This window comes from Phocoena phocoena, chromosome 21 (genome assembly GCF_963924675.1).
Source record: "Phocoena phocoena chromosome 21, mPhoPho1.1, whole genome shotgun sequence".
Classification (NCBI taxonomy): Eukaryota; Metazoa; Chordata; class Mammalia; order Artiodactyla; family Phocoenidae; genus Phocoena; species Phocoena phocoena.
In genome coordinates, this window is record NC_089239.1 from 23,051,494 (window position 1) to 23,123,582 (window position 72,089).

The 72,089-nt window shown below is 43.7% G+C and overlaps 1 protein-coding gene across 2 annotated transcripts; it reads right to left on the minus strand.

Annotated features, from left to right (window-relative positions):
- Nucleotides 1-35,853: 35,853 nt before the first annotated feature.
- On the minus strand, nt 35,854-37,725 carry HELT (helt bHLH transcription factor). 2 transcript variants are annotated; one of them, XM_065900040.1, is made up of 4 exons: nt 37,699-37,725; nt 37,159-37,263; nt 36,788-36,884; nt 35,854-36,350 (listed from the first exon to the last, which is right to left on the minus strand). In XM_065900040.1, exons 1-4 carry the CDS (start codon nt 37,723-37,725, stop codon nt 35,854-35,856), a joined length of 726 nt encoding a protein of 241 aa, XP_065756112.1. The 2 variants fall into 2 exon arrangements, with proteins under 2 accessions (XP_065756112.1, XP_065756111.1); XM_065900039.1 differs by having other exon boundaries at nt 35,854-36,353.
- Between the last annotated feature and the right edge of the window lie 34,364 nt (nt 37,726-72,089).

Here is a 72,089-nt window from a genome sequence, read left to right on the forward strand (position 1 = left end):
TGGAAACATAGTGATTGTTGAGGGTCCAGTCATTTCATTGGGTGACCCCACCTCCTAAATTAATTTCTATGTCTTTTCTCTTGTGAGTGTCACTTTCTTAATGGAGAATCTTCTCATCTTCTGCCTTGGGAATATAACCCTAGCTACCAGTATTCTGGGGGCCAAATGGGATAAAGCATTTGGGAGTTAAACTATTGAGTGGATAGACTTCCACTTAATTCTTGTATGGCACCTGACCTTGGGCCCAGTTTCCCTAACGTCTCTTTGAGTCTAGAACCTTGCTGGTTCAGTTTCTCTAAAGATTAATTTTCTGTTCTCTTGGTGGGGAGAGGGAGGATTGTTTAAAATGCCCAGAGAATTGGATTAAATATAATTATCTGGTTTGTGTCTTTCGATGTATGATTTGAGGTATAAGTTACACACAATAAAATGTACCCCTTGTGGGTATACAATTCAGTGGATTCTGGCAAATGGATGCCACCATCACAATTAAGACCCAGAACATTGTCCTCACTCTTTATGGTCAGCCCTTCCCCCAGCCCCAGGTAACCACCAGTCTGTTCTCTGTTCCCATACTTCACCTGTTCCAGAATTTGTATGATTTTAGCAATAAGAATATATTGGAATACAAATTAATATGGGATGATTAAATACATGAGGAGAAGTATTACTTAATGGGACATCACAGCATGATGAGTCACTGCTAACTGTGCAACTTTCATTATGTCTGTCCAGTTAGTTCTTGTTGATAAGCTGTATGGATTTCAGGAACTTAAAATGTATCTTGTGGGAGGACTTTAGATTCTCAGAAGGTCAAAGTAAATAGCTCTCCTTCGATCTGTCAACCTAGGAGCTTCCCAGCCACTTTCTAATTTCCAAGCTCCTTTAGGTTGCTTCAGTGTAGGCGAGTTAGGCATACTGACCAGAATGATCACACACTGAGTTTTAAACTATAGGTAAGAAAGCTAAACAAGCCAAAAGCAGAAGGACTTTGTGAGCACTTTATTCCCACAGGGTTGCATTTAGTTACCCATTAGGATTAGCTCGGAACGTGTTTCTCTTAGCCAGAGCAGATATCCCAGGGTATCTGTACCAAGTAGGTCTCCTAAAAGTACTAGGAATGGACAACTAGTTATGTGCCAAGTCCCTTTTGATTTCAACAGTACCATGTATTTGGAGTTTTACCATAGTACTCTGTAAACTTTAATGATCTAAAACAACTAGTAACTTGAAATCTTAAAGGAAAGTTCATTTGTCTCAGCATCCAAATCATTTACGCTTACTACATTAGGAAATGTGTTAGTTTATTCCCAGAAAATTCCTCTTATCTGTCTGAAGACAGTGTACTTACTCAACATGCATGCTACTTTTCTGTATATTTTTATCCTGTGTTACTCTCAGGACAAAATTCATATTCTTAGGATGCTAGCACTAAGAGGAGCCTTCGAGGTCCTGTTTTCTGTCTTCTTTCTGGTACTGGGAAGGACTCTGAGACTCAAAAGGTGACTTCCTAAGGCCTCTGGAGAAAAAATTAATTTCAGGAATTAATTTTTATGTGAGTCTAAGTACTTTTCTTAGTCATTTAACATTTCTAAGCCTAACTTACAAATACATCTGCACTAGAGCTCAAACTACCAACACACATTTATCCCACCAGCACTAAGGCATATACTTTGTAATATTTCTTTACTGAGGACATTGGTATACACATTATCTTTTCTGTATTACAACCACATCACCATTATAGTGGTTATAACATCATCAAATTTGTCTCATCTAAAGCATTCATTCAACACTTATCTGCACATAGTACCAAGATAAGCACTATATTATGTTCATTAAAGAACACTAGAGAGTGCCTAGCACATGTAGGCCTCAACACCTGGTGAGTCTAAGTCTGAATGTACGTAATTCAGATTAAAAAGTCACAGAAGACACTAGAAAATATACTCAACTTATCTATATCCAACAAGTACTGTATTTTTAAGAATTTTAAGTAACTTCAAATTGTTTGAGAATTTTGTGTTTTGATGGAATGTTCTTCTGATTAGATCAGCAAGGTCATGCATGGTCCTGGATGGACTTAGCTTTCACCTTATGATAATTCTCCAATCTTTGGGAAAGATAAATCAGATTTAGGAAATGAACATTTGCTATGTGTGTGTATTTACCATTTGCTGCCTCACTAGGCAGCAGTCATTAAGTGTAGTTCTATAAATCCTATTATTGAGATGACTTCCAATATAGAAGCTGTAGTCACCGTTACCATGACTACTGAGTATCACTGTATCCCCTCTGCTGAGGCCTCACAGACATGTTGCTGACAGCATTAGGATTTTACTTCCTTGCTCTCCTCTTTCCCCTCATTTCTTAGGGAAGTGATTCCATTGGATCCTTTTTCTGTTAGACGGTGTGTTGGGTTGAGGTTCTGTGTGAGTAAAAGAGACTTGGCTCCTGTGTGTTAACAAGATAGAAGTATTTTTCCATCCCATAAAAGAAGAATGCAGGCAGCCGGCTCAGAGCTGATATGGCAAGCTCCCAGGTATTGTTAGGGATGCAGGGTGCTCTACCATTTTAATCTTGTTTTTCATCCTTTAAAGGTCACCTCATAGTTCTAGTGGCTGTTGAAGCTTGGGCCTTTACGTTCTCATATCAGGCCTGAGGAAGGGGAAGAGGCAGAAGGGCAAAAGGGGGGTTCCTTTCAGCTGAGTCTGTTCACCTTAAGCATCATTCCCAGAAATCTCACACAATATTTCTGCTTATAAGAATTCAGGCATATAGATAGACCCAGCAGCAAGGGTGGCTGGGAGATGTAGTCTTCTATTCTGAGTAACAATGTGCCCTGCTAGGAAGGGAGACAGGTGGAAGGGCAGATGGATATTGTAGTAGATAACTAAGCACCTGCCACAGTAATTTAGGTGGAATATTCTATCCATATCTGTGAAGGCTTTGCTGTTCATAGTAACCACTATTTTCAGAAATAGTAACTATGGATACATGATTGATGCAATTAGCTCAATAGGCAGTCATCTGGATGTCCTCAGAGAAGCTCTGGGATTGTTCTTATGTCATATGATCACATTCACAGTAACTCTTTGCTCTTTACTAGAATGCCTTCAGTTACAGGAATTAAAGTTTAAAATAAAATCACGAAAAGATATCCACCCCATATATTTAACAGAATCTTAGGGGATATAATAGACTGAAGAGAAAATTGAGAAATCTAAAACACAGTAAAAGGTAAAAGGCTGTAAAAGTAATTATTGGCTTCTTATGAAAGAATCACTTGAAGTATGATTGCTTAATATAACCACCCCAGATAAGCATTTGTTAATTCTTAGTGAAGTTGAGGAAATCTAGTACCAAGTTATATTCTACTTCCTACCTTTTTAAATAGGTTTAGTAATTATAGATCTTTCAAAATAACTTTCCTTGATGTTTTGTACTACCATTTACCAGGTGTCTGATTTTTACGAACAGGTCTATTGAGCTATAACTACATACCATAAAATTCGCTCATTATAAGTGTGCAACTCAGTGATTTTAGTACATTTATAGAGTTATGGAACATCACCACTATCCAGTTTTATAACATTTCCATCTGTTTTCTGTTTCTATAGATTTGTTCTTTCTAGACATTTTCTATAAATGGAATCATGCAATATGTATCTTGTGTCTAGCTTCTTTCCTTTAGCATTATGTTTTCAAGGTTCATCCATGTTGTAGCATGTATCAGGAATTCATTCCATTTAGTTGCCAAATAGTATTTCATTGTATGGATATAGCACATTTTGTTTATTCGTTCATCAATTGATGGACATTTAGAATGTTTCCAGCGTTTGACTGTTATGAATAATGGTGCTGTGAACATTTGTGTACATATCTTTGTGTGGACATGCATTTTCATTTCTCTGACAGATTCCTAGGAGTGAGATAGCTAGACTATATCCTAAGTTTATGTTTAACTTTTTAGGAAACTGGCCAACTGTATTCCAAAGTGGTTGTACCATTTTTACATTCCCACTAACAATGCGTGAGGGTTTCAGTTTTCACCACTTCCTCGCCAACACTTCTTGTCTATCGTTTTGATTATAGCTATCCTAGTGGGTACTTAGTGGTATCTCATTTTTGGTTTTAATCTGTATTTCCCTAATGACTAATGATTTTAACCATCTTTTCATATACTTATTAGACATAGTTATATCTTTTTTGGAGAAATATCTATTCAGATCTTTTGCCTATTTAAAAATTTGGTCACTCATCAAGCACTGTCTATTTATTGGTCACTGTAAATATTCTCTATATATTCTGATATGTCTCTTAACAGATATATGATTTGAACATATTTTGTCTCAGTCTGTGTTTTTATTTTCTTAACGATGTCTTTTGAAGTATAAAAGTTTTAAATTTTGATGTTGTCCAACTTACCAGTTTTTCTTTTGTATTGATTAATGGGTACAGAGTTTCTGTTTGGGGTGATGTAAAAGTTCTGGAAATGGATTGTGGTGATGGTTGCACAGCAGTATGAATGTGCTTACTGACAGTGAATTATACACTTAAAAATGGCTAAAATGGTAAACTTTATATTATGAATATTTTACCACAATAAAAAATGAAAAAAAGAGAGAATGGATGAAGTGGTATATAAATTTAAGTGGTAATAACAATAAAAAATGTATAATGAGAAGTTGATGAATTAGCCCCAGGGATAAAGTTAGAAGTAGACAGATTCTGCTTCCTTCCTGGTTCCTTTATCCTGCCACTTATACCTATCAATTATTATAAATTTATTCTCCTATTTCTCCACTCCCTTGTTTTTTAGGCATGGAGAGTTATAAAATGTAAAATAAGTTGAATGCATTTAGCCTGGGGAAAAGAAGATTTGGGGGAGACCATGACAGCTGTGTTTATATTTACAGGGCTGTCAGGTAGAGGAAAGAGGGGGCTTATTCTGTGTGTTCCAGAGTCAGAAATAGGATTTCATGGGAAGCAGCTATTTCCTGCCTCTGAAAAAGGGATAACGTTTTAATAAATAGAATAGTCTCTAAGTGGAGAAGACTCCTTGGAATGCTGGAAATGGGCAGCTAGAGGCTGGGGATGTTGCAGAGGGGACTGCTGCATTAGATAGGATGTTGGACCAGGTGGTCTCTGTATTAGCATCCCAGCAGGAAAAAGGAACTTTCAGCTGGGATTTTGAAGAGTGTGTAATGAAGGAACTATTTTCAGAGGTGTGAGCAAGATTGAGGGAGCCTGTAAGGGATGTTGAGGTACCCAACAACTACCAACAGTGGGAAGGCCTTTACCGTCAGGCCTGAAGTGGCAAAGGGAGGCAGTGCTGTTCGAGGATCCCAGTGGAGCTGTGGAAGAGGAGTCTCCAACAGTGGAAGGAGGCCACCCAGGAGGAGCTGGTAGCCACAGAGGGAGCAGCCACTGGCAAAGTTGTGCACCAAGGCAGATAAACAGCAGAGTAGAACTTCCTCCCAGCCTTCCATCTTCTGCTGTTATCTCTCATTGGCAAACCAACCTGGAAGCCAGAGGGTATGGGAGATGAGGTACTGCAGGTTGTAGGGAGAGATCAACTTCCTAGGGCTCTGAGCAGAGTAGAGAAGTGTGTCTCTAAGTTTCTTCCATCTCAGAGATCTATAAGCTCTGAGGCTATGATTTTCATAGCAGACAGCCCAGTTCTACACCCCATTCCCAATTCAAAAAGAGCAAAAGACCCAAAGACTATACCTGATACTCTGTGAATGACCAGTACCTAATGTGAAAGTAAAGAGGTGCTTGGATTATCTGGCCATTTCCATAGGGTCAGGGAAATGGCCTTGAAAACTGAAGGATGGGAAAGAAGCCATCAATTAGTCAATGTATATTTATTGAGCATCTACTGTATACTAGGTACTGTCCTGAGTGCTCTAGATTTAATGGTGAGTAAGGCAGAAATTCTTCTCTTACATAGTAGAAGTAGGAGGCAGACAGTTAAGACATAAATCATTCAAGGTGCTATCACACAATATAGTAAATTGGTTAGATCATGAACTGTACCATTTCCTAGTTGTGTGACCTCCATTAAGTTACTTGACTCTGTGTCTCAGTTCCAGATCTGTAAGTGGGGATTAATGATTATACCTGCCCAGTAGTGTTGTTATATGGTTATAAATAGTTAATATATGTAAAGTGTTTAGATCAGTGCCTAGCACATAGAAGTGCTATGTATAGATGTTTGTTATTATTATCAGGCACTATTGTATACTAGATAATAGAAGAGATAATAAAGCAGAAAATGCAGAGGAAAGAGAATGGTGACTATGAGGATTCTAGTGGGGGTAGATGGAGATCAGGAGGGCTGGTGAGCGGAATCAGTGACCCTGGAGAAGGACCAGAGGCTCTGGGCTAAGGGAAGAAAGCAGCCCCCTGCACCCTCATAGAGTGATGTCAGTCTTCAAAGACAAATCAAGTAACCCTACAGAAAGCACACTGTTATGCCCTCTGTAATGATAAACACAAGGCTGAGTAAGTTAGAATCCATTTTGCAGTATGGATTCTAATAATTTTTAGTCATTTAAAGGCAAAAGGCAGAAAGAAAAGATGCTTAAGGGAGGCAGAAACATAGTATCTACAAGCTCGGGCTCTGGAATCAGACCAGTACAAGTTCACATCCAGCTCTGCCATTTACTGTTGTCCGACCTGGGACAAGTTACTTAATCTTGTTGATGACCAGTTTCCTCCTTTGGAAAATGGAAATAATAATACCTACTTCACAGTTATTTTGAGTCTGAAACGAAATCATCTATGGTAATTGCTTAGCACAATCCCCAGGACATTCTAAGGCAACAGTGCATGTTGTTGCTTTTGCTTACTGCCTGTTATTACAGAAAGAGAGAATGAATACCTATACAGAACTTGAAAAGGGTGAGCACAGTAAAATATTGACACCTTCTTGTTTTGGTTGCTCTGTACAAGATCAGGGCTTATAAAGGACAATTTTGAGTGCCTCTGCCAACTTTGAATCACCCTGAGAGGCAGTGTCCTACGAGGCACTCACCGAACCAGAGCATCAGCTGGTGTTCTGCATGAGCAGTGATCAACAAATAGCTCTCCCAGCACTCAATGAAAACGCAAAATATTTTAATGATTAAATTTGGTACGTGAGCTGTATTTATTTTTGAATGATTATTTTGACATTTCAAGCTTACAAACAACATAAGTAAAATGGGTACTGATGGTGAAAATTAATTGGAAAATTGTTACTTCAAAATTTTGTGTTTTCTTTTCAGCTAACTTCTTTCTGAGCACAATCTATTCCCTGAACAGTCTTATGGTGCTGGCTTTAAAAATGAGTCTATTTTGATGATACCTGCTAATTTCTGCCCTGGTAGTTACCAGTAAATCACACTTCATAGATTAAAAGAGAATATGAAAATGATGGAGGTTTTCCTCTTCTCCCCTCACCCCATAAAACATGTTGAGGTTGAAATACTTCAGCTGGAACTTTTCATAGTTATTACTCATTTGTTAATTGCTTATAGCACATAAATTAATAGATGAATGTCTTTTTAAAAAAATGACATGTTCTATCTTGTAGCATGAATAATAATCTGCTCTTTTCTTAAGTAGGTGTTTTTATAAAATTCATTGGGATAAATCTTTACTTTTACTCATATGTTCTCTATGTATTATTAAAATAAAATTCTCATTAGTCTGGAATAATGGGAAAGAAGGCTCATCTGTTCAACATGGAGAAAAATTTAAATGTGCCTCTTCATTACCTCAAATACATCATTATCCGGATTATGAATGAATCCCTAACTAGGAATAAAGTACTTTAAAAATTCCTGTTCGGGGGCTTCCCTGGTGGCGCGGTGGTTGAGAGTCCGCCTGCCGATGCAGGGGACACGGGTTCGTGCCCCGGTCTGGGAGGATCCCACATGCCGCGGAGCGGCTGGGCCCATGAGCCATGGCCACTGAGCCTGCGCTCCGCAGCGGGAGAGGCCACAACAGTGAGAGGCCCGCGTACCCAAAAAAAAAAAAAAAAAAAAATTCCTAGTCGGGACTTCCCTGGTGGCGCAGTGGTTAAGAATCTGCCTGCCAACGCAGGGGACACAGGTTCGATCCCTGGTCCGGGAAGATCCCACATGCTGCAGAGCAACTAAGCCCTTGTGCCACAACTACTAAGCCTGCACTCTAGAGCCCGAGAGCCACAACTACTGAGCCCACATGCCGCAACTACTGAAGCCCGCACGCCTAGAGCCCATGCTGTGCAACAAGAGAAGACACCGCAATGAGAAGCCCGTGCACCGCAACGAAGAGTAGCCCCTGCTCGCCACAGCTAGAGAAAGTCCACACACAGCAACGAAGACCCATGCAGCCAAAAAAAAAAAAGATATTCCTATTCAAAGCAGGTGTATATTATATTGCAGTGTGCCACAAACAAAATAGAACTTTAACATATGAAAACTAATGATAGGGGCTTCCCTGGTGGTGCAGTGGTTAAGAATCCTCCTGCCAATTCAGGGGACACGGGTTCGAACCCTGATCCGGGAAGATCCCATATGCTGTGGAGCAACTAAGCCCGTGTGCCACAACTACTCTCTAGAACACGCGAGCCACAACTGCTGAGCCCGCGTGTCACAACTACTGAAGCCTGTGCACCTAGAGCCTGTGCTCCGCAACAAGAGAAGCCATCGTGATGAGAAGCTCGCGCACGGTAACAAAGAGTAGCCCCTGCTCACCGCAATTAGAGAAAGCCCGTGCGCAGCAATGAAGACCCAATGCAGCCAAAAATAAAATAAATAAATTTATATTTAAAAAATTGATAGGATTCAGAGGTTGAGAATACATCTGAGGAATTCATGATTTTTTGAGGCTTTGGTTTATAACTTATTGGTTTTAGACCAACTATCCCCTTACTCTCAGGTAAATCCAAGAAAATTTATGAGGGGAGCAATTATTTTGACGTTTTTATTCTTTACTCAGTTTGGTATTTAGTGTCAAAATACCTACAACTTTCAGAATAGTAGAGAATAAATTAATGATGTTCAGCAATATAGAAAAGTCCTCTATATGTTTCCTTTTCTCCTTTTGAACTTACGTAGTTTATTTAGTACTTGGGTGCTAATCTATCGTATTTTAGGGACCAAGAACAACTGAATATGTAGAATAAAATCTTGCTATTATATCTGAAGACATTTCCTTTGGTCCTTCTTTTCTTTTTTCTTTTTTTTCCTTTCTCCCCATTTTGAGGAAAGCTTACCTCTTTGTAGTTCAAGAAGAGTTTCTAATTCATCTTGAGAGGCAGCTATATATTATAAAATGCAGTGTTTCCCAAGTCAGATCATTTGCTTAGCATCCCTTACCAATTGAGTAGAAAGATTCTCCTCCAGGCACCTTTGGCTGTCATATATCTCTTGCAAAGTAAGCAGGGCTTTCTCCTTAAGGAGAACTCACTGGCATGAAGTTTCTGGCTTCAATATGTGTGGCTTCTTGTCTGAATCCCCCATGCTGAGTTCTTATGTTCTCCTCCTCCAGAGGTCATGTCTGACACAGCGTCCCCACCGTGCTGGGTCAGCAGGAACACAGGATGACCATTTTCCTTTTTCATTATTTGCCTAAACTTAGAGAAAATGATATCACTATTGATTTTACCCTTGGGTTTCCCTTACAAATTATGTTGATATGCACAGTAATTATTTGTTTTCATGCCGTAGACATGTATGAGAGATAAAGGTGGATTCTCTGCTTCTCCGTTTGAATAAGACACTATTGAATAATGAACACAGTACAGAATGGCTGATAAAATCTCCTTATTTCTTCCAGTAGTCACATTGAGACTATTTCAAGCATGTACAAGATCAAGCATCCATTAGACCCTTTTTATTTTTTTGTAACTTTTCTGTGAGTTTCCATAGAACTCCAGAAGTGCTGTGTCCTCTTTCAAAAATTAAATTAAATTAATTAAAAAGGGAAAGAAAAAGAGGCTGCGTTTTCTGGGGTTTCCCCAGAGGCTTTTTATCTGTTTAAACTAACCAGGGATTTTTCACATATTGACATAAGCATTCATTTGCTAATTTCTTGGACCTTAAACTGCATGGAGCCTTCCCCAGAATCGTGAATGAAGCTGGAATACTTGGGTCCTTAGGGCTGCCTAAATCCTACATCATTCCCTGCACACATATGGTTTTTCCCTCCTCTATGTCCTTAGATAAAAGTCAGTGCTGATCGCCTTAAGGAAAAGAATGAGTTAAATGGACCAATATTCTAGGCCTGGATGTAAAAAACCCGGCCTTTTCAGAAGCCCCTTAGCACCTGCAGCAGCAAGGTCATTTGCACATACATAAATAAATAAATTAACAATGAATAAATAATTTAATCCCAGCCACACAATGCCACCTTGCAGATTTGATCCTTTGCAGCTCCCAGTGAATTTGTCCATTTCTAATTCTTTTTGATAAAGTCCTCAGATACTTGCTGACTGTCAGGCTCGTTTTCTTATTGTTTTCGCTTGATTACTTCTGTATGACCTGAGGTCGCCCTTAAAATCCACATCTCCCGTGAAGACTCCGAAAGGCCTTCTTTATAGCATCTCCTAAAAACGGATGGAAAGTGCCTGCCATTTCTCCACACAAAAGCCTGGAAGGTTTTTCGTCACTAGCCTCCTGAAACAGCCCAAGTGCAAAAATAACTCATTAAGGGGTACCATGTTTTTGAGGCCTCTTTATCTAATGTACTTGGGTGTGCCTGTGTCAGGTCTCCCAGGTCCTGGAGGAGCTGGGCCACCTCCCCTTCAACCCTGCTAGCCACCCTGTCAGTGATAGCACCAGGTCGTGTGCCTTCCCACCCACACCTTTGCCCCAGGCTGTTCCCCGGGTCTCTCAGTGAAGCCTTCATGGGGGCTGGGGGAGGGATGGGGAATTGCTTTTTTCTCTCTTCTAAGCTGGCTAGGACATTGCTGCCAGTTCCTCATTTTCAGGGTGCACATTCAGTTTAGGCTGTAGGCCCAGCAGCAGGAGTCCTAATTCTCAAGTCTCTGTGATCCCCACGTCTTAACGTTGTGTAGCCGAGGCCTCCTCACACAGTATCACCACTGCCCACTCACCAGTCATTACCCCAGCAACCCCCCCACCAAGAAGTCAGCTCCTTCAGTGGGGGAGGGGAAGGAGATTGAGACCCTGTGTTGGCTGAATATAATAGCCTTCAGTTAACGGGGACCACATTCCTCACTTCTGTTTTTATTGAAAAATTCACAAAGACTGTTTAAATCAGTTGTTCAGTATCCTCTAACAGTTCTGATAAAGTTTTCCATGATTTTTGACAAGTTTTTTGGATTTTCAAAAATATTTTCTTTGTAATTTTTTTTCTCCTTCCTTCTTCTGGACCATGGAATAAAAACTTGCTATATTATGTAGGGTCTTACGATCATTACTTTTTAGTAGCAGTGAGTCTCTGGAGTATTTAAGGAAGATGTTAATGAAAATCGTAGTACCATATGAAAGTTTCAGAAAGTAGGCTCCAATACCAACATGGAAATCTACTACATAATTTTTATCATATATATAATAAAATTTTGGGAGTGGATTTTCATATATTTCGGTGCATTTCAGCAGTTTTCCAGAAGGACAGATTACCTAGGCTGAACTATCAAAGCCCTCCAAGTATTTGGTTCCTCCATCTGAATCCTAAAAAGGTAGCCTTGGCTCCAGATGAAGTCAAGATACCTTGTCAGTGAAACCCTGGCTCAGGAAGCTCTGGAAGAGCATGCTGATGTGTGTAAGGGGAGCTCTCTTACCAGAGTCATATTTTGTGTGTTGATGGCCTTCCAGCTCAAGCAAACCTTCAGGCAGCACAAACCAAAAGTCATGAATTACATCAGTGTTGTCATCTCTGAACCATTTAAAACAACAACGACAACTTTCATCCTCTGAAAGAGCCATCATCTTGGGACGGTGATGGCAAAGAGAAGATACAACTTCAAATGCTTGCATTACCAGTTTGTGTTCAATGTGCATTGTTCTCCCACAGTTACGCTGGGCACTCTGTGAGACACTGGGGCCATCACAGTTTCACATTACTAAAGAAAGAGAAGGCCTTTTTGAAATGATTGTACCTTTCTTTTAAGGGGAGAGTTACCCAGTGTTTTTTGATGAAAAATCTGTATTGGATGTTTTCTGAGCTTTGTGAAGAGCAATTTATGAAAAATCAGATTAGTCTACACTCCCAGAAAGAAGACTGTAGCAAACAGAGACCCCCAGAAATGGTAAAAGTGCTACAAACATCACATGCTAAGTCCTAACAGCAGTTCTAGTTTTCCTTATTTTGGAAGTTATAAAACATTTCAAATTTACAGAAAAATAGAGTGATATAGCAAGCACTTATTTACCTACTACTCAGATTCAGCAGATGTTAACATTTTGCATATTTGCTTCAGCTCTTCAAAAAAAAAAAATTTACAGATGCAACTGAAGCCCTCTTGGTCTTGCTTCCTGATCATGTTCCCTTCTGAGCCTCCCCAGGATAACTTTCAAGATAACTGTAAAAAAATCTACAAACAATAAATGCTGGAGAGGGTGTGGAGAAAAGGGAACCCTCTTGCACTGTTGGTGGGAATGTAAATTGATACAGCCACTATGGAGAACGGTATGGAGGTTCCTTAAAAAACTAAAAATAGAACTACCATATGACCCAGCAACCCCACTACCGGGCATATACCCTGAGAAAACCATAATTCAAAAAGAGTCATGTACCACAATGTTCATTGCAGCACTACTTAAAGTCACCAGGACATGGAAGCAACCCTAAGTGTCCATCGACAGATGAATAGATAAAGAAGATGTGGCACATATATACAATGGAATATTACTCAGCCATAAAAAGAAACAAAATTGTTATTTGTAGTGAGGTGGATGGACCTAGAGTCTGTCATACAGAGTGAAGTAAGTCAGAGAAAAACAAATACCATATGCTAACACATATATATGAAATCTAAAAAAACCCAAAAAAGGTTCTGAAGAACCTAGGAGCAGGACAGGAATAAAGACACAGTCATAGAGAATGAACTTGAGGACTTGGGGAGGGGGAGGGGTCAGCTGGGACGAAGTGAGAGAGTGGCATGGACTTACATACACTACCAAATGTAAAATAGATAGCTAGTGGGAAGCAGTCACATGGCAGAGGGAGATCAGCTCGGTGCTTTGTGACCACCTAGAGGGGTGGGATAGGGAAGGGTGGGAGGGAGACCCAAGAGGGAGGATATATGGGGATATATGTATATGTATAGCTGATTCACTTTGTTATAAAGCAGAAACTAACACACCATTGTAAAACAATTATACTCCAATAAAGATGTTAAAAAAAACTATAAGATGTTAAAAAAACTATAGTTTTTAAGGAACATTTACTTCCATTCTCTTTGTTTCCATAATTTACCCACTAGAATGAAAGTATAATTCCAGTTTTGTAAAAATGTTGTATATACACATATACACAGAGAGTGAGGAATGTAAATGAAAAGGTCAACAGCTGATTTTTACAAAATTTGGGATTTTTCTTCCTTGTACTGTTGACCTAAAACAAATGGACTTCCAGTTACTTCTCCAGCAAAAATGGGTTTATCTGGGATCAGCAAAGAATTGCATTTCCAGGTCTACAACCATGGCGAGCCAGGAGCAAGCCCCTGCACAGCAAGGAGAGAACTCTTTTAAAGAGGGGAAAAGGAAGTTGGGAGGACTATATAGTAAACAAAGAGTCCATTGGCGGAATTGAGAGTTCCAAGTGTAGTGGGTCTTTATTGGCTGAATTGTGACAGTCTCTCATTGGCTGAGCTCTTGTCAGGCAAGAAAAGGAGTCTTTTTCCTGTTGGGCTCTGCTGTCTTCCTAGGGCATGAGAGCTCCCACTTCTGGCCTCCTGACTCTCTTTAATTGAGGTTTCTGTTTATTAATTTATATAGTTCTTTTATGTATTTTTACATGTTATCATTGATCATATAGTTAAGTAATGACAAGTAATTATAAAGTAATAATTAGGTAATAAATAAGTAATGATAAAAATGTTATGAAATAATAACATAATGAAAAAATGTTATGAAATAATACCCTTTACTGTTTATAAAAGTATTACATCATATGTAAAAGTATGCCAAGGCTCTTTCTTTTTTCTTTTTTTTTTTTTTTGCCATGGTTAAATAGGTTATTTTTGGTTTAGTTTTTTTTTTTTAATTTTTATTGGAGTATGGTTGCTTTACAATGTTGGTTAGCATCCACTGCACAATGAAATGAATCAGCCATACACATACAGATATCCCCTCCCTCTTGGACTTCCCTCCCATTTAGGTCACCACAGTGCATTACGTAGAGTTCCCCGTGCTCTACAGTATGTTCCCATCAGATGTGCCAAGGCTCTTTCTAACAACTAAGACTGTGGGAAGCCTTCCTGTACCTACTCCTAACTTCAGGATCTCTTCCTCAGCTGGAAGGCATAAATCAGTAACAAAACAATCAGGCATAGATTTAAACCAACAAATGGCTATCAAACTAGTTTCTAGGAGACAAACATCATTAGCCTGTGGTTCTATAAACCTGTTATATCGGCACATATGATAAGTAGCTAAACCTGTGTCTGATGGTAAAGAACAACATCTAGACATATTTCAGAACAGGGCCAAGAGCAGATGGGAAATTCTCAGAAAAATGTTAAGGAACTGGAACTGGAAGATATTGATAAGAAAAATGCCAAGATCTTGTATCTGTAATGAAGGTTTATTAGGATACCTTACGAGGACTGTTCCAAGTGCAGTGAGAGGTCAATCTTTGATACATATAAATATACTTGATAAAGTAGATGGCTGTTTCATCAAAATGGGGGAGGCAGCCTGTCCAAAAGAACTTCTAGTTCAATGTCACCTTTGTATGAAGTTAAGAAAGGTATCTCCCACCTCCTGGGTGGACACAGCTCCACGTCGGGATACAGCACTTAGAGTGCAGGGGGGATTTTCAGCCCCCAGAGATCCCTGTTCCCTGTGCCTTTGTGCAGTGCCAGTGTGTCCAACTGTATAAAGCAGTCCTGAGGTCTAGCATCTTTTTTTTTTTTCAACTTATTTTTAAATTTTTGGCTGTGTTGGGTCTTCGTTGCTGTGCACGGGCTTTCTCTAGTTGAGGCGAGCGGGGGCTACTCTTTGTTGCGGTGCGCGGGCTTCTCATTGTGGTGGCTTCCCTTTGTTGCGGAGCACAGGCTCTAGGCGTGCGGGCTTCAGTAGTTGTGGTGTGTGGGCTCCGTAGCTGTGGCTCTCAGACTCTAGAGCGCAGGCTCGGTAGTTGTGCACAGGCTTAGTTGCTCCGCGGCATGTGGGATCTTCCCAGACCAGCGCTTGAACCCGTGTCCCCTGCATTGGCAGATGGATTCTTAACCACTGCGCCACCAGGGAAGTCCTTAGCATCTTTTTCTTTTTTTTTTTTTTAAAGTCTTTACTGAATTTGTTGCAATATTGCTTCTGCTTTATGTTTTAGTTTTTTGGCCGCGAGGCATGTGGGATCTTAGCTCCCTGACCAGGGATTGAACCGGCACCCCCTGCATTGGAAGGTGAAGTCTTAACCACTGGACTGCGAGGGAAGTCCCGTGGTCTAGCATCTTTTACACTCCTTTGCTATCATTTCCTCTTTTCTCTGGTTCTTTGGAAATGGCTGCATGTGCTCTGGCTCCATACATTGGAGTATAGATCTGAGACTTGGGTGTGTGCTCTGGGTGTGTGGAAAGCAGGTTGATCTGTTCTTAAAAACCTGCTTTAGTTCTGCAGTTTACACTGATCAAACTTGGAGAAAGGAAATTTTTCAAGTTCAGGCTAGCTCACTCAAGCTCTGCTTTAACGGTTAGGGTAGAATTGTATGCCTTTCAGATGTGTTTATTTGCTCTGTTTCATCATCTTTGTCTACATCTTCCTCAGAATCCCTTGAAAACAAGTGTCGAAGGCAGGATTAGGGTATTCTTATTTATCATATCATACCTTAGTCACACCCCAATACCTCAACATTTGTCATAGTCACTGAAGACCCATTTAGACAAAACTTACATCAGGACCTTTCAACTCAACAGAAGGAATATCTCATCTACTTTTTAAAAAATTAATTAATTACTTTGGCTGCACCGGGTCTTAGTTGCGATATGTGGGCTCTTTAGTTGCGGCATGCAAACTCTTAGTTGAGGCATGCATGTGGGATCTAGTTCCCTGACCAGGGATCGAACCCAGGCCCCCTGCATTGGGAGTGTGGAGTCTTATCCACTGGACCACCACGGAAGTCCCTAATCTACTTTTATAGTGAACAATAAAATGTCCTTGGCCTTGTGGGGCGGAGTAAGGCAATGTCCTGGCCCATTCCTACATGGAACAAAGAGGGAGGGCGAGTGAGGAAAGACCCTGAGTTCCTCTAGAAGCTCAGAACTTCAAATAAAGTTCAGAACTTCAAATAAAGTTCAACTTTATTTGAAGTTACAGGTCCTTTTCTGGATCTTATTTCCATAGCGATAGGAAACAGAAAACATGTCCTTGGACCAAAATCCTGCCTGACCAGTAGAGGATCACTCAGTACAGGCATCTTGCCTATGTATAGGGTGATCAACAGTAAGGGAATAAATGACTGGAGTAACCATTGGGGTTTTTTTTCAACTGGTGGTTGGTGTATTCAGTACTTTTAGCACATGAGAAGAGCCTGGCAGAGACCATCTTTATCAGATATTTTATCAGTTACTGAGCCGTGTGTTAGGAGAGAGCTATCTACCTGGTAAGTGTAGGTCTTATTAAACTTATAAGTTTAAGGGCTGTTGTTCCTTCTTATGGATTTACTACTTGTTTTATTAAGTCCTTATAGTATATGTTTCTAAGTGAATTTCTGTCACCATGGGACTTTTTGTGGCGTTCTTCTGTGGTTCCTCAAGATAACTGTAATTTGAAGTTTCTGTTGATGGCTTGTTAATGCTGAATATTGATTCCTATCTCCCAGGACAAGGTTCAGAGGACAACATGGCAAGTAGTACCAAGGTCACCTGTGATTTCTCCCAAATAGGAAATACTCTTCTGTTCATATTTGTCACACGACTCCTGTCCTCATAGGGAGTGACTTCTTATCCCGACCCTAAAACTCAGTATGTAGCTCCTGGTTCCCCTTACTCTTTCCAATTAATAGGGGCTAGATTTCATATATTCTTTCACTATTCTGTGGTTTACAGCCCATTTTTTTTTTACACTATTTAAGGTGTTCCCCAAATTTCACTGAATATTAGGGAAAGAAAAAATCATGTTTAGACGTTTTTAATTTTTTTGGCTGTATTGGGTCTTCGTTGCTGTGTGTGGGCTTTCTCTAGTTGTGGTGAGCGGGGGCTACTCTTCATTGCGGTGGCTTCTCTAGTTGCAGAGCACAGGCTCTAGGCGTGCGGGCTTCAGTAGTTGTGGTACGCAGGCTCAGTATTTGTGGCTCATGGGCTCTAGAGTGCAGGCTCAGTAGTTGTGGTGCACGGGCTTAGTTGCTCCGTGGCATGTGGGATATTCCCAGACCAGGGCTTGAACCCATATCCCCTGCATTGGCAGGCGGATTCTTAACCACCGCGCCACCAGGGAAGCCCCATGTTTAGAAATTTAAACACAGTAGTTTTAAGCCAACTGCCTAATAACTTCGTTTTGACATATGAAAAAGTTGTTTAAGGGTCTAGCGCAATGATGGGGTGTTGGGCGCCCAGGGGTACATCGGTTTGTTAGGGGAAGTAAGGAGCGCCTGAGAGCTGGGCTTGTAGATTTGGATTATGTTAGTTTGTATCAGTCCTATTATTATACAATTGATTTTGGCTGTTTTCACCTCTCATTAGAAGACATTTTATTATTATTTTTTGCTTCCTTTTCTCTTTGTTTGGGTTTCCACTTGGTACTGTTCAGTTTATACTTAAAGCAATATTGTTTTTTTGGAGGGGGAGTATAGCTGGTAATAGCTGCCTTAGAAACCTCATGAGCTCCCCCTGCTGTTTTGCAGCTGACAATACAAGCCCCATTCAATTTTAATTCCGAGAAGCATGCAAGTAAAACCCTGGGGGTTTGCTTGATCTAAGAGGCATATTAATACTTGTTAACTTTCTCTTGAAAGTTTACAAAATTAGAAAGGAAAGGAAGATTCTTCTAGCATTTTATCTGTACTAATACTTAACCTAGTGCAAGGAGGCTATACCCCTCCTTTGATCTAAGAAGCAGGTCTATACCACTTCTGAAAAACCGCCAGTGAAGAATGAAGCAATATATAATGAAGATACGTAAGGTCTAAAATGGACTGACTAAAATCTGGAAGATGGGTTTTTAGTCATTTAAATTTTGATCTGTAATGTTTTGGAAAAAAATAATATGCTTTGATAATAATGAATTGATAATAGTTTCTGTTTTGTTTAATATTTTCCCTAACACTTCTTGAAACTTTACATGTAGTTTGACTTAAATTTATGTTTTAAGTTAGTATGAATTTTCACGTTAAAGAGAATTTAATGTCACATTTATTAATATTTTTCATAATTGTACAAATAATAGGGTATCATACAACATCATATATTGATAATATCAGAAGATACACATTCATTAGATTACCAATATATACTGGAACACCTACTAGTCACTATTCTCAGTGTAGGCAAACAGAGGTTTCTGACTTTGTGTAACTTCCAGTCTATTAAAGTAGACATTTATGAGAAAAAAACAACCATTCAGATAAATACATAATTAAAGACTATTAATTATTTGTTGGATATGACATCAAAAGCACAGACAACAAAAGAAACAATAGATAAATTGGACTTCATCAAAACTTAAAACTTTTGTGCCTGAAAGGACATATCAGCAGAGTGAAAGGACAGCTCAAGGAATGGAGGGAAACATTTGCAAATCATATATCTGATAAAAGGTTAATAGCTAGACTATATAAAGAACTCCTACAACTCAGCAACGTAAAAGCCAAACAACCCAATTTTAAAAATTGGGCAAAGAACTTAAATAGATATTTCTCCAAAGCTATACAAATGGCCAATAAGCACACGAAAAGATGCTCAACATCACTAATCATTAGAGAAATGCAAATCAAAACCACAAGACACTAATTTATAACCATTAGGATGATGATTATTAAAAAAAAAAAGAACAAGTATTGGGAAGAATGGAACCCTTGTGCATTGCTGATGGGAATGTGAAATGATACAGCTACCGTGGAAAACAAAAATAGAGTTACCAAATTACAGCAATTTCACATTTAGGTATATATGCAAAAAAATTGGAAGCAGGGACTTGAACAGAATTTTGTACACCCAAGTTCACAATGTATTATTCACAATAACCAAAAGGTGGAAGCAACCCAAGTATCAGGTGAATGGATAAACAAAATGGTATATACGTGTAATGGAATAATAATAGCCTTAAAAAGGAAGGAAATTCTGACACATGCTGAGACATGAATGAACCTTGAAGACATTATGCTAAGTGAAATAAGCGAGACACAAAAGGACGAATGTTGACTGATTCCACTTACATGAGATGCTAGAAGAGTCAAATTCATAAAGACAGAAGGTAGAATGGTGGTTGCTAAGGGAGAGGGAGAGGAGGGAAATGAGGAATTGTTGTTTAATGGGTACAGAGTTTCAGTAAGGGAAGATGAAAAAGTTCTGGAGATGGATGGTCAACTGAGTTGCACAGCGGTGTAATGCACTGAATGCCATAGACCGGTACACTTAAAAATGGTTAAATTGGTAAACTTTATGTATATTTTACCACAATTTAAAATAATTTGGGGGACTTCCCTGGTGGTCCATTGGTTAAGACTCCGTGCTCCCACTTCAGGGAGCACAGGTTCAATTCCTGTTCAGGGAACTAAGATCCCACAGGCCTCACAGCCAAAAAACCAAAACATAAAAAAGAAGCAATATTGTAACAAATTCAGTAAAGACTTTAAAAATGGTCCATGTCAAAAAAAATCTTAAAATAAATAAATTAATTTAAAAAATGATTATGATGAGTAATTTGAAGGGAGAAAAGTAACAGGTTTCTGCTACCAGATATTTGAGTGGGTAAGTGAGGGTAGTCCAGGAAGGCACTGCTGAAAGCCAACAGTGAAAGAGTGAAGACTGGGGCAGAATATTTGAAGGCCGCACGCTGAGAAGAACTTGAGCACTTCTGAGGAGCTGAGGGAAGGCCAGGGTGGTTGGCATGCAGAGACCCATGTGGAGAACAGGCAGTGAGGCGGAAGGAGTGGCAAGAGTTGGGGCACAAAGTCTTACCAGCTGTGGTGAGGAGTTTGGATTTTACTGCAGCAGTGAGAGGTTATGGAAGTAATTAGCGGAGGAGGAAAATACAATGTAAATTCATTTTAAAAGGCCATGCAGATTGTTGTGTGGAAATAGATTTTGAGGAACCAGAAGTGTAGCCTGGGAGACTACAGATTGGAAACTGGCAGTATTGCAGCTGAGAAATAGTGGTTTGGACCATGAGAGTGTCAGAGAGGACATGGAGAAAAGTGGAAGGATTTAAGATTTTGGTGCTGGATTGCATGTGTAGGCAAGAGAGAGAGGAAGGTACCTAGTTGAATGGTGTGTCATTGTCATGTTAGGCATAGGTGGCCGTGTGGCTCAGTCTGATCTGAAAAATCGGATCTGTTATTTCACCCTGGGCAAAATGAATTGCTAAGCTACTTTTAATTCTTCAAAGAATAATGCTGCAAAATGTTTGATTATTAGAATGGCTACTCTAAGCTCTCCATTACCATGATCAGACTTAGTTTCTGATCAGCTGAATCATAGGATATGATGATGACAGTGATGGGTAATTTATTTTACTGTTTTAAATCCCTCGGGGCCGATGCATTCAGAAGATAAAAGGTGCCATAAAAACTGCATTTCGGGCTTCCCTGGTGGCGCAGTGGTTGAGAGTCCGCCTGCCGATGCAGGGGACACGGGTTTGTGCCCTGGTCTGGGAAGATCCCACATGCCGCGGAGCGGCTGGGCCCGTGGGCCGTGGCCGCTGAGCCTGCGCATCCGGAGCCTGTGCTCCGCAACGGGAGAGGCCACAAGAGTGAGAGGCCTGTGTACCGCAAAAACAAAAAACAAACAAACAAACAAAAAACGCATTTCAAGATCAAGGAATTAAATTATGTTGTAAAACACTTATGTACCTGACAACCACTAAAATATAGGCATAATGAGGAAGTCCACATCAGAAAGAGACTTTTATGGGATTAGGAAGATTAGTCAGAATTAGTATTTAAACTGAGTCTTGAAGATGCAGATGTTGTTTAGAGAATACTGCTTTTAAAAAATGATTTTCAGAAATAGATGTTTGCAAACCATGAAAGGAAACATTTCATAAGAAAACCTATTCATAAGTGATTAACAAAATGGTATCAAGCCAGTAGAAATCAAATAAGTAGACTAATGAATATCCCATTAACAAAGAGTATATAAAAATCCCAAATTGAAGAAAAAGAAAAGGAATTATCTAATTTTAAAATAATTTTTAAAATTCTGAATCTTTCAGTATTTTTAAATGATGTAAAAATCATCTATTTAGAGATACTATGTTAAATTGTCATTATTATATCTTTTTTACATTGTAATGCTTCTTAAACTATAAGAAGTCCAAAATAAAAATTTCGTAATAAAAAAACCCTGCATTTCAGAATTTTATATTCGGTCAGTGGAACAGTTTAAATTTTAAAGGCATTTTTTCCCTTCAATATGATTGAAAGTAATACTTGGGAAACAAATGGGGAAGAGGCTGGTGTATTTGAGTGGAGGAAGAGAGGATGTCCCTCATTCCACGAGAAGCTTTGTAGGTGGGGTGTCAGCAAACAGGCTGGACTGGAAACTCCCAACTCAGTGGGCCAGGGAAGCTTCTGCCTAAAGCAGTGAAAGCCTTAGTCACTTTTCTCAGTAGAACTGATTAGCTCGACGAGCAATTAGAGCCAGAAGGAGGGTGTGTGCAAACACAGTGAGCATCTCCATGACTGACAGCAAAGAGCAGGATGCACCCAAGAGCTGAGTGGAGAGGCAGAGCTGGGAACAGTTCTGAAGGGGCTAAAGGTGAAATTTGAGACTTTTAATAGTTCATTCCAGTTTTTTTTTTTAAGTGCTTAGTTTTGTCAAAGGGGTTAAACCTGATTCTGATGTAGTCTCTGGATCCAGCTGCTGGATAGAGAAGACAGAGGAACATGATGAGCTACACATGAGTCCTCCACCAGCAGCATCCAGCCTCCGCAGAACTACAGCTGTTGTAGCCTGGCCTTCCTGACAGATACACTGTAAGAAAGTGAAAGGGATGGAGGGAAAAGCTAAACTTAAAAGAGATTTAAAAGACATATCAAATATTTTTAAAGAAGCAAGAAAAAACTGTATTGTCCAGGATACACAGTTGGGTGATAAAACTTTTTTTTAATCCAAGCAAAGTGATTTCTGTAAAAGTCAGGATAATGGTTACTTGGTTGGGGAGAAAGGGATTGGGATTGGCATGAAGCTACATGGAGATGGCAAAATTCTATTTCTTAACCTTTGCCATAGTTACAATGGTATCCACCTTAAAATAAATCATTAAAATAATATTTGTTTTATGTGGTTTTCTGTATCTTATTTAATTTTACAATAAAAAGATTTTTCAACATGTTTAGTTCTTATTAGGCATGTTATCATCTTTAGTCTCTTCTCTAACATTCATAATCCTTTCATCATAATTTAGCAATGCAGTTTGGCCAAGTTTACATCAGATCTTTATTCTCATGCATAGATAATTTGCATTCCTGAAATCATTATTATTCATTTCCATGTCAAGCATTGCCTCCATAAAGATCAATTCCAGTGACTGCCTACAAACGACTCACCTGCGGTGGGATCTCTGTATTGCTGCCACTACTGTAGATAATACTTGTAATTTGTTGTCAAGTTTGGAAATTGGTGTTTATTTAATAAAGATGCTGTTGTTTTAATTTAATGGTATATTTTAATAGGAATAGTAAGAGACTCCATTTTGTGTTGCTCTATTCAATTTAACAAGAAAAGAGCCTAATCTTAAGCTTAAGCTACTCTGAGGAAGTATTACCATTTGTCTCTTATAGACATTTCTTGCTAACCCACTCTGTGCGAACCTCCACTAGGCTCTGATGCTAAAAAGATGAGTATAATCTAGTGCCCTTTTAAAAAGCTCAGAAACAAGACCATCAAAAATAATTCAGAATTATGAAATGCAAATAATCTGATACTGGGCTTCAACTCTTTATGGAGAAATCCTATGTAAATGCTACAAATACTAGTCCCTCGGACTCCAGTGTTCCTCCTCTCCAGTTCTTTCTCCATACTGAAACCAGAGCCATCTTTATAAAAGACATATCTGATCAAGTCTTAAAACAATTCACTGGCCATATGGACAACCGTGAATTCCTCAAAAGTTCCTTGTTCGTATTGAATACCTCTGAGGTTTCACACAGGTGTTCTCTCTACTGAAACCCTCTTCCTTCCTCTTCGTGCCCAATTCACCTGGTTAATTCCTACACTTCCTTCGGGCATCAGCTGAAATGTCACTCTCTGCCTCATTAGGACCAATTGGGAGCCTCTGCTCTAGGTTTCCCCTTCTCCCCAAGCACCCTGAATATTCCTTTTTAGCATTTATCATACTTTAATAACTGCTTACCTAATTTCTTCCCCATTAGACTGTATAACTGCTATCAGGATGTCACTTGCCTTATCCTCTGTTTCCTCAATCTCTGGCATGTATAGGCACTTAACAGGTATTTGTTAAATGAATGATAGGGGTTTTGTACAAGCGTAATGAGTAACACACAGAAGTGCCTAATGAGACTGGGAGGTAGGAAGATGGGGTATCAGAGAAAGTTTTCATCTTAAAAGGGAAGGTGGGGGCCTTCCCTGATGGCACAGTGGTTAAGAATCTGCCTGCCAATGCAGGGGACACGGGTTCGAGCTCTGGTCTGGGAAGATCCCACATGCTGTGGGGCAACTAAGCCCGTGGCCACAACTACTGAGCCTGCGCTCTAGAGCCCACGTGCCACAACTACTGAGCCCACACACCTAGAGCCTGTGCTCCGCTACCGCAATGAGAAGCCCGCGCACCACAACAAAGAACAAAAGCAGCCAAAATAAATAGATAAAATAAATTCATAAAAAAAGAAAGGGGGAAGGTGGAATTTTCTTGGTAAAGAAATGAGGTGAGGAGGCCGGGATGGTGGAGGAATGAATTTCTAAAAGAAGGAGGAAAGAACCTACGCAAAGGCAGGAGAGAGCTTGACAAGTTTAGGAAATTACAAATATTTTGGAAGACAACTAAAAGGGGTCAGAATAGGCATGTTATTTAGACCCAGTGACCCTTACCACTTAGACTTAATTTACTGGAAGAATGTTGTACAGAGTGGTGCCACAACATCACACATCAAGAAATATATGCAGTCCTGCTGAAAGACTCAACATCTTATAGTTTCTGATTCTTTGTCTCTCTTAGGTGAGGTTATTTAAGGGATGATCTCAGAAAAAAGTTTCAAGAATTGATCCCTCTCACACTGGATTTATCAGCAAGGCAGATTTTAAGGTGATTTTCACTGGGCTGTGCAACAACCTGAATGAATATGAGTGTGGACTGCCAGGAAGGAGATGTGATACTAAAGGAGAAGGAAGGTGAGTCAGATCTAGAGAGTAAGAAAATCTAGGTGTATGTTTGTATTTACTCAAAAAACAATGTACCATTTTTTAAAAAAAGAATTAAAAATTTACTCAGTTTGTGTGTATACACGGAGTATCTTTTAAAGGTGACATAAAAACTGGTAATAGTGATCGCTTCCTAGGAAGGGCACTGCGGGGCTGGGGGCGGAGGTAGGAGGGAGACTTTTGACTGTATATCCTTTTGTACTTCTAACATTTTGTACTATATAAATGTACTAGCTATTCAAAATGTATTTTAAAATTAGTGTGTGCATAGAAAGGTTTTAAGGAAACATAAAAAATGTGCTTACATTGGATGGTGAGATTAAAGGTGTTTTTGTATCCTCCTTATACTTTCCTATGTGTTTCCAGTTTTCTATAATGAGCATATATTGCTTTGATAATTAGTTTTTTTAAATATCTTTATTGGAGTATAATTGCTTTACAATGTTCTGTTAGTTTCTGCTATGTAACAAAGTGAATCAGCTATATGCATACATATATTCCCATTAGTTTTTTAAAGTTACATTCTTTTTTTAAACCTGAATTTTAGAAACATCCAACTGCCCAGTTTTGAGGTCCTGGAGGACTACAACTTTACACAAGAAGAGTATTCCTAAACTTAGATCTAAATCATGCAGTTCCAAGAAAGAGTGAAAGTGTTCCTGATTGTGACAGCTATTGCATAGAGGAAAGGGCAATGGACTGGGAAGCAAACATATTATAGTTCAAATCCTAGCTCTGCCACAAAATAGTTATGTGACTTTCAACAAACTCTCTGAGTTAGGCCTCATCTGAACATTGAGGGTAACGTTTCCTACTGCAGACGTGTTTGTGGAGAGTAAATGGTGTAACCGTGTGTGAAAGCCCCTAACACTGGGCCAGGTCAGGGGAGACATCCAGGAACACATTTGGGGGACCTTAGCTCCCTCTTGATTTCCATTAACCCGACTAAGGCCACCTCAGACTGTGTTTGCAGCCTTAAGACAAATCCTCTAGAGCTCTTCCAACCAGGTAGCTGCTCTGAAGTCTATTTAGAACTTCTGGAGTTGCCCCTGTACGTGATCCCTAGCAAATCCCTTCCTAAAAAAGAGATCTCTTTCTATCAATACCTTTCTTCCATGTCTTTTCTGATGCAGAGAAGAAAACACTCAGATTAAGACTGGTTTTAAAAAAGGGGAGGGGCAATGAATTGACAAAATAAAAACCATTATTTCAAAAATTCAATATTGTAAATAGGTCAGCAGTTTCAAAGGAAATTGGTTTAGTTTATACAGCAACCTCATGCAGATTTTAGTCATGCTAGCTAAGTTACTGGGTACAGACCACTGGCCAGACACTGCTCTTAACTCTCTTAATCCTCCCATTAACCCTATGGGATGGGTACTATCATTCCATTTAATGATGGGAACTGAAGCCCAGAGTTGTCCAATAATTTTCAAGGTCATATAATCAGAAAATGGCAGAACCAGGACTTAGCAGCTTAGCTCCAGAGCCCATGTTCTTAATCACCTTGCCTGTTGATAGTATTTAATGTCAAATAATGATATTGTTTGATTATAAAAGTCCAGAAAAAATAGACCAGAACATAGATTTCATGTGCAGTTGACCCTTGAACAACTTGGAAGTTAGGGCCGCTGACCCTCAATGCAGTAAAAAATCCACATCCAACTTTACAGGCGGCTTCCATAACCGCAGTCCCGCATCCTTGAATTCAGTCAGCGGTAGATCGTGTCATACTGTAGTACGTGTTTATTGAAAATACCCGTGTATAAGTGGACCCAAGCAGTTCAAACCCGTGTTGTTCAAGGGTCAGCTAATTTTGTCAGTGTTTCGTACCAAGAATTTCTGAAGCCATTTAAGAGGCAGATTTGTGTGAATGGGCACAAGGCTGCTGCAACTATGCATTTCCCTTCACGTGAGAATGAAATAAACTTTTCATTAGAGAAGAGTCAGCAGCTTTGAGAGTGCTGATCAGTCGCCTAAGGGAAAAGGTATTCTGAACTTCTCTTTGCCTTTGAAAACCAGCATTCACGATAGCCCGGGGTGTGAATCCGTGTCACCGGGCCTGATCAATCAGTGTCTGTGTGCCTGACGTTGCATGTGGGGTAGTTACTGTCAAGCAATGAGGCCTGAGAAGTGTGCAGGGGCCACAGTGGGAAGGCTGACAAGGAACTTGGACTTTTTCCTGAGAGTAAGAGCAGGCAGGCATTGAATAATTCTAAACAGGGGAATTTTAGATTTGTGTTTTAGAAAAACGGTCTGGTTGATATGCTGAAAATCAATTAGAGGAAGCAAAAATGGACGCTTATGAGATTGGTGGGAAGTTGAAAAGGGTCACTGACAGCCTGGTTTTTGGCTGTGGCAGAAGAAATAGAAATGAATGGATCAAGAGATATAAGGTAAAATCCACAAGTCTTGATGTCTGTTTGGATGTGGAGTTAGGAGAAGGGTGAGAGGCTGGTCAAGGGATAGTGGTGAATCAAGGAGAGACAGATTGTGAGTCTGTCTGGAGGTGAGGATAGATCTGGAAATAAGGCCTTAGTGGTTTCCTTCTATTGCATGACATGGTTTTGCCTAGATTAAGAGCCTCAAAAGAAACCTTCAGGGGCTTCCCTGGTGGTGCAGTGGTTGAGAGTCCGCCTGCCGATGCAGGGGACATGGGTTCGTGCCCCGGTCCAGGAAGATCCCACATGCCGCGGAACGGCTGTGCCCGTGAGCCATGGCCGCTGAGCCTGCGCGTCTGGAGCCTGTCGCTCCGCAACGGGAGAGGCCACAACAGTGAGAGGCCCGCGTACCTCAAAAAAAAAAAAAAAAACCTTCAGGATAACTGTATCCTACCCCATAAGAGAAGAAAAGTTGGTGATTGGGCAGGAAGGGGCTGGGTAGGGAAAAAAGGGGAGAAGCAAAGGCAGGAAACATTTATGTTTTGATATTTTTATATATTGGGGGAGGAAGAATTTATTTGTCCAATAATTTTCTCTTCTGTAATCCAGTGTGACTGGAAGAGCCTACAGAGGGCTTTTCAATATTAAAAAAAACAAACAACCCAATTGAAAAATGGGCAGAAGACCTAAATAGACATTTCTCCAAAGAAGACATACAGATGACCAAGAGGCACATGAAAAGCTGCTCAACATCACTAATTATTAGAGAAATGCAAATCAAAACTACAATGAGGTATCACCTCATGCTGGTTAGAATGGGCATCATCAGAAAATCTACAAACAACAAATGCTGGAGAGGGTGTGGAGAAAAGGGAACCCTCTTGCACTGTTGGTGGGAATGTAAATTGATACAGCCACTATGGAGAACAGTATGGAGGTTCCTTACTTAAAATAGGGGCTTAAAAAACTAAAAACTAAAACTAAAAATAGGGGCTTCCCTGGTGGCACAGTGGTTGAGAGTCTGCCTGCCAATGCAGGGGACGTGGTTTCGTGCCCTGGTCCGGGAAGATCCCACATGCCGCGGAGTGGCTGGGCCTATGAGCCATGGCCACTGAGCCTGTGCATCTGGAGCCTGTGCTCCGCAACGGGAGAGGCCACAGCAGTGAGAAGCCCGCGTACTGAAAAAAAAAAAAAAAAAAAAAAAAAAAAAAGAATAGAACTGCCATACGACCCAGCAATCCCAGTACTGGGCATATACCCTGAGAAAACCATAATTCAAAAAGAGTCATGTACCACAATGTTCACTGCAGCGCTATTTACAATAACCAGGACATAGAAGCAACCTAAGTGTCCTTCCACAGATGAATGGTTAAAGAAGATGTGGTACATATATACAATGGAATATTACTCAGCCATAAAAAGGAACGAAATTGGGTCATTTGTAGAGACATGGATGGATCTAGAGACTGTCATACAGAGTGAAGTAAGTCAGAAAGAGAAAAACAAATATATTAACACATATATGTGGAACCTAGAAAAATGGTACAGATGAACTGGTTTGCAGGGCAGAAATAGAGACACAGATATAGAGAACAAGCATATGGACACCAAGGGGGGAAAGCGGTGGGGGGTGGGGGTGGGCGTGTGATGAATTGGGAGATTGGGATTGATATGTATACACTATGTGTATAAAATTGATGACTAATGAGAACCTGCTCTATAAAAAAATAAATAAAATTCAAAAAAAAAGAAAGAAACTGGGTGTTGATAGTAGTGGCTACCTTTCCTTCGCAGAATTCAAATCAGTTCTTAAGTCCTACAACTTCCTCCTTAGTGAAGATGAGCTTTATCAAAGTATGACTGGGAGTTATATGGAAAAATAGACTACAGATTTGTTTTGGAAGAAGCTTGCTAACAATAGCAAACACTTGATACCCAAAAATCCACCATCAAGTGCAACATAAACTCATCCTGTATTCTTGTTACCCACATCACTTGGTTCCTGTCCTCATAGCAAGTCATTTGATGCTTCTTGGAAATTACTGTTTCGTAAACTCCCTTATCTCCAAAGCATATTCAGCTTTCACGGTGTCTCTTTCTGTAATACATAATTGAAAAGATTTGAAAGTATTGTCTCACTGATACATGTTCTCTTCATGACGAGGAAACAGACAACACAATGCTACTTTCAGTAGTTTTAGAAATTATCTTTCCATTTTTTTATAGTATTCTAAGAAATTCTTACCTTCTTCCCTCTGAAATTAATGATATAGCAGTGAAATTCCTTCCCCTGCAGCCCCCCCTCACCATACATGTTTGGGCCATCATCAGCCTAGGGTTCAGGGTCATGATAGTTATTATTCAGTTCTAATTTGACAGTATCCACATTACCCTGGTCTTTTTTTTTTTTTTTTTTTTTTTTGCGGTACGCGGGCCTCTCACTGTTGTGGCCTCTCCTGTTGTGGAGCACAGGCTCCGGACGCGCAGGCTCAGCGGCCATGGCTCACGGGCCCAGCCGCTCCGTGGCATGTGGGATCCTCCCAGACCAGGGCATGAACCCGTGTCCCCTGCATCGGCAGGCGGACTCTCAACCACTGTGCCACCAAGGAAGCCCCTGCTCTTGTCTTTTTGAGTGGGCTGTCATGTAAGTCAGATAGGGTTCAATGGTATTCATGTCTGCCTCTTTACTGTACATCACAGTAGGAGGGGTTTGTGAAATTAGGAATTTTTCAAACTTTCACAAATTTATTTCTTGTGGCTTGTGGCCAGAATATATATTTGCAAATGACCCTCCCTTCAATTTGACTTTTTCCAAACCGCTTCTCCAAGTACCCAGAATTGACTTCCCGGACTTCCCCCCCAGTATTGCTGAGGCTAGACAGCTTGCCGTTGTAGGTGTGCCACATACATGGCACACCATACATCAAAAAAGTAGAGAGATGAGTCGTAACTTGTAGTCTTAAAACTTGTGTGCATCCTCTCCATGTCTTTATAGCAATTATTTTCTTCACTAATTATACTTTAGGTTATATTTAGAAAGAATAATAGGGCTAGATCACAGATTTATATAGCCTGGCATAAATATAAAATAGAAATCATGTTTATGTAAAAAATAAAGTTCTGTCCTTAGTGGATGGAGATGAAAGTCTTTTATTGTGGAAGGTATATCTACTGATATACCTATGACAAAACAGCCATAGAGGAGGCTTGCTTTTTGTTTCATCAAACATTGCAAAAGGGCTCCTAGAAATATTGTACCAAGAATGTTTCATCATATTTATAAAGCTTTAACTAGTATGTTTTACTGACTCTTGCTTTTAAGCTAAACATAATAAATGAGGCTAGGTGGGAATAGCAAAAAATACTCAGGTTCCCATTTCCCTTGGGGTTCTTTTTCCTCACACCCTCTCTTTATAGCTCAGCCCAGAATTCCTGCTCAAGTTTCCCACCCCCATCGTCTGTGGTTTTGGTAACTTTCCTGTTATCTCCCACGCCCCCATTCAGCATAACACTGTCTACTGCCTCTCTCCTGCTTTGCTGCAGCTCTTCCCAATATATAGAGGGTTTGTCAGAGATTATAATGGGACAGATTTGCAGTCCTTCATAATGGTTGCTTCTTATCTTCCAAGTGAGCCAGAAATAGTTGGGTCCCTCAAGCTCTAATCTAGCCACTCTCTTCAGTGGTCTTTTCTCTGGTCCCAGCTCGTCTTTCCACGCACACTTGTGGACACAGCAGCCACCTGTGCACACACATGCGGACACTCTTGTGCCTACACTGCTCAACGCACACAGGCATATATGTATATCTGCCTTCCTGGCTGCACACATATAGGCACCCAGGTTCTGGGGTTTTAGGGCATCCAATAAATAAATGTCTTTTTTTTCCCTCTTACCTGTGCTCAGAATCATTTAGGATATGGATATGGGATGTCAGGTGGAGAAAAAAAAATGTCTGTTTTGAGACTGACTGGAGGATGTGACATCTGCGTGTGGAGAGTGGGCTTGTAACACTTTACCTTAGAATTAAACTTAGCCATCAAAAGCATAGGAAGAGCTCTAAATCTTCCAGCCAGCTTAGATGGGAACGCTTGCTTGCTTCCTGTGGGCAGGTTGGCGCCCAAAGATAAAGGGGCTGAGGTGAGTGTGCTCGGGTCCACCTTTTAAACCCTCCAGTGGGGTAGCTGAAGAATGTGAAAGGGCTGCTGAGAGAGGTTGGGAGTGTTACCCCAGTGATACCTCTTCATGTGGACACACACACGCAGAGATCATTCTTACCCCAGGCCGTGGGTGCATGGAGAAGCGGATATTGGGAGCCGAGCAATCAGAAAACCAGAGAGCGTGAGAAACGAAGGCCAAGTGAGAAAGGGAGTGAGAGTGAGGGGTCGGGACCCAGGCAGCTGGGGGTCTGCAGCACTGCCTTCACCTGCATCAGGGGGTGGGTCTGGAGCCAGCATTGGGGCAGACAGGTGACAAATAGGATGGACAGAAGACTTGAATGGGAAAAAATGGGGGAGATGCTGAGAGGAACATAAAGCTGCCAGAGAAAGTGTATTTAAGGAATATTGAATTAGTTTATTTATTTACTCCATGATCCAGAAAAGAATCTGCAACAGCCAAGTTTGTATGTTAATAATAGGCATTAGAATATGTACTTTGAGAGAGAATGTGGGAATGTGGGTATAAGAGCTGTAACAAAATAACATAAAGCTAGATTTCTGTATTTGAAAGAGCATAAGAGATAGCATTCCAAGGTTATTAGGGGCCCCGAGTACCAATCATAACTTGGAATGGGGCTCATAGGCCTCAAAATGACCATGGGATGGAATTTGAGCTCCCTACCCCCACTTGCCCTAAATGAAGAATATTGCCTTGTTTCAGAATAAGCCTTGGGGTTTAAGAAAGAGCCCTGGGGTTCAAGATTTTTTCATCATGTGCCTTGACGTTTTAGTTTTCAGTTTGAGGTGGTCCCAAGGATCTGACACTTGCAGGGGGGAGGAATAGATAATTATTATAATAGCTAACATTTATTGAACATTCACTGTGGGCCACACACTGTCTAGAGTGCTTTGAGTGTACCAGTTCATTTAATCCTCTTAGCAACTCTAAGAGGTATATGCACCTTTAATATCTCTATTTTATAGATGAGGAAACAGATGCAGAGTGGCTTAGCAATTTGCCCAGAATTGTAAGAAGCAGAGCTGGAATGCAGTTCCAGGTGGGGTCTGAACAGCTAATGGTGCAGAAAAGAGGAGGGTGGAGTCGACTCAGCCCAGTCTTGGCTCTTTCCCGTGTGAAAGGAGCAGAACCCTCATCAGGCTAGTTTTGAACTCAAATCCTGGATTTGGCGTCTTCATTTAGCTGGGCCTTCAGGAAGAGTTAACTGCCTTAACCAAGCAGGCCAAGTGTGTCTCCTGCTGCCAGACCACAAGGTAGAATTTCTAGGCAAAGGCAGGGACGTTGGTCTGTCTGAAAACCCTCAGAATGTGTGTAGGTTGCTCCACAGATTTCTGGGTGGGTATACAAGTACTTTCTGGTCTCTACTGAAGTGGGGAGGGGACTAAGGGCCAGAAACAAGAGGTCTAGGCGAGATGTAGAATCCAAGAGACTCAGTACTATGATGTCATGCCACACATGTTTATTGAGCTCCTACTACATGCCCCATCTTGCCTTACTTTTCTTGGTGTGTTACTCTATGCAGATACCCATTACCAGGTTCCTAGGAATTCCGTGCTTTGTGGGGTCAGGTAGGCACTTGCATAGCTGCTCTTCCACCTTCCTTGTCTGGTATCTAGCAGGCCAGACTGCAGGGCCCCCACTGGTACATGGCTGTGTTTGTTCAATAACGCTTGGAAGCACAAGTGAGCTCTGTATTACCGCCTTTTCGCTGGGGTGTCTGGAGGGCCAAGAAGCTCCTAGTTGTAGCCCTACAGAGCCACAGGGACTGAACCAAAGCACCAGCCATCAGCTTTGTTCCTCAAGCCTCTAGAGAAAACCTTTGATTTCATGGGGATGATTATTTTTATTCTTGCCCATTCAAGGATGAAGCCCAAGAAACAAGGGGTTGCCCCTTTCAGAAGTATCACAATGGGTCACCTCCAGCCAAACCCACTGTTTTTTGTTTTTTGTTATTTCTGGGTTTGGTTGAGCCTCTCTTGGAAACCATTACTATACAACTTACTTAAAAGAAAGAGTGGAGGGATTGGGCATAAGAGACTCAGACAGAGGGGGGAGTAGGTGGGGGGCTTGGGACAGAGAGGCTGGAAGTAATGTGTTGTCAGAGAAAGTACAGGAAGAACACATTAAAGTCACAATCTGATTTAAGTCGATTCCATTTTGTAGTGACATTTTTAATCTTCTGCAAAGTTTGACTTTTCACCAAGCCTGGAGAATTGGAACTTTGGAAGAAGGTTTCAGAAAAAGACACAACACACACACACACACACACACACACACACACAGAAAGGGGGAGGGAGAGAAAGGGGAGGGAGACTTTTATCCTAAAGTCATTGTAAATCCAAAGCAGGGTTTTATCCTCCACAGTTAAATGAGAAAGAAAAAAAAAAAATCAAGAATACCAACATTTGAGGTACAAAGACTGTCATGGGCCAGTGGAAGTTTGCAAAATTATATGTAAATGACCAAAGTTTTTACTATGGTGGCCCTGTGCTTTCCCAAAGCTAATCCCAAAGAGAAAATCTACTTAGCAAAAGAAAGTTTTGTCTAATTTGGTTAACAGTTGAGAAGTGACAAAAATGCTGAATATATTAATAATTTATATTTCCAGGGTAACACTATATCTTTAATGCTTCACTGCCAAAGGGAATTCAGATTGGCTTAATGCTCAGAGAAAAAAAGGCTGAAAGGCCTTCCTTCATATTCTGTATCCAGCGCTGATAAAAATGGGTGTAAGACATGTGTTCCAATAATAGGCACCATGCATTCTCCCATTTCTGCATAATTTGTTTTCATCCCATATTGCTCAATATATATTTGTTACCCAGTGGCCTCCTGACCTTACACTGACTTTCATGCTCCAACTATATCATTTCATAAGGGAGGAGATACTTGTTTGCATCTCACATTTTATAGATAAGTATTGTAGTGATATATAGTGCATGTAAGGGCAAGAACCCTTTACTTGAAAGACTTTTTCTAAAGTTTATAGATTCTCCCTGCCCCCAAAACATACACATTTAAGATTTAAGTTTCACTTTATGGACAACATAGTGAAGTAGCTGTGTGTGTGTGTGTGGGGGGGTATTTTTGGTCCTGTCTCTGTAATCAAGTTTGAGGGTTTATAAATTGTAGGCCATCTTCCTCCATGACCTCAGTAAACAGTCTAGGTCAGAGCTCCCTTAAGCCCTGTCCACAGAAATGGAATAAGTTAATTTATTGCACTCCAGCTAACCTGAGCGGCGACAAATAATCATAGTTCAGCTAAATGGCCTCAGGAAACTGGAAAACCTGCTACCTAATTTTGAGTTATTTAAAGGGCATCAAAGGGAACGGGAACAAAAAGAAAAGACAAAGAAAAAAAAATCAATGAAGGAAAAATTTTAAATTCTCACAAAGACAAGGGTTGGTTACCTTGTTCATTTTATCAGTTAACATAGAACAACAGTGAGGCTTATTTTGCTCTCTGGGTCCTAGAAAAACCTGATTTCAGCTTGTTATTTTAAATGTATTGCTGTTTTGTGGGTAAGACAGATCGAATTGTTGAAAACTACAAGCCCCTTACAGATCACTAGCCAAGTCTTCCCTAGACCGCAAAAACGTTCCTATGTTCTGGGTGGAGCGAGAAGGTTAAAATCCCCCTCCCCCAGGAAAAGGTGGAGAAGCCTTTCTCAGCAGGCCCAAGAACCCAGCGTCTCAACGCCGCACCAGTGGCCGGATGTGGGTGTGGGCAGAGGGAACAATCCTTTCTGGGGAGCACGTCTCCCAACCCGGTCGCCGCCGGCCTCTCACCAGATTGCCCAGCGGCCCCTAAGCTGAGCTGATTTGTGCGCCAAAGGCAACTCCAGCTTCCCGAACCCTTCGGTGCCGACGAGTAGTTGTCATTCGAAGATAAACTTCATCGTCTGTTGTTTCTAAGCCACACTCGGAAGCTACCTCCTCTACATATTTTTTACCAGACAGGTTGAGGCCGTAAACCTAGTCACGCATCCCGATGGTCTGAGTTTCGGCGCGCTCCAGACCAGCGGGCATGTGGTGCGCGCGTGTCCGGGGCCTCGTCCCGGGTTAGGGAAGGGCGCCCAGGTCGGAACTGGCGAAAGTCCGCCAAAGCCAGCTTGGGGAGGGTCCTTCGATTTGTATTTTCTGAGAGCTGAGGGCCCTGTTCCTTGAGTCTGCCCTTCCCCCAGGCAAATGCCCAAGGTGCGCCCGAGGCACTTGCGGGTCTGGAGCCCCGGGGGAAACGCGAATTCAGCCTGGAAGCGACCCCTCCACTTAGCCTCCCCGCCTCCTCAGACACCGCAGCGACCCGCCCCCTTCCCCACCCAGACTATTGAGGGCCGTCACCTTGGCCCCTATCAGCCTTGCGCCCGAGACACCTCGGAGGGGGTGGGTTTTGGAGGAGCAGAAGGTAACAAGAAATCCATCTTTCTGGTACCTTCAGAAAACGTTTATTGCCAAGGGGGAGATCCTTCAGAAGACTCTTTCGCTTTTGGCCTTCCCCCACCCAGCTCTTTTGTTGGCACCGTATTTACACTTGTACAATATACAGTATTTCTCCCAGGCAGCGCCCGAAGCGCAAAGAAATCTGCGGGCGAGTCGGCGTCAGAGCACCGCGGGGTGCTGGGGCGTGTGCAGGTTAAGGGCGTTGGGGTGGGCGTGGCCGATCAGGTTGAGGTAATGCCGGTCCAGGCCCTGCACGGGCGTCAGGAAGGGGCTGTGCTGCTGCGCAGGGCTCGGAAGAGGCACGGGCGCACTGGGCAGGTAGGGCAGCGCCGGGCTGCGGGCCGCGCCGTGTGGCCAGGGGAAGGACCCTGGGGCCGCGCCCTGCGGGAACACGGACGCCTCACCAGGGCTATGGCCTGCGAACTCGGGCCCCGCTGGGTGCAGCTGATAAGAGAAATCCGGCTCCGGGAGCGAACCCAGCGGCTGGAAGGCGGGCTCGGCGCCCAAGCGGGCCTTGGACTGCAAGAAGGCGAGGATGCGCGCGTACTTGGTGTCCTTGGTCTCCATCCTCTCGACGGTGGTGAGGTAATGCACCAGGTTCTTCATGCACTCGTGGTAGCCGTAGTGGAAGTAGTTGGCAAACTCCGCTAGCAGTTCTGCTGGAGGGGCGAGAAAAACCGTAGAAAGAAAAAAACTGTGAGCGCCCTTTCCGACCGGGAGCGCGAGGCGGGGGCCAAGCACCTCCCATCATGTTTCCTGGCCGGAGTTTCCGTTGGACGCCCGCCCTCTCCTCTTGTTACTCTGGAGACTGGAAAAACGCCAGCTAGCGACTTCCTTTTCCTTAAGAGTCTGACCCCACCCTCCCCACCTGAGAGGAGGCCGCGGAACCTCTATCCCCAGACACCTGTGCTCCAGTCCCCCTAGCTTTCACAGGAGTCCGCTCCCACCTCCACCCCGCCCCCGCCCCCGCCCCGGCAGCATCCAGAGAGCGAGAGACCTCTAGCGAGCGCCGCTTCACTCCCACTCCCGCCCCCAGGTCTCCGTGTGGCGCACGGTCCCTGTCCAGGTTCCCCTTTGCGCAACCCGCGCCCACCTTTTTCCCTTCCCCGGGGAAAATCAGCGGAGTGCAGGGCTCTCAGGTACTGAACGGTCATCTCGAGGATCTCCGCCTTCTCCAGCTTCCCGGAACTCTGCAAAAGGAGGAAGGGCTCCTCGAAGCGGCCCAGCGGGTGGCGGCCAACCCGGGCAGGCTGGGTGCAAGGTTTTATCCGGAGAGGACCAGCGAGTGGGGCGCTGCTGTGGATCTGCGCGAGGGCCGCCCGGGGCTCACTCAGCGCTCAGGCACCCGGGAAGGGAGCCCACACGTGCAAGGCCCTCTCAGGCTCCAGACTCCCGGCATCACTGCCGAGAGTGGCGGCAGAGGATCCCCAGCGCCAGCACCGTTTTCTCGGCCGCCGACGTTACCTGCTTCGCCAGGGCCATGGGCACCGTCTTGCCCAGCTCGTTCAAACAGCGGTTAATCCGGTCTCTCCTCCGCTTTTCTATCACTTTGTGGGAAACGGGGGTTCTCTGCGAACAGAGGTTTGTACGTTTAGGATGGCTTTGCCCAGAGAGTCGTGAAAGGCACGGCTGGCACAGCTGTCTCCCAGCCCTCAGCGCTGCCCAGGGACTCGCCCCAGGCCCCTGTCCCTCCACAGTGGGTCACATAAGCTCTGCCTTCTCACACCCGCGCTGGTGCGCTCCCTTTCCAGCGTCCGCTGGGCCACACCGCCGTGCTGAGCAGCAGGGCAGTGGGGAGGTGGCCACCAGCCTCCAGGCGTGGGCTCCTCCCTGACTGAGGCGTCCCCTCCCTCTATCCTCATCCCCTTCTCAAACCACTCAGGATTCCTCTCCATAAGTCCCGTGTGATAATGTCCCTGCCCGTCGGTCCAGCCAGGTGGTGCTGCGGGCGTCAGACGCCCCCACCCTGTTGGCGCAAGAGCCATCTGGGCTCAGCCGACTCACTTTGCGTTCCTTGAGCTTTCCTGACATTCTGGTCAGTACGCGCCCTCGGGAGAGGCGGTGGCGCGAGGCACCCGTCCACTTTTCGCCTCGTGTGCCTCCTCGAGTGTCCCAGGTAGACTGCAGCCTCCCAACTACCAGGGGCTGCCTTATAAAGCGGTCATCCAGGGCTCCAAGTGCATTCACGACTTGAATTATTCCATAGGATTAGGGGAGCTGCGTTTGGGGGATGCATGCATTCAAGATCAGTTTTTTTTTTAAAGTTAAGAAAAAAAAAAATTAGCAGCCGAGGGGGGCGAGCTGGGGGCAGATCAGCTTTGTTAATCCACGTGGCCCTTCAAAGGACACGTGACCGGGGGGGGAATAACATTAGCATGGCAACAGCCGGGGCGGGAAGGAGGCGGTAAACCTGCGCCGGCGGACGAGCGAGCGCAGGGGCGCAGCGGCCGCGGGCGCCGGGGGGCGAGGACCCTCACAAAACAGTGTCGCCTCCTTTAGTCCCACCGCTGAGTCTCACACGATTGCCTGTTTACAAATCCCAGCAAGCCCGCAGTCTCAGCGCCGAGTGCGTTTTAAAGCCTGTCCAGAGTCATTAAAGTAATTAAGTAAGCCTTTAATAGGCTGTTCCGCCGGGTTCAAGGGAGAGCTCTTGGAGACGGAGGCGCCCCGTTTGTTCCCAGGCTTTTCTCACACGACTTGGTGACACGTCCATCTCCCCCCTTTTTGTTTACACCGCTTTATTTGTCCGGACATCCCGGCAGGTGTGGGGCTGCGGCGGGCACAAGAGGCTCCCGCCTCGCCTCGCCCCTCCCGCAGGTCTTTGGCACGCGACGCTCCCCCCTACTCCCTGACCACATCGCCGCCTTTCTTTTCTCCCCCCCTCGGGCTCTCTCCTCGCGGGGGGAAGAGGCTCAATTTGTAGCCTATTATCCTATAAGGAAAATGTCCATTGAAAAGTATGAATAGTTTCGTTGGGCTAAATTTTAATAATGCCAGAGGGTGGGGGAGGAAAGACAGGCAGGCGTGTGTGTGAGTGTGTGTGCGTGTGTGTGTGTGTGTGTGTGAGGGGGGTGGTGGGAGGATTGGGGGGCAACACGAAGAGTGGGCTGAGAAGAAAAGGGGGAATGCAGCTGGCCCAGGCGAGCATTATGCGACGTCACCTGCGAGAGGGGGCGCCTACAGACCCCTATTCATTTGCCTAATTTTGGTCAATTTAACAAACTTCAGGAGAAATTATTGTGGCTTTGTCAGAGAGGGTGAAGCCTTCTGATCGAATTAACAGCATGTTTTGATCCGGTAAATGTCATTAGAAAGGGAGAAACAATCGCGCTTAGAGGGCTCTAAGTAATGCGCCCAAGTGGAGACGCCAAAGCGCACGGCTCACAAAGGGAGCAAGTAGCTGCCACAGGGAACTTTTGTACCCGCCCATCGCCCAAGTTTTGACACAAAAAGGCATTATTTCATACTTGAATACGTTTAATCCAACGATTGTCTATTTTCTGCAAACATATTTTCACAGCATTGTTAACTTTTTATGTCTCCCTTTCGCGGGCGCCTTAAAGTTTGGGGGCGGGAGAGCGCAGACACTTTGGGCATCAATATTTGTCACTGAAAAGGGCTCCGTGAAGTTAGGGAGGTTGATCTCTTTTTTATGGTTTTAGAGAGCGAATATATCGGGGGAGGAGGAGGGAGGGAAGGCACGAACCGAAAGGAGGGAGGAAATTTGCTGGACTGGCGCGAGGGGCAGGAGGGGGGCGGCGGCGGCGGCTGGGAGCTCTGCTCCGCCTGCGCCTCTGCGGGCAGCCGGGCCCAGCAGCCGGGGGCCTCCTCCCCGACCGCCAGGCCTCGCTGTCACTTGCTGCGCCGGAACCCGCGTTCTGGGGGCTCCAGGCTTGCGGGCTGTGCGTGGGGGCCAGGTTTCTTGCAGATGGAAACTGTAAAAATGCTTTTTGTTCTATGACCTGCTCCGGAGCCGCTGAGCTCTCACCTTTTTCTAATTTGTTGCATTTGAGAACAACCGAGACCTCTCCTGACACATCTTTCCCTCCCTCTCTGCTCCCCACCTCGCCTAAACTCTCTCTCCTCTGCTGGACTACGGCAGGGCCCGGGCTCTGCCTTTGGGTGTCGTTAGTCCTTGGCAGAGGTGGCTGGGGGGGAGCCCTGCTCTCCAGTGGCACCTAGGGGGCTCCTAGGGCGCAGAGGCGGGCCTGGCGGGCCGGGCCTCGGGGACGCGAGCAGCCCACCTGCTGCAGTCTGGGAGGTGTGGGGCTCGGTCCGCACCACGCACCCCTAGGGTGTCCTCCCCGTCGTACTCTCAGTCTCCTCTCGACGTTTCTTTTCTGCTTCACGCCGGATTGGGCACGACCCGCACCCTCCCGCAGGTTGCTCTGCCAGCCGCTGGTGCCCTCTCAGAGGTTGTCGATTTCAGTATATTCACTCGCACACAAGGGGATTAAACACGAACCCTTATCATCCAAATTAACTAACGTGAATGGGTAAAAGGGAGCGCGCACACTTCTCACCCCTATCCCCTTTTTAAGCCAGCGGACTAGGAGTTGATCCTCTTACAGCTGGTGTTAACCGCCAGCTGCGGGCACCTTCCACGGGCCAAACTTCATTCTGTGCAAACTGTTTAATTTCCCGTGTTTGCTTGGGAGCTGGGCTCCAGATCTTGCCCAGGGCTGCAAGTCCCCTCGTATGGCTTGGGGGAGGGGCCCAAATGAAGGTGGGGAAGTGAGGGGAAGTGGGGTGGAGGGGTGGCCATCCTCACCAGGTCCTCTGGGTCTGCAGCCCTTTCTGGAAGGCTGGGAAAGCCTTTTCCCATTCAGGTGAGGGGAAGGGTGTGTTTTATTTTTGTCTTCCCGGCAGGAAGGCTTGAATCACACTGCCAGAAAGGGGGTGCTGGGACCCTCACAGTCATCGTCCCTTTACTCCTACTTCCCAGGATGGTGATAAAGTGTTCCCTGATGGTAACCGAGTTTCCACTCAAAATGAGAGCAGAATAATGAAGAGCTATGGTCCCTGGAGCCAAACAGTCGTTCAAATTCCAGCTCCACCACGTACCAGCTGGGTGAGGCTTCAGGCTGTTCACTGAATCCTGCCGTGCCTCAGTTTCCTCCTCTGTAAATTGGAGATAATTACTGTATCTACCAGGTCACAAGGTGGCCACTGGGATGAAGGAAGTAAATATAGGCAGAGCACCTAAAAGAAGGCTTACCTACTCAATGAATGGTTTTACTTTGCCTGGAAATCACTTCTACAGTGGTCTCACATAGTGGTGTTTTGTGGGGTTTGTGCTGTTGTGTGATATTTTCATTCATTTCATAGTTGTTCCCATCACTGAGAAAGCTTCACTCTCCATAAAAAAGCCCCAGTATTTGGCCTGAGGTTTGTTAAATCGACCCAAATTAGGCAAATGATGGGGGGCCTTTAGATGCTCCCTCGCACAGGTGACATCACCTAGTGCTTGGTGGCCAGCAGTGTCTCCCATGGGGTGTGAGGCTGAAAAAAGGCTCCAAGTTCAGAAGCCCCTTAACTCAACAGCATGGCCATTTCAAGTGATTCAAACATTAGCATCAAAATCAAAGGAAAGCTAGGAAGTAAGACTACTTAGAAATTAGACGATGCTAATTCAATAGTAGTCTGTACTTAGACTCCTGGCATCTGAAGACCTTTGCTGGAGAATACAGCAATCATAAACAGAAAATGTTTATTATTGTTAATATTATTATTTTTACTTAAAAAATGTTTTAGCTACATAGATTTGACATACAGCTTCCAAACACTGAAAAATGGACTCTTGTGTTTCTTTCCAACTCTAGAAACTGAGGGTTTATGGGCTTGGGAAGGGGAAGGGGTAATGAATGGAAAGAAAACAAATCTAGTGGGTATTTGGTCATTTCAGCCAAATTGCTCTAAGACGAAGTGTTCTGGGTGATTTCAAATCTCTCCCTCGCCCTCCCATCTTAATACACAGACTTTGTAGATTCATTAGTGGGCCTGGGGATTTTATCAAGTGGGGAAATGTGAGGAGTCTTGTCAGAGAATGGAGAAAACACAGCAGTAGCTGACTCTCCTGTACTTCTGAAGTACCAGGAGGTCAAGGCACAAAGAGAACCCACATTGGACTCTATTTCTGAAGCGAATAGGATCCCAGAATGTGGGACTGTAGGATGTTTCCTCTGAAAGAAGCCCAGAAGAGCATCAGGTCCAATACCCATTTTCCCACCGAAGAATCTGAGGTACCACGAGGGGAACCAGGAATGACAATGGCGCACAGCAAGCCGCTGTCTGAAGTGTTTGTTGATTTGCTGTGTGACCTCCAGGGCCGATGGCCTCAGTTTACTCCTCTGTTACTGCAAGGAGAGTCCCAGTAGGGATGCTGTGATTCAGGACTGGCAGACATTCTGTAGGACACCTGCTGCCTTTGGCTGGTGTGATCGCTGTCAGAGGCATCAACTGTGTCCTTGGACCTCAGTCCACGTGTTCCTGCTTCTCCCAAGTCCAGTGATGACAGCATGTTGTGGGCACTGATGTGAGCCAGAGGCTGGGAACACCACTCAGAAAAGGACATGGCTCAGGGGCGTGTCCTCTCATAAGGAAGAAAAGGTCTGTGCTTGTGTCAGACCCCGGTACAGAAGCCTCAACACAGCAGTCACCCTCAGTGCCCAGTCACCCCCAGTGCCCATCCTAGAAGCCATGCAGCACACATCCTGTTGGGTTGGTGACTTCTCTGGGCTTTTCCTTACTCAGCACCCTAAATTCTTCTGTTCCCTCTGATCATGAGTAGTGTTCTCAGCTCAGCAAGGACGTCAGCAGGAAGTGCGTGTCAGGAGACGGTGCTTGTCAGAGCAGCCAGGTGATGGTGGGGGGATGTCTCCAGCCATGAGGACGCACACTGAAGGCGTGGGCTTTTATCTAAACCCCAAATCTGAAAGGAGACCAGAGACTTGGGAAAACTGTATCCGTAATAGAGTGATTCCCCAGATTTTGGTCTGTATCTCCTTTGTTCTTGTCTCTGACCCAGTTTAGTTCTTTGCTTTCTAACTCTATTTTTAGATCTAGTACCTGAGTTTTTGCTGAATGAGGTAGCAGCTCTGAAACCACGGTTAGGCACCAGCCCCACCATCTATCCAATGGCTCCGATGCCTTCAGTCTCTCTCTCCTCACGGGAAGTCCTGAAACATTACACCTATGCCTCTAGAATCGGATGCCTTACGAAGTTGGCTGTATTTTGTTTTCAGTAAAAAGGAAGTTCTTTTTACTTAATCACTTGCTACTCAAATGTGGTCCTCAGACCAGCAGGGTAGTAGTCACCTGGGAGTTCATTAGAAATGCAGAACCTCAGGCTCCTCCCCTGACCTAACAGAATCAGAACCTGCATTTGAACCAGATCCCCAGTTGACTCCTGTGCCCTTCAAAGTTTGTGAAACACCACTTTAGCTGAAGTTGGAGGCCACCATTTGGTATTTAACAGCTGAAGGCTACCAGTTGGCAAGTGCCAGGTAGGAATGGGTAGCCTAGAAAGACAAGAGCAAAGGTGGAGGGGACCTTCAGGCTGTCCTAAGTGGAAATAATTCAGTGCACAGATTGAAAGGCTTCCTTTGAACAAGGGGGGCTTTGTAGCACTGCTTGTTCAAATATTCTATGGGGTGTTTGCAATATTTTCCTTAGTACTGCCTCCTATGTGCAGTGATTTATTTCCTGCATGTCTCTCCAGAATTTGCAAGTAGTAGATGCTCACTGTAGTTTTGATGAATGAAGGAAAACTGGAAGAGGGGCTTCAGGGATTATTTTGGCAATCTGTCACAGGGCCCCATAGGGTCATATTTTACCAGAACTAACAAGGGGAAGCGTAAATGTAACTATTGAGTAAGAACACTTAGGGAGGCTGCATGATAGGTGAAGGAGTTGTTTTCCATAGTTTGACATTAACGTCACTTAGAAAGTATGTTACAGATATTGTGAACCGTGTTGATTCTTGATTCTGGGCTTTGATTTTTCTAGGCAACTGGCTTTTCTTTGGGGGCTGATAATTCCAGCTTTTTGCTCTGTATTAAAGCAGCATCAGAAGTCATCGTGGGGAGCTTCAGCTTAGAGAACTGAGGGGAGTGCTTTCTACAGCTCAAAGGTTTCATCTGCTTTACAGGGTGACCATGCACACAAAATTAGAGGTGTATATTGCTGACAATAAGAAATTTTTGTAAATTGCGGTAAATAACACAGAACTTGGGGAGAAGATTCAGGAGGAGGAGAAAATTCCACGAGTGTTAACAGATCCCATTGTATGGACAGTAATCCAGTAGCAGTAGTCTGTCAGACACCCCATCTGTTCATGTGGCTGACACCCTGGATCCACCCTCTCTCTCTGCCTTCCTCGTTCATCCACCACCAGAATTCAGCACTTAACTATGTGCCAGGCACTGTGCAGGGCAACATTGGAATCACTGAGAACAAACAGAGAACTTTTGGAGAATCTATACGTTATCACAAGTGAAAAGAAGACCCTGACTAAGGGGAACGTTCTTGAGGGCAGACCCCAACCCTAATTTACCTGTTTGTTGGTCCATTTCCCTAAATTTTCACCTGACTGCTAGCAGTTTCCATTCACTTTGTTTCTTTACACTAATCATACCAATTAGACATTAATTTGAGGAGTTATAAATGCCCTCCTTTTAAAACATTGTTGCCTCTGAGGGCATTAAGGGTCTCTCATTAGTGTGAATTGATATAACTGGATTTTGATCCTCTCTAACGCCAAACTAAAGAAGGCTGTCAAGAAACAAGTTTTGAATGAGAGGGAGGTAATTTAGGAAGAGCTGGTATATTCAATATTAGTTTCCTGTGGCTGCTATAACAAATTAACATAAACTTTGGAGAAGTTTATTCTCTCACAGTCTGGAGGTCAGAGGTCTGAAAGGAGTAGTACTGGGCCGAAATCAAGGTGAGAGCAGGGCCACACTCCCTCTGGAGGGGCTAGAGGAGAATCTGTTTCTTTTCTTACCTTTTCAGCTTCATGGCTGCCCGCATTCCTTGGCTTGTGGTCACATTACTCCAGTCCCCACCTCTGTGGTCACATCGATGTCTCCTCTTCTCTGTGTCAAATCTCCCTTTGCTCTTCTCTTATAAGGATACCTATGGTTGCATTTAAGGGCCTACCTGGATAATCTCTCCATCTCAAAACACTTAATTTAATCAAATCTGCAAAGTCCTTTTTTTGGCCTTTATAAGGTAACATTCACAGGTTCCAGGAATTAGGACACGGGTGTCTTTTGGAGGTCAAAGCCTCCTGTACCTGGTCAAGTACCATAGTAGGAGTTGAGATAGCATCTGTGCACTGATGCTCTGAGAACAGGGGCAAAGGCGTGGGCAAGAGGAAGTGGGGGAGAAGATAAAGAGAATCATGTTCTGTTTCTAAACATGGAAGAACTATCCCTCTCTTCTTCCTTCCCGTTTCCCCTTCTCCCTGTTCATCCTTTCTTATCCCTCATGCATCATAACACCCCTTGCTCTCAGGCCTCAGGTTTGAAGCTGCTGTGATATATTTATGCTGCATTATGAGTTAGATCCTCTTTAGTTTACTACACTCCGACCCTCATTACTACTTACACAGACATGTACATGCACACAATGACTTTGTCTAAAAATTATATAATTAAGACCCAATCTTTTCCCCACTCTTCTCCAGCATCCCTCTTCTTCTAGTTGACCACTGTTTTTTTGAAAATGCCATGCTCACGCTCATCAAAGAGATCTGGATATAAATTCTAACTCTGCTTACAAAGTGGTCTTGGGCAAGTTGCTGTGCCTCAGTTTCTGCATCTATAAAGCAGAGATGATGGTACCTACCTCCTAAGCCTATTGAGATGCGTCAGTGAGGGAATGTTTGTGAAGTTCCTGGCATAATATTCAGACCATAGGAGGTGCACCGGGGCTGAGATTCTCATGGGTTTATCTGGTTGAGCACCTGGTCTATTTCTGAAACAGTGCTGGACCCTCATATTACAATGGGAAAAAGAACCCAATTGCTGCCTTTCAGGAGTTTATCAAATGAGACAGACACAGGAAGGGAATCAGATACAAGCTGGCAGGAGTGGGGTGATGGTAGGAGAAAATCAGGGAGGACTTCCTGGAGGAGATGATGCGTGAACTGAGTCCCGAAAGGTGAGTGCATTAGTTTCCTAGGGCTGCCTTAGCAAATTACCACAGACCTGGTAGCTTAAAACAATGGAAGTTTATTTTCTCCCAGTTTTAGAGGCTAGGAAGTCCAAAATCAAGCTATCAGCAGAGCCACGTGCCCTCTGAAGGCTCTAGGGGAGAGTTCCTACCTTGTCTCCTCCAGTTTTGGTGGCCTAGGCACTTCTTGGTTTGTGGCAGCGTGATTCCAATCTCTGCCTCCGTCTTCACATGGCTGTCTTTGTGTCTCTCCTCCTCTTTTTTTTTTTGCGGTACGCGGGCCTCTCACTGTTGTGGCCTCTCCCATCGTGGAGCACAGGTTCTGGACGCGCAGGCTCAGCGGCCGTGGCTCACGGGCCTAGCCGCTCCGCGGCATGTGGGATCTTCCCGGACCGGGGCACGAACCCGCGTCCCCTGCATCGGCAGGCGGACTCTCAACCACTGCGCCACCAGGGAAGCCCATCTCCTCCTCTTTTTATAAGGACATTTCTCATTGGAGTTAGGGCCCACCTGAATAATTCAGGACGGTCTCATCTTGAGACCCTTAATCACATGTGCAAAGACCCATTTCCGAAATAAGGTCACATCGACAGGTTCCACGTGGATGTATCTTTTGGGAGATCATCAACCAACCCACTACAGTGAGTAAGAGGTAGCCAAGTGAAGATGGTTGGGAGGTAAAGGGAGGCTCTCAGTAAAGGGATTGGCACAAGGAAGGGCGTGAGGGCATGAAATGGCTTTCTGGTTTTGAGGAACCACAACATAGTCTGACTAGATCATGAACTGTGAGGAGGAGTGTGGTAGAGGGTGAGTGGAGAGGCAGTCATGGGTTGGGGCGGGCCCAGTACCCAGGAATTTAACTTATTTATATCACAGTGGTTCAGGTCAAGATGCTGAAGTCCTGCATAGGGTTAGGGACAAGCTGGACATGTTTGAGAGAGAAAATCTGCAGAGCATGGGGTAGGATTAAACATGGTGGGAGAAGAATAGGGAAGAGAATTGCTGGATTTCTGGTTTGGGAATTGACTATGTGGTGACACCATTAATTGAGGTTAGCAGTAAGGAGGAATGTAAGGTCATTTGTTGGGGGGGGTGTATATGGGGGAAGGGGATGTAGGAGAAGATGATTAATTTAATTTTGGACATATTAATTTTAAAGTTCATATGGACACCCCCTAAGTGGATGCCCAGAGACAGCTGAGATAGGAAACTGAAGGTCAGAAATAAAAAGTGTGCATTGGCCTGCAGGGACTGACAGACAATGGCCATGGATGAAATCACTTAAGAAGAGCTTAAAGGAGAAGGGCAGGGGGCCAAGGAGAGAGTCCTGGGGGAAGCTGATGGGCAAGGAGTGGGTGAAGGACATCAGCCAGGAAGGGGTCATCAGAAGGGAAGGAGGAGAGCTCAGAGGCTCCTGGGATTCCTAGGAGCAAAGGTGCAGATGGTTCTAGGAGGAGACGCTCACCAGGATCTGACGTAGGAGAGATGCAGGAAATGTCTACAGGACTCAAAAGGTCCATTGGGACTGAGCATGGAGGTCATCATCAAGCTCTGCAAGCTTCTGAAGAGTGGTAGAAACAGAAAGGGAGAGCAGACTCTCTTTCTTTGACCTCAGCTGTGAGGATATGAGTGCTTTCTTGCATGATGAATTCAGACTGCATGTTAGAAAAGACAGTCCTCCTAGGAAACCACCAGTTGGAGTTAAATAAAGTGTATCTTGTAACATAGATCTGCCGACAGCCCAGGCCACTGGTGCCTTGTGGGGGGGCAGTGGCAGTGCTGTCCTGCTCTCTCTCACAGGCTAGTAATACTACAGATCAACACACAGACAGCAGCCCTTACTCTCAGGCACTGAACCCCTCCCAGCTCTCAGTGTTTTGCAGATCTTTTCTCATTTAATCCCCACAACAGTAAGATGAGTATTGTGTTTACTTTACATATAAGAAAATCAAGGCTTGGGGAATTCAAGGTCCATAACCGTGAGGTGGTAGAGCTGATACAAACAAGCTGATCCAACTCCACCAGTGTCCCTTCCCGCAGGACACCTGACCTTGCTGTAGCCTTGGTCCCACCGAGATTACAAGTCACGGGAGAGACTTCTCAGCCCAGAGACTCTACCCACCTTCCAATGACCAAATGTAGCTGCTGCTTCACAAAGCAGGGGAGCAATTCTCGTATGCCCAGTGGTCTCTCAGAGCTCCTAAAGGTACAATATACCCATAAGTCACCAGGTATTTGAATTCAACTCTTTCTCATTTTTGCTCTCCACATTTCTAATACTCCAGTTATATAACAATGGCTTCCAGACTCTTACACATCAGAAGCCTTTGGACAACACACATTCCTGGGTCCCATTACAGACTCATTATAAAAAACTTTGTGGATGTGGTCCTCGAATCTGTATCTTAAAAAAAAATGAAAAGCCAACAAACTCAGGTAATTTGATGCACTGGTTCACTGGTCCACAGTCTGGCGGTTATTAGACACCATTGCTGTACAATGGCTTGTCAACAATGGGAAGTTATGCTGTGGTTATCTGTTGATGTTGGATTTTGGCAGATGGATAGGATGATGAGCATAGGTTTGGGGGGTTTTTTTGTTTTTTAATTTTTTTTGGCTACGTTGGGTCTTCGTTGCTGCATGTGGGCTTTCTCTAGTTGCGGCAAGCGGGGGGCTACTCTTCGTTGCGGTGCGTGGGCTTCTCATTGCGGGGGCTTCTCTTGTTGCAGAGCACGGGCTCTAGGTGCGCAGGCTTCAGTAGTTGTGGCACTCGGGCCCAGTAGTTGTGGCTCACAGGCTCTAGAGCGCAGGCTCAGTAGTTGTGGCACCCGGGTTTAGTTGCTCCATGGCATGTGGGATCTTCCCAGACCAGGGCTGGAACTGGTGTCCCCTGCATTGGCAGGCGGATTCTCAACCACTGCGAGAAAGCCCCGAGCATAGGTTTTTAAAATTTTTTATGTCATGGGTTCTGATCTATTTATTAATAAGACAATCTGTGGCATATTTGTATTAGGACAGCTTAATTCCCTTACCTTCTGATTGGCTCAAGAGTACAGTCTATGGATTCAGTTTAAAGCGTGCCTGGTTCTCAAGGCTCATTCTGAGAAAAATGAAAGATATTAGCATTACAGATCTGGAAGCAGAGTGACCTAGTATGGAAGCTCTTCAGGATTTGGGCAGATTTGGATGGATCAAGGGTTGGTTGGTGCCCTCTAGTGGTTGGAACTTTTCAACAACTTCTGAGACAAGGGCTAACCCACTTCAGCTGCCGCCTTAAAAAGAAACTGGGTTCAGCCTTCCACTTGCTGTTTGAAGATCAGCTGTGTCTTGCCAGAGCACCTCACCTCTCTGGCTGCAGTATTTTAATAAACAAATTGGAAGATCGGACAAATATATCACGGAACAGGGAGTCAGCACGTCCAGAGGGCTGCCCAGGAGACCAGTCATACGTGACATCCAGGCAAGAGGGCCCAGCTGTGTCAGCCCCGCCGTGCCACACAAGGCTGTCTCCATTGGCGTGTGAGTTATCTGAGCCTGCAGCCTTCGCTTATTCATCTGTGTGTCCCTAACATCTGGTGCAGTGCCTGGCATGGAGAAGGTGCCCAGTAAACATTTGTTGGAAAGAAGGAGGGCAAAGGAAGGAAGGTAGGGTGTGGTCTAGCTTATATTTGCTCAGAGATGGCAGGTAAAGGTTAAGTCCTGGGAAGTGGGGCTTAGTGCTGCAGCCCCACACTCAGAAATCTGACCAAGAGGGGGTCCACAGCTGCTGTGAGTCTCACACTGCCCCCCCTGAGGATGAGTGAACACTTGAGTTCTGACACCCAAGGCTTGGAACCTTCCTGAATTCTTTGACTCCCAAGGTAAGCAGGTTCCTTCTGCCTGCAAGAGTGGGGCAGGGATCAGTGTAACAGGGTTTCTGTGAAGCGCAGGTTATAGGAAGTGAGTTCTCCTGTACAGGGCCTTTTATTCCTTCCCTGCCCATACACACTTGAGGATTTTGCCACAGTAAATGGAAAGAACTCTGGTTGCCAGGAGACCTGGTCCTGATTCTCTTATGTTTGACATTGATAAGTTCCTCCCCTTGTGGTTTCCTTTCCTGCCAAGTGGGAGACTCTCCAGGGATGGGGGTGGTCATAGCCAGGGTCTTTTCTGCTACAGCAGATTCTTTGTATATCTCTGCAGTTGATGGGACCCCCAGCATGCCTGGAAAAAACCACTGGGGGAAAGATACACACAAAAGAAGGAAAGTTAAAAAAGTGTAGGGATATGAGAATGGCATTCAAAGAGAAGCAGACGAAGCAGAGAGAAAAAGGAAAATAAAGAAGAAAATAAAACTATGATTAGCAGATTTCATAAGTTCATTCCACAAATATTTACTGAACACCTGTTTTTAATTGGTGTGATAGTTAATTTTATGTGTTAACTTAGCTAGGCCGTGGTACCCAGATATTAGGTCACACACCAGGCTAGATGTTGCTGTGAAGTTATTTTTTATGAGATTAACATTAACTCAGTAGACTTTGAGTAAAGCAGATTATCCTCCATAATGTGGGTGGGCCTCATCCAATCAGTTGAAGGCTTTGAGAGAAAAAAACCTGAGGTCCCCTAAGGAAGGGGAAAGTCTGCCCCCAGACTGCTTTTGGATGCGAGTTGCAACACCACCTCTTCCCAAGTCTGCTGGCCCACCCTGCAGATTTTGGACTTGTCAGCCACCATGATTGCTTTAACTAATTCCTTAAAAAAAACTGTCTCTGTCTTCCTCTCTCCAACTTTCTCTCTATTTTGTACACACACACACACACACACACACACACACACACACACACACACACACACACACTATTGATTCTGTCTCTCTGGAGAACCCTGACTAATATACCTGGTATTGTATTAACTGCTGGATAGAGTTGTAAACAGAACTGAGAGACACGGCCATCTATGTCTCTTGCACTAAGAGGTAAAAGGTTTGATGATAGATGGTGAATGGTGGATGGTGGACAGTGGAGACACAAAGGAGGGGTGTTGGAGAAAGGACCGTGAGGAAGACCCAGGTTTGCGCAGCACCTTGGATGACGAGTAGTGCTGGCTAGAGGGCCGAGTGCAGGGATGGTTCAGGCGGAGGGAGTTGAGTGAGGAAGGTGTGGAGGTGTGCTGGGGAGGTGTGCAAGGCCCGAGAAATCTCCTCTCACGCCCTCCCCTTTGGCCAACGTCTACTTTTCTCCGTTTGGTTGTCACTTCCTCCGGGCAGCCCTTCTGGCTTTCCTATTTGGTTGAAGCCCCCTAATATGTGGCCCCATAGGATCATGTGCTTGTGACACATAATCATGTAGTTATTTAACACTTACTTGAGTGATTATTCAATAAATAATCTGTAAAATGAGTGTAAAACAGATTGGAGGAGCTTGACAGGCAAAACAGTTAGGAGGCTATTGCTGAAACCCATGGAAGAAGTTATGGGGTGGCAGTGGTGGTGGCTATGGGGATGTTGGGAGTGGACAGACTAGAGAGATGTCAGGGGGCAGGGTCTGTCCCTTTCAGGATTATAGCCCATCACTTTCTTATTTATCATTATTTCCCCAGAACTTAGTGTGGTGTCTGGCACACAGTAGGTACTCAATCATGTTGGCTAAAGAATGAAGGAATGTCAAATAGGTACGCTGCCTGGCACACAGTGCAAGCTTCATGAGTATCTGTCTACTCAGGTGGATGAATTTATTGCATCTCTAGTGTCGTATCTTAACCAAGAGTTGTAGCTGCTGGAACCTTGCTTTGAGTGTTGAGATGTCATACTGCCTTCTGTTTCCTGCAGTCAGTTCTAAGACTGTCTCACGAGCCACCAGATTGCATGGACACAAAGGGGTGTCATTCTGTCCATTAAAGGTTTGGGAGATTCCTCGTTTCCCTTCCTACTAAACAGGCTGATTCTCTTTAGGAATGCGGCCGAGAGTATGCCTTTCCTCAGATGTGGTCCTGCAGCTCGTCTGGTCTGTAGTATGTGCCAGGAATGGTGTTAGGTGCTGTATACACATTATTTTATTTAATACTTGTAATTCTTTGAAGTGTTACGATCTTCATTACCTAGAGGAGGAAACTTAAGACCAGAGGGCTAATGACTTTGTCATGGTCACCTGACGGGTAAATGGTAGAGAGGGGAAGGGCACCCTGCAGGCTTGACCCTCCTCTCTGTACTAGTGGGGCTCAGCCCGTGCTGCCCAGCAGAATCCCTTGGGTGCCTTGATCTTGCTTCCCCGGGCGATTGTATCAGCACCTCTGGGGGCAGGGGCCAGGCTTCAGCATCTTTCAAAGCTTCCAGGTGTTTGCAGTGGGAGTGCCAAGGTCGGGCAGAGCTGCTCCTCAGCCGCTCCCGGGGCATCTGGCCTTCTCCAGATTCCCGCTGCATCCCTCCGCATGCGTGTCCCAAACTTGGGACATTCAAAACAGCACTCTGCCCTCTCTCCCCAAATTCACACCTCCTCTCAAAGCCTCGATTTAGAATTCCTTCGCTGACGGAACACAAATCCTGAATCTCCTTTTACTATTGCTTTTCTCTTTCTCCATCCCACGGTCACTGAGTTCAGTTGATTCCCTCTGGACACCTCTCCAGCCTGTCCACCCTTGGTATCCTCGCAGCCATCACCCTTGCCACCCAGTTTCTCTCATGCACTTTGGCGACAGCTAACCTTTTGCCTGCCACCAGCAAGCTCCTCCAGTCCACTCTAGATGTATTGTTGCTGGATTGATCTTTCTAAAATGCTAAAAAGACTTCAGCTGCTTCCTGTTGGCTTTAAAAAAAGTATCTCAGCTCCTCAATACATCATATCTTGCCCTAAGATAGTCGTCTTCTGCTTTGTTATTTTAAGCAGCCGACAGTCCTGTATTAAAGTACTTGTAGCGTTTCCTCAAGCACTAAGCACCCTCACGTCGACCTGGCTCTGCACAGGCAGTTTCTTATGCTTACAACGCTCCTCTTTTCCTGGGTGAATCCAACGTATCCTTCCCCACCCTGTTCAGAGATACCCTCTTCCAGGAGCCTCCCTAGATTACGTCTGCCCCAGACTGGTTTAGGTACTCTTTCTGTGTGTCACAATTGTAGCACTTTATGTTGTATTTTCCTATTTGGTTGTCTGTCTGCCCCACTAGATTGAGAGGCCCTTAAGGTTAGGCTTTATCTTACTCGTATTTGAACCCCCAGCTCCTAATGCATTGCCTAGCATGGCACAGTCACTCAGCACGTGTTTGCCAAGTGAGATTATACAAAGCCTGGACCCTGACACCAGGCTTCCAGAACATAATGCCAGAGAGTCTGATATGGGCAGTATGTAGGATGGTTTGGGAAAAGGAAAAAAAAAAGGCAGGGAACCATCAGAAAAGAGTCTAGTATCCTGGGTGAGAGGCTGCAAGCCTAGAATAAGAGCTCTGGATACAAAAACAAGGAGGAAGTAGTGATTCTAAGGGAAGCAAGAAAGGGAAACAAAACTTGTGATCACATATTATTTTTTGGTAAAGGCAGGGACATTTTTAGAGAACGTCCTGCATTCATTCAATAAACAACTACACACAGCATGATATCAGGGGAATATGTTTATAGATTCATGAACTATTTTTAGTTAGGAGTTAAAGTTCTATACCTGAAACTTCAGGGACACTGCTGTAAAAGGTATTTATTATACTGTGGCAAACATGACCTCTTATATTTGGGGAAATCGCCACCAAAGGCGAAAACGAGAATTCAGTGTCCCAGTTTCCCTTGAAGTCAGGGCACAGGAATTGACCTAGACTGTGCCAGTCAGACTTTGTTCCTGGCTGTGTGGTCCCTGGACTAATTCTCTGCCTGTTCTGGAACTACTGTAAGCTACCTAATATCCTTTTCTGTTTAAACACTGTAGTGAATTCAGCTGTTTGCAATTAAAAACCCTGAGTGATAAGATTGCTAACATATGATAAAGTCTAAGATGTTTAGAAGAATTTTTGTGATCAAAACTGAAAACAGGGCTTCCCTGGTGGCACAGTGGTTGGGAATCCACCTGCCAATTCAGGGGACATGGGTTTGAGCCCTGGTCTGGGAAGATCCCACATGCCGTGGAGCAACTAAGCCCGTCTGCCACAGCTACTGAGCCTGCGCTCTAGAGCCTGCGAGCCACAACTACTGAAGCCTGCGTGCCACAACTAGTGAAGCCCGTGCGCCTAGAGCCCGTGCTCCACAACAAGAGAAGCCCCCGCAATGAGAAGCCCGTGCACCGCAACGAAGAGTAGCCCCCGCTCGCCGCAACTAGGGAAAGCCCGCGTGCAGCAATGAAGACCCAATGCAGCCAAAAATAAAATAAATAAAAATAAATAAATTTATTTTAAAAAAGAACACCCTGAAAACAAAGGGCAGGCTCTAGTGTAACAAACAAATATACAATAGAGAGCTATACAAATAGAGAGCTCATTCTTAATATCAAACAACATGGAATTCAGGCTAAAAAAAACCCCTATTGAGTAAGGGCACTTTATAATGCTAATAGGTGTAATTACAAGAAGATATAATAGTAATGGGGATTTGTGCACTGGATAACATGGCAACTCCGTTCATAAAGTAGAAATTGCAAGCAATATAAGAAGTCTACACTTACTACTACTAGTCCGCACAATTAAGTAAGGCAAATCTAACTGATAGATATTGATAGAACTCTGTATTCTGGAAACAGAGAATGTACCTTCTTCACAAGTGCCCATGTAACACTGTGAATTACAGATATTCCAAGAATATAAATAGTGCAGAAAATATTCAGTGATCATCACGCTGTAAAACCAAACATTAATAATAAAGCCAGAAACAAAATGGCCCTTCCACTGGGGAATTAAAAATCTCTCCGTTTACACGCTGAAATATTTACAGAGGAAATGATAAGATGTCTGGGATTTGGGGTAAGATGAACCCAGATTTGTCATATATTGATTATTATGGGAGGTGATGGTAGGTGATGGGTACATAGGAATTCATTATTACTATTCTCTGTACTTTGTGTATGTTTGGGACTTCCCATTAAAGAATTTTTAAATCCCTTTATTAAATATTCTTGATATAAAGAAGATATAGAAATCAAAATTGTAAAATTTCTAGAAAACAGCAATAATGAAACCTATAGAGCATAGATAAACCTGAGTTCATGGGAGAATTTATAGTCTTAAATATTTAAATCAATCCAAAAAGAAAGAAAGAAGTCGGGAATTCCCTGGCAGTCCGGTGGTTAGAACTCTGTGCTCTCACTGCCGAGGGCCCGTGCTCAATCCCTGGTCGGGGAACTAAGATCCTGCAAGCCACACAGCACAGCCAAAAAAAAAGAAAAAGAGAAAGAAAGAAAGAAGTGAATTATGCATTCAACTCAAAAAAAGTTTTAAGTAAAGAACAATAAAACAAGCCAAACAAAGCCAAAGGAAGCAATGGAACACAGATAAAAAGCAGAAATTAATGAAGCAGAAAATGAAAGAAGGTAGTGCCAAATCCCAAAGCTGGTTCTTTGGTAAAATGTAAACCATTAGAGCCAATCTAGGAATAATCAAAATAATCTAATGTTTGATCGGAATCACAGAGTAATCATTAGAATAAAAGGATTCAAATCAATTGGGTCACAGGCTTATTAAAAATAATACTATGATACACAGTCTTTTTACCCAAAGACTTCTGCAATTTGCAAAGGCAGATCTGATTCAGCAGTCACACAAAAGGAAAAGTATTTGCAGAGGAATTTTGAAAAGCTGACATGAAACAGTTGTGTCGTAACTGATTTTCACAGGTAATTTCTGCCTAAAATTGAAATGCGTCACGTGCAGAACATTTTCCTCACGATGATGATTTTGGCCTGGGTGACCTCTCTCCACGCTTGCTCCTGGTTTTAGCCAACACTCCCTCCACTCAGTGTCACAACTAGATGCAAGCAGTGATTACAGCCTTCTCCACACCTGGGACCTGCAGCAATCTCAAATGCGTTTTAGATAAAGTTCTAGCCAGAAATTGAGCCAGTTCATTTTGGCCTTTCATCCCCTTCATCTCCAATCACCTCCACTCCTGCGTTCAACCTTCTTTCCCCCGTGTGCTTCCTCAGGTGAAGTCACCATGACCCTGTGACTCAGCATCTTCCATTCTGCCCTGTTCGTGCTAAGTCCTCCGCGCCCAGACCCTGTCTGAGGAGACCACTTCCTGTTGAGCTGCTCATTCGTTCACACCCCAAGGCTTGCCTACTGCAAGGCCATGAACTACCTTGTCTCAGCTCTGCTTCCACATCACCATAGATGTGATCCCATAAACGTAACACTGGGGCTTCAATGCATCTGCATGTTGACCTCTTCACCTATGTGCTTTTCTGTCTCCACTCAGCCTCCAGTTGCAGTGCTCCGCCTTGGGTCTCATTATCCTTGGAAAATTCCACCCGTGAAAGAGTCCAAATGCCTCTGACCATAATCCAGCCTTTCCTAGACCTTCCAGCTCTCTCATTAAACATTCCACAAAAATTTAATTAGCACCTACTATGCTCTAGGAACTGCACAAGGCACTGGGATACAGTGATGAACCAAGTAGACAGGGTCCCTTCTCATGTAGCCTGTACCTGCTGCAGGAGAATAGCCATCAAAGAAGGACCTCATTCAGTCTTAATTAAACTGAGGCAAATGCTGTGAAGAGAAGCACCCCCACCCATCCCCTCGTGACAACTAGTTCTTGTCTCTTCCACATTTTTCAGGTGTAATGAGCCCCTTCTCTTTGCCTCTACTCCTTTCCCACCCGGACTCCATGGTGCATCATTTCAACCACCCTGTAGCAGCTCTCTCAATGCCCTTGTCTCTTTTCTTTGGCAGACCAACACGCACGATGTCAATTCAGCTTTACATCTTTCTCCTTAAACCAGGGACCCAAGTAATGCTGATAAATCCCGAATCAGCATTCCCCTTTTTTGACATCCAACCCCAACTGCACCCTCAAGACTGCTTAGCAAAGCTCTTTCACCTGCTTCTCGTCACCCCCCGCCGCCCCATGTCATCATCCCAGGCTTGCTTCACACCACCTCCATGCCACCTGACACGCTTTTCTCTGGAGATATCCTGGTGTCTTACTTCGCAAAGAAAATAGCTACCACTAAAAGGAGCTCTCTCCCCCTCCACTCTCTCCCCTTCCACTCTCTCCCCCTCCACTCTCTCCCCCTCCACTCTCTCCCCCTTCCCCTTCATGCACCCATATTCCATTCATTCTTCCTCCTTCGCCCCATCACTCTGACAAGGAGTTCCTCCTTCTCTCAGAGGCTAATTTCTCCTTATTTCAAGCCTCCCTGCCTCCATCCTCTCTCCCTGTTATGCCAACCTCCAAAAAGGGTCCAGAAAGATCTTTTTGTCCCACAAATCAGATAACGTTGCCTTCCTCATCAGAATTTGCCAGTGGCTCCGCACTGGCTCTAGGACAAAGCTTAAAGGCTCTTCCGCGGCACCCAAGTCTTTCACAGAGGTCCCAGCTGGGCTGCTCTCAGCCTCGCTCTCTCTGCTCTCGCAACACCGACCTGCTTGCTGTGTTCTCTGCTGAGAACACCCGTCCTCTCTACAGCCCTGCAGCAACTGCTTTCCATAGGGACTCAGCTCGGATGTGCCTTCTGAGAGGCACCCAGGAGATGCTCGGCATACCTCTCTCACTGCCCTTTGGTCATACCTCCAATATGGTAATTATCTTGTAGTATCATCACACAGATGCAAGTCTGACAGTAAACTCCTTGACAGCAGTTACCACATCTGTTCCCATCCATATCCAGGTTTCTAATGCAGTGCCTGGCACCTAGCTTATGCTCAGCAGGTATTTGCTGGGATTATTGTGACCCCTAAACCCCTTAGTAGCTGTTCCCTCTTTTTCTGTTGCAAATGCAGCTTCCATGTCAGGGTCGCAGAGTAGCTGTCTCACATCACAGATCTGTTCCTCTCCCTTCTCATCTCTTTATTACCCACCTTTCTTCCCTCCAGTCTCTCTGTTCAGAGAAAACTATCCTCTCTGTCATATCTTGAATTTTCCTTCATTTTCTATCCTCTTGACACCTACCTTGCCCTGTGAAAATGGACTCTGAAGCCCTTTGACCAGGTCCCAGCTCTCGTGACGGGCCAGAAGAGGAACCTGACACCAGGACTGTGACGTTTTCTGGCCTGGTTCTGCTCTCCTTACTGGCTTCATCTCAGCTTTTGTTTTCCAGTTCCAACTCTTGCACTATTTCCTTTTCTAGTCTTGGCTTCAAGTTCCTTCTTCAGACATTTACTTACCAGGAAGAAAAGGGGGAGGGACATATTTCTGCTAAAAATGAAATTATTATGAAATCATGGTGCCCTTCCTGTCAGTGGTGTGGCACCTACAGGGAGACCGGTGGGATGTACCTCTGGCCCATTCCTGCTTTTACCCTCATACCCTGGCCTTCTCTTCAGACGTCAGGACCCTCCTACATACCCCCCTGCCCAAGTTTCCATCAGCCTCTGTTTATCTCCACTGGTTAGTGAGATTTTCTGATCCCCAAACTGGGATGCTTGACAAAGGAGATTTTCTCATTTGTGGATTTATTTGCTTGATAAGCCTTAAGAAACATTGCAATTACATTGCATTAAAGTGATCTCTTTACCAATTTTATTGAAAAGTTACACTAAATTTGAATTGTTCTAGAAAATATGGACTGAAAGTTTGCTGAGGCAAGTGAAGCAGTTGTAGAAAAATAAGAGGAATAGAAAAGGGGGGAAATTATATACTCTATTTTAGCCAGGTTTTTCAGTAAGAGACTTTATTTACAAAGCTTAATTTAACCAAAACTGCTTTTGTATTAGTCAAGCATGTTGGTCTGTACGATTTATCACTTAAAAATATTTTCAGATAACTTAGAAAAAGAGAAAGGACAAGGGACATGAGAGAGAAATGCCTAAAATATAACTGTCATTGACCATAAGTGCCTGGGCGGTGAGGGCAAAGACGGTGTTAAAATTGTGTCTTCCAAAAACATGTGTTGAAGTCCTAACCCCCGAGTACTGACGTTATTTGGAAACAAGGTCACTGCAGATATAATTAATTAACATGAGTCAAACTGGTGGGCCCTTAATTCAACATGACTGTTGTCCTTATAAGAAGATGGTATGAAGACACAGAGAGGAAGACATGTAACAGCAGAGGCAGAGGTTGGAGTCACGCAGCTGCAGGCCCAGGACAGCAGGCAACAGGTAGAGCAGATTAGAGCACGGCCTTGCTGATGCCTCGATTTTGGACTTCTAGCCTCCAGAACTGAGAGAGTTAATTTCTGTTGTCTTACCCAGTGTGTGGTAATTTGTAACGGCAGTCCTAGGAAACTAGTATGGGCAGAAAATTAATATCTGAGGCCACATTCTTCTGATAAGGGTGACACGGGGGCTCAGTTTTGGCCTTTTCCATGGCTGTGTCTCATTAATTTTTCAGTAGTTCAGCTCCCGCCATGTGAAGGAGGCATTAATAATAACTAATGCGCTAGAACTCAGGGCTGAAATGGGGGCAAATTGTAAATTATGGTCAATTCATACAAAAAATGATTGGTCTTTTGCCAGTGATGCCCCGCTGTAATCAGTTATCTCTTGTTTGTAAGAGATGGAGTGGATTTTGGTTGATTTTAGGTAAATGTAATAAAAGCTGATTGACTAAAATTTGACTTTGTGGAAATGAAACTTGGCTAATGATGAATTCATTGAATTGACCACATTTGCGGATTTACCAAATTTATCATTCATATTGAATAAGAATGACTTTAATAGCAAACAGAGTTTTCTGGAAAGATTCAGTTAACTGGTTTCAGTTTTGTCTAGCGGTATTGAAAGTAATGTTCAATTTCTTGAAAGCTAACAATCATAGGGTAATATAGTCCTCTTATGAATAAATATACTTAGGATCCAGTAAATCATACTCTATCACCAGGGACCCAAATTTCAGTGTTTTATATGAAAGCTTTTCTGCTAGAATATCAATTTTTATTTGACTTTCTTTGGATAGTAGTTTTAGGATTCTTTTTCCAATTTCTTAAGTACTCTATCAAACTTCATTGGTAATTTCTAACCACTAAGCCAAATTTTATTATATTATATAGTTTTTCCTATTCCTAGATGTTTTTATTGTATCCACATTTATTTTACCTTTTCTTTTTTTTTTTTTTTGCGGTAAACGGGCCTCTCACTGTTGTGGCCTCTCCCGTTGCGGAGCACAGGCTCCGGACGCGCAGGCTCAGCGGCCATGGCTCACAGGCCCAGCCGCTCCGCGGCATGTGGGATCTTCCCGGACTGGGGCACGAACCCGTGTCCCCTGCATCGGCAGGCGGACTCTCAACCACTGCGCCACCAGGGAAGCCCCTATTTTACCTTTTTACTTTTTATTCTTCATTCACATTTTTGTAATAATGGTGTAGACATGTTAAATTTTAAAATTTATTTATTTATTTGGCTGCGTGAGGCCTTAGTTGCAGCACGCAGGATCTTTGTTGCCACGTGTGAGATCTTTAGTTGTGGCACACGAGATCTTTAGCTGCAGCGTGCAAACTCTTAGTTGTGGGAGATGGGATCTAGTTCCCTGATGGGATTGAACTTGGGCCTCCTGCATTGGGAGTGTGGAGGCTTTAGCCACTGGACCACCAGGGAAGTCCCTAGATATATTTGAAGCACTCATCATACATTCGTTTGTAGTAATACCTTAGGGCACCACTACTTTGAAAGATTTTACCATTCATATTGGATCTTTCTGAAAACCACCACCAAATCTATATATCTCTATTGTTCCCCGTTAGAAACCAAAATGCTAGCATTTAAAAACATTTTTTAAACATCTTTCTTGGAGTATAATTGCTTTACAATGGTGTGTTAGTTTGTGTTTTATAACAAAGTGAATCAGCTATACATATACATATTTCCCCATATCTCCTTCCTGTTGCGTCTCCCTCTCACCCTCCCTATCCCACCCCTCTAGGTGGTCACAAAGCACTAAGCTGATCTCCCTGTGCTATGCAGCTGCTTCCCACTAGCTATCTGTTTTACATTTGGTAGTGTATATATGTCCATGCCACTCTCTCACTTCGTCCCAGCTTACCCTTCCCCCTCCCCGTGTCCTCAAGTCCATTCTCTATGTCTGCGTCTTTATTCCTGTCCTGCCCCTAAGTTCTTCAGAACCTTTTTTTTTTTATTTCATATATATGTGTTAGCATATGGTATTTGTTTTTCTCTTTCTGACTTACTTCACTCTGTATTTCAGACTCTAGGTCCATCCACCTCACTACAAATAACTCAATTTCATTTCTTTTTATGGCTAATATTCCATTGTATATATGTGCCACATCTTCTTTATCCATTCATCTGTCGATGGACACTTATGTTGCTTCCATGTCCTGGCTATTGTAAATAGAGCTGCAATGAACATTTTGGTACATGACTCTTTTTGAATTATGGTTTTCTCAGGGTATATGCCCAGTAGTGGGATTGCTGGGTCCTATGGTAGTTCTATTTTTAGTTTTTTAAGAAACCTCCATACTGTTCTCCATAGTGGCTGTATCAATTTACATTCCCACCAACAGTGCAAGAGGGTTCTCTTTTCTCCACACCCTCTCCAGCATTTGTTGTTTGTAGATTTTTTGATGATGTCCGTTCTGACCGATGTGAGGTGATATCTCATTGTAGTTTTGATTTGCATTTCTCTAATGATTAATGATGTTGAGCATTCTTTCATGTGTTTGTTGGCAATCTGTAAATCTTCTTTGGAGAAATGTTGATTTAGGTCTTCTGCCCATTTTTGGATTGGGTTCTTTGTTTTTTTGATATTGAGCTTCATGAGCTGCTTGTATATTTTGGAGATTAATCCTTTGTCAGTTGCTTCATTTGCAAATATTTTCTCCCATTCTGAGGGTTGTCTTTTCATCTTGTTTATGGTTTCCTTTGTTGTTCAAAAGCTTTTAAGTTTCATTAGGTCTGATTTGTTTATTTTTGTTTTTACTTCCATTTCTCTAGGAGGTCATTCAAAAAGAATCTTGCTGTAATTTATGCCATAGAGTGTTCTGCCTATGTTTTCCTCTAAGGGTTTTATAGTGGCTGGCGTTACATTTAGGTCTTTAATCCATTTTGAGTTTGTTTTTGTGTATGGTGTTAGGGAGTGTTCTAATTTCATTCTTTTACATGTAGCTGTCCAGTTTTCCCAGCACCACTTATTGAAGAGGCTGTCTTTTCTTCATTGTATATTCTTGCCTCCTTTACCAAAGATAAGGTGACCACATGTGCATGGGTTTATCTCTGGGCTTTCTATCCTGTTCCATTGATCTATATTTCTGTTTTTGTGCCAGTACCATACTGTCTTGATTACTGTAGCTTTGTAGTATAGTCCGAAGTCCAGGAGTAAAATTTTTTAAGCATTTGTAAAAATGCAATAAATATAGCAGTTTGTAAAGTCAACAATAGATTGTGGTGCTTTTGCTACTGTAACAAATCACCACAAGCTTAGTGGAATAAAACAACACAGGTTCATTCTTTATAGTTCTGGAGGTCAGAAGTCTGAAATCATTTTCACTGGGCTGATGTCAAGGTCTGGGTCCTTCTGAAGCCTCCAGGGGAGTATCTGTCTCCTCATCATTTTCAGCCTCTAGTGGCCAGTTGTATTCCGGGACTTGCAGCCCCTTCCTCTGACCTCATTGCTATCTTAGTGCCTTCTCCTCTTCTGTAGTCAGATCTTGCTCTGCTTTCCTCTTACAAGGATACTTGTGACCCTACATGTAGGGTCCACCCAGACAATCCAGGCATCAATTTTGGTGCCCAACATGGGGCTGACTTGGGGACAGTCCTGGGGTAGAGGGACGTCCCCTGGCTTCATTGGATGCTTCAAGGCTTTCTCCATGTCAGCCCCTTTCGAGAGAGTAGAGGTTTGGAGAATTCCTTTAGAAGCCAGATCGCTTGGGACCCTTGCCTGGAAAGGCCGAGCTCCAGTCATACCCCATCTGCCATCCAGGCAGCTGGAACTCCAAGGCAGGAGTAGACAGCAGGAGAGGGACTGCCCTGGCAGCTGCCGAGGCCCTCTTTGCCTTGAGGACATTCTTCTCTTCCTCCTGCCTGGGCCACCCTGGACTTCACACTCTGAGGAATTATTTTGGGCAAGCAGAAAAGATAGCATCTGGCATTGCAACACCTCTGTCAGAATCTGGATAAGTCCCCTGGCGTGCACTCCAAGGCCCCTTCGACTTTGTCCCCCTGAAGAACTTTTGGTTCCATCTGGGGAACATTCGGTTCCCATCTGTGATTTTCCTTTTCGGAAATCCGATCTGTAAGGCGCCGCTTGGACTAAGGTAATGGGCTAAGTGGGACTTGGAAGCAGCCACTCTGAGCTTTGTGCTGTTTTTTCTGGCGTAAGCCTTCCGGCTGCTGGCAAGGGTTCTGGTTTGTTTTCAGTCCACACGTGAGTGTTTTTCGATTGAATATGGGACGTGCTTCTTTAATTCCATCTGATAGCCCCCGCCCCCCACCCCGCCCCCGGCAAGGCAAACTGGTCAACCTATAGCTATAAACCTGTGACTAAGAAAAAGGAATGAGATTCTATTATAATCTTGTCTGGCCAATGCACATTCTTGAAAATGGGAAAGGCAGTCTTTCATTGGTAGCCTAAATTATTATACTATTCTCCAGCTAGAGCTGTTTTGTCACAGGAATAGAAAGACTGGGAATTCTCTCCAGTCCATCTGGGCTAGCCAATCTGGGCTCCCTGAGAACCAGCTCTGGATTTGTTCTCTTTCAAGAACTGAGCCAATCTGTTTGGAGGCCTATGTCTGGGAGTGGAAGTGGAATTTTTAGACTATACCTCCTCTGATTTTCTGTCTGTGTGACTATAGCTTATCTGTCATTTGTGTTTTTGTGTGTATTGTTTTGGGGTGAGCCACTCTGGCTTGGGCAGGGTGGGAAAATTCTGCCTGTTCACTTTGAGCCACTTTGAGTCCTCTGTCTGGGAGTGGAAATGAAACCTTTGGGCTCCACCTTGTCTGATATTTTGTTTGTGGGACCATGTCTGTGGTTTGTATGTATGTGTGTCAGTACTTCCATTGACTGGTTGAGACGTCTTTGATAAATAAGAGGGATTTGCTTTCTCCCTCCAAAGTATTTTTGCAATACTGCTTTTGATAACAGCTTGTAAGTTTCTTTACCTTCCAAGTGATCTATTCTATATTGCCTTTGAAATCTTTAATTGTCACTTCAGCTAAGTGAATAACTATTGTCTCACAGTGACCTATGTATGTCCTAGTAAAATATTATGTCATAATTCTGGCTATTTTAAAACGTTGCATGTCACAGTAATAACTAAGTTTCTCTTGTCAATTACACTGTGATCAAATGTTTAACCATGACTCTTTAAGCCTTTCCTTGATTTATAGACAGTTACTGTTGTACTCTGATGCTTTTGCAAAGGTCTTCATCTTCAAGAAAATTTATGCAAATGACCTGTTGACAAATACAAGTCTCTGATAAATTTCATATGCTGCTGAACTGGGTATGAAATTTTAAAAAAATCTTAACGGAGAATCTGATGGCTTCATAAAAAGTTAACAAAAGGATTAGTTACTGGGTGAACTGGTAAATAATGTTTATGGTTTTCCAGATGTACTTAGGCTACTTAGGACTTAGAGCAATTGGGTAAATTACACCTCTGTATATAAAATTGAAATATTTTTCTTTTCTCTCTGCCTGGTCCCTCCAGAAATTGGAGACTCTTGAGTTATGGAGACGAGGATACTTTTAGAAAAAAAGGTTATGTTTCAATAGATATGAAATTCTAGTTCTGTTAATTGAAGTCTGCAATTATGAAAGTTACTGTGTTAACCACATTTTTGCCCTGATGTTTAGGAGGAAAGGAAAATTACCTAGTGAAGTTATTAGAGTGTAATTACTCATGATGTAGCACTGTTTGCTTTAGGTCTACTGCTAAAGCACATGTACAATGCTTGTGTGACAACTGGATATAAATGATAAAATATATGGCCTATGAAGCATTTCCTCATAAACATACCACTGAGTTTGTTCATGATACCTGATCAGTTTTCCCCCAGTGTGGATTAACTAAGCAAATATAAAGGAGGCCTAGCACCGAGGAACATTATTGACACCTGGGGCAAACAGCTGACTCACCCTGGCGTCAAGGGACAGATATTTGGATCATCAGTGTTTTCTATTGAATTATTTGCAATCAAAAGGGAAAATGATGAAAAATGTGCATGTATCGAGGTATGAGGAAGTCACTCTGGCCTATATATGGTTTAACTTTTTAAAAAAGCAGCCTGTGCAGTGGTTGGGAGTCCGCCTGCCGATGCAGGGGACACGGGTTCATGCCCCGGTCCAGGAAGATCCCACATGCCGCGGAGCGGCTGGGGCCAGGAGCCATGGCCGCTGAGCCTGTGCGTCCGGAGCCTGTGCTCCGCAACGGGAGAGGCCACAACAGTGAGAGGGCCGTGTACCGCAAAAAAAACCCAAAAATCAAAAAACAAAAACAGCAGCCTGTTTTGTGGTCTTTTAGACATGCATTTTACAACTGCTTTGACATTGAGGAGGGGAATGCATTTGAAAGTCTAAATGGAGTAATTATGGTAAGACTAGGTGACCACTGTGGATGTGATTTCAGACACATTCTTATTGTGAACTTGAGTTTTCTGAGGTATGTCAGACTTGGGATGCCACAAGGATTTAAAAATTCTCCCACCCTCTTCAATGAGATTTTGGCTAAAGATTTAAGAGGATTACACCTGGTTCAAGTTTGAGTAGAGGCCTTTCCAACCAGAACAGAAAAAGCATCAGAAGTGACAAAAGCCCTTCTTAAGGACATTATTCCTAGGTATGGCCTTCCCTCTACTATTCAGAGTGACAATGGACCTGCTTTCATTGCAGACATAAGACAAACAGTAAACAAAGCTTTAGGTATAAAATGGAAACTTCACTCAGCATGGAGACCCCAGTCTACGGGAAAGGCTGAGAAGATGAATCACACTCTGAAGAAAACTCGCGGCAAAGCTATGCCAAGAAACACGTCTAAAACGGAGCAAGATCTTGCCAGTTGCTCTCCTCTGTATACAGGTGGCCCCTAGAAGCGGGCTAGGATTGAGCCCTACGAAATTATATACGAGAGACCATTCTTCACTCTTAAGAGTAACCAAAGAGAAGAGAAACACTTCTAACACAGGAGGTAAAAATTACACAGTATATACAACAGATTGGTCAAGTGTTAACTGCTATGCATGAATTTGTGTCCCACAGGTCTCTCCCTTGCCTGGAAGCTCTCTTGCATACCTTCAGCTGCAGCTGCTGCTAAAGTATGACAAGAGCAAGGACCTGAGCAGCAGCTTGAAGAGAAATGGAAGGGGTCTTGTAATGTACTTCTTAAAACCCATGCCTCTCTAAAATTGCATGGAGAACTTCCCTGGTGGAACAGTGGAGGGGACACGGGTTCGATCCCTGGTCTGGGAAGATCCCACATGCTGTGGAGCAACTAAGCCTGTGCACCACAACAACTGAAGCCTGTGTGCCTAGAGCCCGTGCTCCACAACAAGAGAAGACACCACAGTGAGGAACACGTGCACTGCAACAAAGAGTAGCCCTGGCTCACCGCAACTAGAGAGAGCCACGCACAGCAATGAAGACCCAACGCAGCCAAAAATAAATAAATAAAAAATAAATTAATTTAAAAAATAAATTTGGATGGAGCAAAACCTCAGGTACCTCACCCTAGAGTAAGAAGATTACCAGAGACTGATCAGCCAAGCCTGCCTATAGCCAGCAAGCAGACTCCCGAGAAGTGGGCATCTTACCCTTTGGGAGACCTTAAGTATTTTTTCTGACAAGCAAAATGAGAATTCTGTTCTCTTATCCTTTCTCATACATTTTACCTTTCCCCATGAAACTATGGGTTCATATGCTGATTCTTTCGATAATTCTAACTGCTGGATATATGATCAACTTCCTACTTCAGGGTCTTGAGGATTGCCTTGGTGGGTCTTCCCCTTATAGGGAATGGTTTGAAAACAACTGGCTACCAGTCTGTCTGAAGTGCCAGGTCCGGAATCGTTTCAAGCTTATTCCTAAGGGATTGAGATCTTAATCATATAAGACTCAGATCCAGGACTTGGAACTCAAATATTTCTAATTCAGTATCTATTCCCTGAAATTTAGACAGGACTATGCCCCATTTCAGCAGGAAGTAGTCAGAGTGGTTGTTACCCTGTTCCCTGAAAGACACGGGGAAGCATAAACCTGAAGTGGGGATTCAAACCAAGTTTTTTCCCCAAAAAACTTGGGGTAGCCCCTGTTCACTGCAATTAGAGAAAGCCTGCACGCAGCAATGAAGACCCAACGCAGCCAAAAATAAATAAATAAAATAAGTAAATTTATAAAAATAAAAAAGAAGAAGAATATTGCCTAAGACAAGATTAAAGGAATGTAGGCCCTGCACACACCCTAACCTTATCAGCAACCTCACCCTTGACCCTTTGCCATAAAACTCCTCACCAAACTCCCCTGGGTTGGAACACATAGTTTTCGAGGGCAGGAGCCCACTATGTCCCCCTTTGCCTGGCAAAGCAATAAAGCTATTCTTTTGTACTTCACCCCAAATCCTGTCTCTGAGATTCAATTTGGCACCAGTGTACGGTGGCTGAGCTTTCAGCATCAAGACTATCCTGTCTCTGCTCAGAAGGTGAACTGCTTCCAGTTGTGGGCTGGGACTTGAGCCGATCTGAGAAAGAGGCTACAGTCTGAAGGCTGAGGCAAGTAGGGGCAAAACCAGGAAGTGAGTAAGAGCTTGCATGCACTCTAAAAATATTGATTAAGTGCTTCCCACGTGCCAGACACTGTTGTAGGGCCCCGGGCACCACAGGGAGCAAAACATCAAGGCCTTGCCCTCCTGAAGCTTCCACACTAGAGGGGAGACAGGTAAACAATATAGAGTGTTGAAGGTAATAGAGCTGAGCAAAGGGAACCAGGAGTGGGACCATTGCCTAAATTATAGGGTGGTCAGCGAGTGCCTCTGTGAAGATGACATTTGAGTGGAGACTTGAAGGAGAAGGTGTGAGTCAGGCGAATTATGGGAGATGATCATTCCAGGCAGCCTGTGCGTGGGTCCGAGGCAGGAGGGTGACTGCCGGGTTCAGGGACCAGGACGGAGGCCATCAGTGTGGTTGGAGGAGAGTCAGGGAGGAGGAGAGTGAAAAAGAGATGAGGCTGGTCAAACTGACCTCTTTCCAATATGCAAAACCTCAGGGAAGAAATTCAGCAGTAATTAATTCTTCACGTTCAAAAACAATATTTAAAATGTTTTAAATGGAATATTTTGTACTTGGCTCAAGCTTCCAGAAGAAGGGGCCTTTGTCTTTGATCAGATTCTGTATCCAAGAAACAAATAGCCTCCTAAGAGTTGTCCCTTCCCTCTCCTGGGGACCACCTCTCTCTTCTGCTCTCTCAAGGGCATCTGGGGGTCTGCTTGTGATTAATGCATGCACAGAGTGATGACTTTAAACATATGTCACAGTTTTATGCTGTATTATATGACTCCTGTGATCATTAATGTGGAAACCAGACTCTCTACCATTGGATGTGTGGGGTTATGAATACCATGAGTTTCTTGCTATTCAGAACAGCTTTTCCTTGCAGTGGACTGTTTTGACTCTGCAACTAACTAGCTCTATGATCTTGATCCAGTCACTTAGGGCAATTGGAGTTTGTTGGCCTGAAAGTAGGTGGTTGTGGACTAGATAATCTGTAAGTTCCCTTTCCATCTGAAAAGCCCATGCTCTACCTGCTCTTAGCAAACAACATTCCTTTTCCTCAGTTTATCTCCTCTCAGAGGTCAAACCAGCAATTACCTAACCCTAATCCTAACCACCCTCCCACCCCCTTAGGCCTGTGTGTAAGACATGAATAATTCATAAGTGGGCTTGTAAAATGGGAATGGAGGACCCTTTGGCCCCTTCCCCTATGACCTACATGACTAGTGCTTAGTACCAGAATGGCTACCAAGGACAGAGGCTAGTTTTCTTCTGCCTTCAGCCTCTAGCCCCCAAGAGGTCTAAATAATTATCCATTGCATGATTATATATCATACATTTAAGTAATTTTAAAGCTGGAAGGAACCCTAAAGATCCTGTAGTTCAACCTTGCTAAGGAAACTGAGGCTCAGAGAGGTCAGTGACTTGCCCTACACTCACTGGGACAGAGCAGGGACCAGAATCCTGTCCCCTGAACACTGGCTGAGGCTCTCTCTCTCTTGTTGCCTCTGTTTTTGCTCTGCCCCCCAAATTATGAGATGCCTGAAAATACTTTGGGGGGGATGACAAAGAGCTTTGAAAGTAAGAGTTTTGTTTTGTTTTAAAATATACGCTCATGGACCCAATGCAGTGGAAAGGGTGACCAATGACAATTTCCCTAGAAATGCCAGATTTTAAAAATGTGGTGAGGCTCTGACCTGTAGCATTCCATCTTAAGTGATACAATTTACAAATCCTAAAAAAAAAGGAAAGACTCAAAAGAATATTCTTAACCTCAAAGGGTACAAAGTTTCAGTTATACAAGATGAATAAGTCTTGAGATCTAACGTACAGCGTGGTGGTTATAGTTAACAATTACTGTTTTGTATAATTGAAATTTGCTAACAGAGTTGATCTTGCATTAAGTCTTCTCACCGCACACACACAAACACCCTCCCCACTCCCCAACCCCCCCAAAAAAACCCAAAAGAAAATGGTAGTGATGAGGAAAATCATAAATTATCTATGGCAGGACAATCAAACTAAGACAGAAAGAAAATCAAACAAATAAACAAAAAAAACAAATGCCATGCCCCCTTTGTGGCAGGTCTTTCCCAATGTGCAATGTGTACCTACATTATACATTAACCAGACCTCCTCAAAGCATGAAGATGAAATCAAACCTTGAGAAAAAGTTGGCCCCTTTCTTCAGACGCCAGCATTGTAATTCTATGATTAATATATTTCTTTTTCATCTCATACAAGGGGTTGCATTGACCAAAAGCTTGTCTCTACATGCATAATTGGAAAAAAAATCTTTGATGAACTGTGTACACAATGCTAACCTGTCAGTATGATACATAACTTCTTTGTCTCTAAAATGTACAAATCTCCATCTCTAACTCCTGATCAATAGAGCAGTTCTCAGAGCTTCTGAGAATCTGTTTCTGGGTTATAATCCTCAGTTTGACTTGAATAAAGTTCTCTTTTCTTTCTTCTTAGCTTGAATGTTATTTGATATTTTTGTCGACAGTAGCTATATGGAGACAATGGATATATTAATTAGCTTGATTTGGTGATCGTTTCATGATGTACTGTGTCAAAAGATCAAGTTGTACACTTTAAATGTATTCAATGTTTGTATGTCAGTCATACCTCAGTAAAGCTGTTAAAAAAAAAAAAAAGACTATTCTTAACCCCTCCTTGCTGTATTTCATCACTCTCATGACTAGGTGTCCCCCTGGCTAGCAAGCTCCATCTAGGGTGCTGCTTCCCTGCACTTCCTTTTTGGAATAAAGGTAAAGAGCTGAACAAATAGGATGCTTTCCTGTCTCACGAGGAGGGGCTGAAGTAGGGGGAGGGAGGGGCTTTCTGAAGGGGCCTTGTGTTCTGGGGGAACCATCTGTTTAATACAGAGAAAGAGTCATCATTGAGCTGTTGGTCTGGTTGTCATTAGAATCAGCAGATTAAATGTGAAAGGAACAATTTCCACCATGGGAAATGAATGTGGCTGAGAATAGATACGGAGCACGATTAACCCCAGGTGGGCCTCTGGAGAGAGGGCGAGTTGACACACATCTGGCAAGGAGCTGCCCCAGACCCACACGTGGGCCCAATCTGTGGAGGATCCTTTGCAGATGTTGGAGAGAAACAGATGATACATTTCTTTTTGGATGGATTCCTACCTAAGCAAGCCAAAGTCGCTTTTATTCTGGGGTTTCCTGGGAGCTGCAGTCCCCACTGCCCCGCCGTACTTAATCACAGGTCCATCGGCTGGATCACCAGGGTCCTGGAGGTCTCTGCTTTGTTGGTGGACTTTGAGGGCACTTAGAATGCACTTGGTGAGCAACAGATCAAGCTCAGATGGAAAGAAACTGCGTCCAACCAATCAGAAGCCACTACAAGTGAAATGTCTCCCTGAGTTTTCCGACCCAGCCAGCATCCTTCTCCTTCCCACAGCCACCCTTAAACTCTAGCAAGTTCCTCAAGGACACCTGCCTGGAGCAGAATCCACTCCACCACTGTCGGATAGGAAAGGACACATTCTGGAGCTGCTGCTTCGCCAGTGCGGTAGCTGAGTCCAGGCCTTGGGCCCGTGGCTTAGCCTCTCGGAGGCTCCTGTGCTGTAGAATCTAGTTTCCTATAAAATGTAGTACTGCCTCTGTCTGCATAGCATGGTAGTGAGGATTTGCTGAAACAATGAGGGAAGTGTCTGGTGCAGAATCTGACCCCTAGTATAAATGCTTCATAAGAGATGTCTAGGATTAAGAGGCTCTTTGGACAAGGGGTCACTACCCTTGTACCTCTTCAGTGGTTATAAAGAATCACTTTTCTCGAGCCCTGTCTCAGCCGTAATGGAACTGCTCAAATCTGTATGGACGAGAACTGCCTCCACTCTGTGCTAGACGGTGTGCCCTGGGCGTGAGTTACCTGCCCCCTGCCCCCCAGGAGGTTATAATCTAGTGGGACACACACACACACACACAGAGGCACACATGAAAATGAAAAATTATTTAAGGACTCTTAAGAGGTGTAGCTGCTGGGGAGTTGGGAATGTTTCATAGGAGGGTCTCAAAGGGTGAGTGAGTGTACCAGATGGATAGCGGGTGTGTGCCAGGCAGAGGGAACATGAGGTGGGCGCTTGCACGAGGTCAGGGCCTGGAGCACAGCTCAGTGTGGCTGTGAGTTGGGAGTCTGGGGGCTGGCAGGAGAAAGGACTTTCAGGTCAGCCTGGAGGGCAGACGCTGAAAGGCTTTGTTCACCCCTCTGCAGAGTTTCAGTTTGATCTTTTGAAAGCTTTTAAGCAGATCTGTCTCAAGAAGAATGGCTCTTAGACAAGGTGGAGGTGGGAGGGGTGGAGCCTGGAGGCAGGGGGACCAGTTGGAGGATTGCTGCAGTGAGCCTGTGGGAGGAGGAACCCGGAAACAGACGGGGAGCAGCGGAGCGGTGTTTCTTACCCAGCATCTACAGGCT

Bases quoted from the DNA above. Each gene is read 5' to 3' on its own strand.
- HELT (XM_065900039.1), bottom strand. From the start codon at position 37,725: ATGTCAGGAAAGCTCAAGGAACGCAAA. The intron at 36,885-37,158 runs GTAACGTCGGCG...CTCCTTTTGCAG, and splicing joins CCATGGCCCTGGCGAAGCAG to AGTTCCGGGAAGCTGGAGAA. The intron at 36,354-36,787 runs GTGGGCGCGGGT...TCGCCCCTCCAG, and splicing joins TCCCCGGGGAAGGGAAAAAG to CAGAACTGCTAGCGGAGTTT.